Source organism: Pinus tabuliformis, chromosome 6 (genome assembly GCF_031772625.1).
Source record: "Pinus tabuliformis cultivar Carrire ecotype Pingquan chromosome 6, CPIR1, whole genome shotgun sequence".
NCBI classification, from domain to species: Eukaryota; Viridiplantae; Streptophyta; class Pinopsida; order Pinales; family Pinaceae; genus Pinus; species Pinus tabuliformis.
In genome coordinates, this window is record NC_142292.1 from 677,004,041 (window position 1) to 677,076,129 (window position 72,089).

Genomic DNA, 72,089 nt, shown 5'->3' on the forward strand with positions numbered 1-72,089 from the left:
AGCATACCCACTAGCAAATACAATGTGGATCTATGTCACAGTATACATTAGCAGGACTATGGACAGGTGACAGACAAAGAAGTGCCTCAAGATAGCCCTCAAAGTACATCAATGATACATAAATCCAACAGAACCTGGGAAGCAAGCCATATAAGAGTGAAATGTACCTAACCCAAGGTCTTCGACACAATCTCGATGGTACGAATCTACACCATGCGAATAGATGAGTTGAATTCGAGCATGGTAGAAATCGCCTGATTACCTGCCAGTGAGATAAACTAGTAACAGACGTGATGGAATCCACCAATGAGGAAAATGGACCCTAGGGTGCCTAGTACAATCCACTAAGTATGAATAGAGGAGTTGATGTCGAAAACCAGTGAACTCGATCAATCAAGAGCCAATGATGTAAACCCATTGTCAATTGCGAGGAAGCCTACCACTGAGGTCTGCAAGCTCCAAGGTACTACCGGTTCCTAGATCAAACAACTGGATAATGAGATAAATTCGACAAGAGAAGATCCATCGAAGAAGCACCTTAATGTATCCCCCATAAACCGACACAGAACAGACCAGGATGACATGATGAATGGATGAAGTCATGAAGCAGTGAAGTACAACTGACATGGGGATGGCTAACTCAAAAAGGTCAATAGGCTACTATAGATGGCCGACATAGGCTGAGACTTCCCTTGAACACATAGCGGCACGACACAAGAGTGACTTAGCAACATGGCTAATGAGCACCATGTGATATCATGCAACGACACAGGAGGAATCGAAGCACGCTCCATATGACTGGAAAAGTAACTAGCTAGAGTAGTAGACAAATTCATATGTATGGTACGACTCCTAGGCAAGCTAAAACCCAATTGTAAGACAATGAAACAGATAGGTGCCATGTTCAAGGGAGACTCAACTGACGATGCCATTTCTATGACTAAAATATGTTCATGTAGGTTTTAACCCGGTACAAAAATTACCCACGTATGAATTCTAAAAAAAATGAAAATAAATAATGACAAGAGCATAAAACATAAAACAGATATACACAGAGATTTTCCCCTGGATCCCAAAACCGGGACTACTAGATTGATTTTTAATTATATTCATTTCAATGTTACAATACATATATATACATTCCAAAGCATCCATAAACCCCAATCCATTAACCCTAGATTAGAACATAACCGTAGTTCCCTTATCCAGATCTACAAAATACCAAGGACCAAAAACCATCACGCCCAAAACCATGTGCTAAATCCATGCACAAAACCATAGGCAGGTCTGCCCACCTAATATAAGGTCCAAAAAAAAATTCCTGGTGCGCTGCCCCAAACCCGTGCAGGGGGGCTACCACCCCCTTGCTTACCCCCCGACATCACTCGACGCAACGTACAAGGGGGTCTACTACCCGCCTGCGAGTGGGCTAGTCGTGGAAAGAATATAACACAACCCAACAGTTCCCTCCCTTCTTTTTTTATAAGTTCCTTTTTCATAAAGTTGTTCCCCAAGCCCGAAAAAGAGATAAACGTATAGGAGGGGGAATCTCCTAGCCACAGTAGACTAGGGTATTCCTGTTTCGTAACTAGACTATCCCAGTCTGAAAAGGGTTTAAATTTATACTGGGTAGACGACACTTCAGGTACTTTAATAAGCGTGAAGTAGACAAGTTCACTCACAATCTTTTCTAAATTAAGTAGTTTAAAAAGAGCTTAAATAAAAATCCCCTTGGAGGAATGAGTGGTATAGAGAGTGGCAATAATTGGTTCCGGTAATGTTGGAACTGCTCATAACATAAAAAGGAAAAGTGGTTGGCTAATAAGACCACTCATCGCAACAGTTCCTCCAAGAAAGGGTAAAGCACCAAGTGAAAGCAGATCATCGCCCAAGCAGATGATGATGATGGAAAAAAGGACCCAAGGCTCAAACTACGAAAATAAGCTGATAGAAGAGTGGCAATCATAAGGGATAAAAATGGTGGAATCCTCTTGGGGTAAAGCTAGAAATGAGACAAAGAAGAGAACATGTGGCTCAAATTCTAGGTCATGGCAGGTCAGAAGGAGGAATTCCAAGAAGGAGTAAAAAATGATTGCATGGACACCAACTCGGCAAAGAGGTGCTAACTAGGGTATCCATGAGTGGGTAAGCTCTACCACTAAGCTACGACATGCATAAAGGAAGTGGCGAAAGTTGCAACTTGACAGGGTTGGACCTAAGGCATAAATATGGCACTAACGACCAATAATGCATTCGTGATAGTGATATATGGCGTACACCTATATTCTGAGTTCAATAGAAATGCACCTAACATCCAATTGATGTCGCAATAGAAACACCACCCTATCCTATAAAAGCCATACAAAAATACTAGACCCATGGTTAAATCACATAATGAAAGACATAAAAATGGATGAGGTAAAAACAAGGCCATATATTTTTTGGTTTTTTGGATTTTTGGCATAAATAAGGCATGAAAACTAATCACATCACACACCAAGCCAAAAAAGAGACGAAGCATCACACTCCTATGTACAATATGTACAAGTGTGACACAATCCAATAGGTCACAGTAAAGTGTGCCCATAGTCAGGCATAGGCCAAGGGTTTTGATACATGAACTTGTTGTAGCGCTACAACCAACCTCCAAAATTTTGGCCTGCACCAATTTCAGAGCCTCCCTTGAAGAGTTTCACTTGATGACTGCACACACTTGGGTTCACTCCATGAGATCGTGTGAGTATTTACATCTGCCTTGCTTGTTCATTGCATTCAAGTCTCTGCATGCTGATGTCTTAGTCATGCTTGCAACCATGTTTAGGTCATGCTAAAGTCTTGGCTTCGTATGTGCTAGTTGTGTTTGCTATGAAAGCATTTGTCGCACTCACACACGGAGTCACATTCGTTGTCACGCAAGCATCGTCTCAATCAATGAACGATCAACCACGAGTGTCACGCTTGTCACTTACACCGTCGATCAGTCATGTTGAACATGTATGTTTGGATGGTTTGGTCGTTTCGTTGTCAAGTCATGCAAGTGTGTGTTCGTATGATCACCTATGCATATTTCAATTGTTCACACACTTAGCCTTTTGCTGAAATTTCTGACGACCAGACTCCCCTCTCACAGCCAGACCATCACCCCGTTATTGACTCAATCGACTGTCAACCAGAACAGCGTAGAAGCACCAAGCTATTATTTTCAAGTTGCGCTGCCCTCAAGCAACCCAATCAACTCTCATGCTGGCCACCTGGACAGTCGGACCCGACACTCACCTCGAGACTGACTCCCCACAAAAATTGCGCAGAGTTCACTGACCTCACCTACTCAACTGACTGAGGAAATTGCGCAAATAGGCCAGACAGACACCAAGTGCCCATCCCTGTCTCCCTTAGAAAAACTGCGCAATTTTCCCAGTCAGTCACCTTGACAGTCGACCGACTGTTCATCTCAGAAATTATGTAGAGATGATCAGCCGACCGGCCTCAATGCAGTTTTCCTAGCCAGCAGCGCCTAGCAGCAGACTGCCAGTTCCCTCCTTGAATTGTGTAGTTTCTGTTGCTAGTGACTGAGCAGTTGACTACTAATTCCCTCTGGGAATTGCGCAGTTTTGGCTACCAGTGACCCGGGAAGTTCCCCAGAAAAATTACGCAATCCCTGCCCGCTGACCCTTCATGCAGCTCAGCTCATTCCTCTGAAAAATTGTGCAAATCTGGCTGTCCAGCCCCACTGCCCATTCATTCTGAAAAATGCGCAGAGCATGTCTACCTTGCCTTCCAGCAGCTCGGACTATTCCTCCCAAAATTTGTGCAATTATTCCTCCCAACTAGACCAAACCTTACAGACAATCACTGTCGACTCATATTATTTGTCTCCATCTCTCAGTGACTCTTGCGCAGTTTTCATCAGCAGTTTCCCGGAGCCATCATCCTGCATCATAGCCTTGCTACCTCTCTCGGTCACCTACACCCAAATGATCATGTGTCATGGTAGACTAGGAGGTTTTGGATTTGATGTTGTCTCGTCATGAGTGACTACATGTACAGGTACACCAATGAACATGGCAAGACGATGAATGGGATGAACGAAGAGAGCACATGCAGAATGACAGGTTCACCAACAGACGGACAAATGAAGCATGCGAAGCGAACAAACGCAACGAACAAGCACCTTCACGAACAGATGAGCCTGTCATGCCTTCCAACATGCAAGAAAGGAACAACATGATAAAGATTCATTAAGTGAACTAAGGACCATCGAATACTTTGCACACTTCGCCATGCGGAAGTGAAGCTATGATGCACCATGAAGACATCCATCACCCAACAGCACTATAGCTCGACATGCACTCTAGCAGCAACACGAATGTACCATCATTGTCATGTAAAGTCATGTTGAGTCAATTCATGAGTCATGTCGCCCACATCCTCACTATGGGCTTATTGTCAATCAATGTGATGTAACATGGAAGTCCAAGAGACCCACTTGTTGAACAAAGATTCATGTAAGTCGAAGATTCATGGAAGTCAAACGGTCATGAGGGTAGTCGAACAGCCACAACGGTTAGTTTCAACCTTGGCTATAAATACCCCCTCATTTGTACATGTAAAGGAATTTTCACCTTGGCTCCTCCCACATAGCCAAGAGAGTCTTTAATCTTTTCTTTGAGGAGTAAGTAGTGGCTCCAACACCCCATTGACGGGGTTAGTGATGTATGGTGTAACGATTTGTCTTGGAACTTTCGCCTAATTCAGAAGCTTGTTAATAGGCCAACACATTTTCACACATGTATTGTATATGTTGTAAGATTGATCTTTAACACTTGTAATGCATGTTGCTTTAACCTGTGTCCTTCATCTGAACATTTGTTATAATGCATAATCTCGTAATGGAAATGTGTTGTATATGTTGTTAATGTTGTCCTGTCCATGTCGACTGCTTTGTCGGACATCAGACAAACCTTTCACTTGAACCTTGTTGTAAAAACCATTGCACTTGTTCGGACTGTTCCGTGAGTGTTGTATGTGTTATCTTACCTTGTATGTTGTGATTTTCGCATCCGAGTGGATTGCTCCACTAGAAGTTGTGTATGTCCTTTTGTGTTGTGTGTTCCTAGCCAAGTTGGGATTGATCCCTTTCAACTTGGAACTCACCTTCACCTTCTTCCCCTCACAATGAAAGAAACATTGACACGAGTACACTTACACTCACCAGGCAAGCGAACCTCACTTGTCGAAGACAAAGCGAACCACTCTCCTATGCTGACAAGAAAGAGTTGAGGCAAATCCTTAAGACAATGGCAATCGGGCTATCATACCAGATGTGACTCCCACACCAAACGATGTGAGGTCTAGTTGGGACTTCATACCGGGGTGATCTCCTGAATGTTGGCGGGTCTAGCACCGTCAACAGAACTGATGGAGGGTAAGGGGATCATATGCTTCACCAATGTGAGGCCATGCTAAAGGAAATCAAACTTCCCAATCTAGATAGGTTGACCATGCCAGGGACATTTTAACATAGTTGTTCTCTCAAAATTAACTTGAGGACATAAGGGAGGATCAAGACATAAAGGGGGTACAAGGCACTCGTCAATAGGTGGTAAGGAGTTGGACAATTCACAGGCAAGTTCGGTAGTAGAATCCCAAGGCTAGGCTCGTTCCATGGGTAGAAATTCCAATGAAGGTCGAGGAGATGCCCCCTGGATCGGTTATAGATTTAAGTTAGTGACCAAGCTCTACTTGTTCAAAATTAGGGATATTAGAGGTAGGAAGAGGCATAATATCCCTATGATTATTAGTGGATAGATCCATGACCTCCAAGTTGACTAACTAGGGAGGTTCGTCATCAAGAGAGTCATGTGGAACAAGAAGAGGGGCGCCCTATATGGGAAAAGGATCCTGGTCATATTCCATATTGGGATGGAGTTTCTGACTAACGTCAGAAGGTACTGATGGTATTGTTGGAGAGGCAATCTCTTCCACAACAGGTGTTGAAGGGTTCTCACTAGCTTGATCAACTTCCATAGAATCAGGCGACACCACCCAAGGAGCAGGAGGTATATGGGGTCCACAAGTGTTAGAAAAGATCATATGCATAGAAGTTTTGGTAAGAGTGAAAATATTCTAGGCAATGGTAATTGAGGAAATACCCCAATAAAAGATGATATTTTAAACAAGCCTACGCTAACACTCTCATGCTGACCAGGGTGATCTCCCACAAGTTGGACTGAGGTCCATGTAGTGGTAAGTTGGGCCGATGGTGCACAATAGTCCAGTTGGTCAATGGTCATAATATTGCCTTTGTGAGGAAATCAAAGTACACAGAAAACAGATGAGATGACTGCGGTCATCGCATAAAACCAACTATGGCCAAGGAGTAGGTTGTAATCTGACGTGGCGCCGACAACTTAGACATCAACATGGACAGTTTTGCCTCCTAACTCAATGGAAAAATTTGGAAGAACCCCTTTAGGTATGAAATTATGACTGTCAAAGGCTTGGAGAGTCGTGTTGGACGTGGCAAGTGCCAGAGAGACAAGATCCTTCCAGCAAGATACAAACATAACACGTGGAGGAGCCCTTATCCACCAAAGTGTTATGAATATTACGATGGAAAATTCACACAATGATCTGGAAAGAAATCTGATGGGAAAGGCAAGGAGCAGCTTTATCAACGTTAAAAGTGATGAGATTAGAGTCAGACGGGTTAACTCCACCAACGATAGACAACAAGTCTTTGTGATGCTGAAAACAGTGAGGAATCCCTCTCGTCCTTCTATTCACAGAGGGTTTCCCACCAGTCCTTGACATGGGGAGCCGCTTTGAGGAGTGCAAAAGTAATATTTTCCCGATTGGAAAAGTCATGAACTAAAAAATATCCTTCCAACAAATTTAATCATCTATCTACAGTGTTTGCATCTATCTAGCCTTCAAATATGGGAATGTCAAAGTTGACTTGTACCTTAAAGGGAGTGGCACCTCTAGAGTGGTTGTTGGATGAAGATGTGTCACTTGTGGGTAGTCGTCGAAGGATCTAGGCAAAGTTATCCATCATCACATTCCTTTGTCACCCAAGGCTTCTTCTAGCAATATTTTGAAAGGATCTCCTACTCCCTCATCTTTCTTTTCTTTTTCCATGAGAGGTCGTTGGGGTTTGTGAGGCTAATCTTTCAAAGATTCAACTAGTTCAATCCCTAACTCCTTATACTCTGACCTTGTTCGGGACATGCAAAAAAAAACAGAAAAAGAGCGGACCGCTCTAATACCACTGATTTGGACTTATACAGGAATGCAATAGAATATAGATACAAACATAAACACCGAGATGCAGTAGAAATAAAACTTCATTTCATTAATATCAAAGAACTAAAATATGATTACATACATAATGGAAATAAACTAGCTTGGGCGATGGTAGCTTATCTCTTAGGAGAGATGTGATGAATACATGCCTCTAAACTATGTTACAATGAGGCTCAAGGGCCTTTTTATTATTGAACAACAAGGTAAAACCCTAACAAACAAAACCCTAACCCCAGGAGATGGAATGCCAAGAGTTTGCAAACCCCATTAGGTTTAGTTGGGAAACCAACTTCCCGAGGTCATAACTTGGTCATATGATCTTCGTTTGGCATGTACAATACCTAGCTGGAAAGATCCCCAAAGTACTACAATATTTTCCGTATGACCAACAAAGTGTTGTGGGTTTGTTGTGAACCTCACAAAAATGTTGTTTAGGGGGTCAAAACAGCTCTGGAAGTTCAGGACCCGAAAAGCTGCCAGAAATAGTAAATGCTACTATAATTAAGGAAACAAATGAAATTGACTAGAGGTATAGGTGGAATAGGAGGGTGGCCACTACTATACACCTTGATCATGCGTAGAGATTTTACTGTGCCGACCAAAAGACATTATTGAGTACGGAAGTAGTTGTGCAGAGAAAGCGGATGCAGACCCAAATCAATTAATAACAGCTTCAAATGTCAAGTAGTTATGTGGAGGAAGTTGTATGAGTGTGGATGTTCATGTGTAGAGGTGGTAATTATACTGTAGATTTTTTATCAGAACATGTGAAAGAGTGCAGAGCATTATTTGATTGTCGAAAAGTTAAAAGATAGCATACAATTGTCACACAATCAACTTCTTCGCACTCAATATCATGAGTAGTGATATTCAGAATACGATGATATGAATTATTTATTATTAAAATATTATCAATAATACAACCCTACACACATGCTTAATTATTTAATCAATTGATTTCCAAAGTCTGAAGCACAAAAAAATTTGTTTCAGCTACACTACAACAAGCGTTCACTGTAAAATGTGCTTGTGTGGAGAGTGTTCTACACATTTCGAAATAATATTATTTCATTGTCAATTAATATTACTAATAATATCGTAGACATAGTGATATGCCATATCAAAGTGTGGAGGTATGTGAGAACAAAGGTTTGTGTTCCTTGTTCCACACATCATCTTTCCACACATTTTTGAAAACGTTATGTTGTCATCTCAGACCTCTAACCCAATTGTAAGAACGATTATTTAATAATGTTGAATCTAATGATTGCCGTGTGCGCAGGTGGTTGTGCAAAGGAAGTTGTGTGAAGGTGTCTTTATTCCCCCGGGATTACAAGATGACCTAGGTTTTGTTCGGTGGAACTGTACAGAGAAAAAATACATGTGCAAAAAGCATTGATTGTGTCAATTGAAGGGCGTTATTGAATACGGAAGCAGTTGTGTGGAGAAAGCTTCGACCGAAGAACATTATTGAATATAGAAGTAGTTCTGCAGAGAAAGCTCCAACCAAAGGGTGTTATTGAATACAGAAGTAGTTGTGCGGAGGTGGTTGTGTGTGTCTGAGAACAAATGCATGTGTGCAGAGCTTTGATAGTGCCAAAAGCTTTGTCCAAGGTTTACCAAAATAATAAATATACAAGTATATTTTTTAATTATTACTTAGTACTATGAGACCCACATGAATTAATAACAACTTCGAATGTCAATGATCAACCGTTGTGGGGAGGTGGTTGTGTGTGTTTGAGAACAAATGCATAAGCTTTATGCAAGGAGAATCAATTAATTAGTGGCAGAGACAGATACTATGTTGCATCACAACTATTATTCTTGTATTCTTAACTTATTTCTAATATTCTTGATACTTATAAGATAATTTTTAAATTTTTTATTTTTTAAGAATAAAAATTATTGGAAAAAAAAAAAATTATTTTTTCAATATTTATATATTTGCTTTCAAAAATAAAAGTGATTTAGAAAACTATCACATCAATTATCAACTTCCAATATAAAGTTAATTGTATCTAGAAGTGTAGAATTATTATCTTCCCTTTACTTTAATATTTTTTTAATATATTTAATAAAAAAATATAATTATTTTTAAAAATATATATTTTTATAAATTATATTTTATTAAGGTAAATATTGATATTTACGAAGTGGTAGGAGCAAAGGGCTATTCTTAAGGTAAAGGGAACAATAATCATTCCCTTTGAATGGAGATTTGGAGTAATGTTTGAATAATCATTCCGTTTGAATGGAACTTGGAGTAATGTCCGATAATCAAGTAAAAGCTTATAAAAGCATCTATGTTGTTACATGGATTGCAAGAAGCATTTCACTTATAAATCAAGAAACTTATTGTACTTGGAAATCCTGGTTTTTATTTGATATATTGTCTTCCAATCATTGCTTATTTGGCTTCCATTTTAACAAGAATTCTTCACTTAGGCATTAGATGTGAAGTGTTAGAGTGGTATAAGAATCTTCATATAGAAGTATCTACGTTGTTACATGGATTGCAAAAAGCACTTCACTTATAAATCAAGAAACTTATTGTACTTGGAAATTCTTATTTGATATATTGTCTTCCCATCATTGCTCAAAGATATACATTGGGCTTCCATTTTAACAATAATTCTTCACTTAAGCATTAGATGTGAATGTGAAGTGTTAGAGTGGTATGAAAATCTCCATGAGCATAACTTCTTTGCCAAACACAATGGCAAACAATACCACTAGAAAAATGGGGGATCGTTACATATGACCAGAGGAAAATCATATGTAATAACCCTTACATGAGTATGGGACAAGTTGAATTAGTCTCATATTTTCCTTGCATTATGTTTCATACTCCTTGCTTCACTCTATTGATTGTGAGTTGATGACTTCATATTATACAATGGGACAATTTTATCTTGTGAGATGTTGGAGTATATAATTCTTATTTGTTCTCGGTGTGATAATTGGTTAATAAGGAGCTTATTACTATCATTTAAGAGTTGGTTAATTTAATCTAGTTGGTGTGAAAGGTATTTTTCAATTAACTAGTTTCCTAAATTGGTATGTAAATTAGGATAAACAGGAAAATGCTGAACCTGTGACAATAGTGGGAAAGGTGGGTTGGCCAAAATGACTTTGGCCAATCAATTATGGTAAGTCAAATGCTCTACATGTGATGCCCATATGAGTGGGGCATTTGCGATGCAACAGGTTAAAGAGTTAAAGTTGTGAAAAGAGTTCATCCATTTTGATTGTTAAATTTACAGAACACGTCATGGAAGCCGTTAGATCTCAATTCACGACAGTTCAACGACTTGTCAAGTTGCAGAAATTGAAGACTGACGATGGGCACGCTGTATAAATCATTGATTAATTCCGGAAAGACGTTGTTGTTATTGTCGTTGCCCAAGGAAATGCACTGTACAGTCAGTCATTGCATGAGTGGAGGAGGTGTGGGTAGCGTTGTGTTGGGACCATTTGTGTTGTTGATTTGGTTAATAGCTGGAAAGAATGCAGTTGTGGTTGTGCTGGTGCAAGAATGACTGCGAGGATACGGCAAAAGATTCCGTGGGAGGGGGATTTCAAAAAGGAGGTTGACAGATTAAATTCAGAGTGCATTGGTCAACAACAAAATTTCGTATGTCTCCTCTGTTACAACGTAATGTTATGACTTGTGGGTGATAGCTTTATGGCATAAACTGATGAATGGTAGATGATAGCTTTACGGCATAAACAATTGAAGTCGTAAATGGGCATGTTATTTATTAAAATATTTATATATTCTATGGCTATATGATTGGTTGTACTCAACATTTTAAAGTTTTGGTATTCTATTGATTTCTCCAAGTATTTTGTAAGCCTCGATAAGTCTGGCCTAAATAGTTTAACGTTGTAATATATGTAAGAATATTGCATGTATCTTTCTTATATTAAGGGTATCACATCAACTTGCGGAATTGACTGTTTAGATAGGTATGAGGATGGCAAGTGGACTCATATCTAAGCTTGATGTGGAATTGAAACGATGTACTTTTGATTAAAGGGGACTGTGAGATAGAATAATCTCAAAATGTAAGTTAGGGAGAGTTTAATATGTTGACAAGTCATGTAGGTGAAAAGGATTCCCGGTACAACACATGACACCGATGTATCTAGATAGATGGATTTCCTTTTATATGAACATCGATGATGCATTGTTTGCAAAAAAAAAACAAGAAGTTTGTGTATGCGGGTACAAAAGTAAGAGCAAGAAATCTCATAGTGAAGAAAGTGCAAGTGAAGACATAGATGTGATCCTTAAAGTAGCAAAAAAGAAACGTTCATGATAGAGCTTGTGGCAGTGATGAAGATGATAGTAGTGGAAGTCAAACAATGGTGGACATCAAAGTTAAGAGTTGTGTGAGTGTTGTGGAATAGATTAAAGTTTGTATTGTAATTTGAGTCACTCATTGCAATGGTATGCAAGGCTATAGCGTCACTTTTGTGTTGATGTATTGGTTCTAGAGAATGTTTGAGTGTGTACTTGGTATTTCTATGGATGGAGTATGATAATTATATCTACTTGAGTCAATGATGATGTAAACTTGACGAATGTATGTATATCCCAATGTAATTCGTAGTAATCTAAAACCCACTTTGTGGTGCAAGGTTCATGGTAAGCTAGAAACAACATGATAGAGGAAAGTTTATGGTCAATTAGAAACCATTTGGTGTGATGGTTTATGGTTATCTGAAATTACTAGATATGTTGTTTATGGTAAGTAAAAACCACTTGAAGATGTGATGAAGAAATGCAAGTTTGGGAGAAATGAGGAACATATGGACAAGGATATATATATATATATATATATATATATATATAGAGAGAGAGAGAGAGAGAGAGAGAGAGATCCTTGAAAATCTAATGAAGGGACATCATGACCATGATTGAAGGTAAGCTCATAAAACCCAAAGCATGGTTACGAGTAGGCTAAAAAAAGCCTAGGATAATGATGATGGTGATAAAGAGTTAAAGGTGCAAGTACATATATGAAGATATGTAATTCAAGGATGGTTGAATGAGCCATATACATGAAGGAGATTCTAGTAGAGAAGTGGTTAGATCTATTGATTACCCATGCATTATGGTGGATAGTTGTTTCCTTATATGGATGTCACATTTTGGTAATGTTTAATGTGTAAGTGCCAAGTTAGACCACAAAGAGAGTTTTCTAGTTAGGTGGCTAATCAGGGGGTGCTTTAGTTGATAGTGGATCATATGTTGCAGAGGAGAACATATTGATGAATACCTCCTTATTGAGATTAACACAAGTAGCAGTTAAGGAGGATGGTTAGTGTATATAATTCCTACATACCTTAGGTGTGATAATTGGTTCAAAAACTTTGTTCATATTGTTTAGGAGTTGTTAAATGTAATTGGTGTGAATGATATTTCCTAATAACTAACTTCTAGATTGGTGTAAGGTTGAAGAATTTCTTCAAGTAATTAATTGTGAGATCAAATAATTTGTCTCTCTAAAATAAAGATATTGAGAGTTTCTTTATACAGTTTTAATTCGAGAGGCATCCAGCTCTGCTGCCCTTCTGTCACGTCCCCGAGTCGGTTCCAATGCTCGGGGCGTCGTGCGGCACCGGCTAGGCTTCCATACTTAGAATTTTTTTCACTTTCCAAGCTACACCTACCAACATTTTTACTTATGTTATTCTTCATTATTAGTTATGTGAGGAAATACATAACAATAGTACCAACATGCCAATGAGACCAAGAACAACAATTATCATAATTCAATACTTCATTATAAAATTCTAAATAATTTTACAATATTTTACAAAGGCAATGTTGTCGCTACCTAAGCGCAACACTTTTCCGATTGCATGTGGCCTGGGCCGCAACAGGCATCCCTATCCACAGCGCATGCCACACTGCCCATGACCTCACTTGAATGATGCACGCTACCTCTACCTGCTACCACCACTGCTGTCGAGTTCTGCACTGCCGTTCAACACCACCCATCATATTGTGCGTTCAATTTGACCCACTGCGTTGTGCATTCAACTCTGCCCACTTCTCATGGCGTGTTACCTTACTCACACCCTGAATTGCCTATTGTGCACTCTGCCTACCTGTAGTGCGGGCACATTCTTGCCCACCTGCATTCAATTCAGGTCACCTTCTTACCCGTAGCCTTACCTCTCGGCCCTCGCACTGCAACTTGTCGTTTGGTATGGTCTGCGGTTGTTCGATGGTCCTTCCTCCACCCACATCTCATGGATATATATACGCTCCGCCGAGTAGCAATTCTCTAAGGGTCGTGTTTCTTGGGGCATCGGCCCACCAAGCCGACCTACCCACAAGTGTACACACACTTGTTCATTCATACTTGTGTCGACCTTGTTGCACTTCCACCCATCGTTAAGTGTCATTGCAACTCACTTTACCCGTCCACTATCTGTTGCATGTCTCCGCTCATCGGTCTTCCCGTCACACATGGTTGGTCGACCTATGCCCGGGTGTGCGTGTGCACCCCCGGTCGTGCATTCCACCCGATGCGTTTAACTGAACTCCATGTCACCAATAACCAAACTCGCCCAACGTGTCGCCTTTAACCAAACTCGAGCATGCTCATCGTAGGCCTTTAACTGAAATTGTGTTAAGTGGGCGCCTATCGCTACGTCCGCACACCCGTCGTATACTCGGGCGTGCCCGTATCTGCGACTCACCTCTATGACTCATGTGCGCCTAGTTGGGAGCTTGACTCACTTCCTAACATCCTCCCCCATCACGATTCATTGTTGTCCTCGGAAATCCTATTGATTGTGCAGCCCCTCATTAAACTCTGCAATCTCCTTTTTCCATCTCCACAGAAAATCCTCTTTTTCCCAACCACTCATCTCCAGTGCATTCCTTCCATCAAACAAAGAACTCCCTTTGTGTAACACTCCCGACACCTGTAGTCCTAAGATCCAAGGTGTTATCCAAAATCAAGTTTGGTCTATCCACAATCATGGTTGGTCCCCTCAATGGTGGTGTCCACTTAGGATGATGTGCATCAAGTCTACATCTCTTGAGCTAACTCATATGGAACACAAGATGTTTCAAATGGATATGGTTCGGAAGCTCCAACTCATAAGCAACTTCACCTACTCGCTTCTTCACCCAGAATGGCCCTTCATATTTCCTCGTCAAATATCTCGTAGTCCCTTTCAGTGGTTGAAACTGATCTTCGTTGATCCTAAGAAAAACCATATCCCCAACATCAAAGTGTGTGTCTCATCTATCATTATCTTCCCATTTCTTCATCCTCCCTACAGCATCATGCAGGTGCACCCGTGCTAACTCCAAAGACTCCTCCCATGCTGTCAAGAATCTATTTGCATGTGGACTCCTAAAAAATCCCCTCGATAACACAGTGTGTGGAGCCACTGGCATCTGTCTTTGACCAACTCAAATGGACTATACACAATTGTGGAACTCTTATGCAAGTTGTAGTTAAACTTAGCCACATCCAAGATTTCAGGCCACTTTTTTTTATCAGCCTTCACATAATGTCTCAAGTAGTCCTCTAGCAGTGCATTAATATTTTCAGTCAACCCATCTATATGTGGATGGTAACTCAAACTTTGCAGCAACTCTGTCCTAACCAACTTGAACAAAGTGGTCCAAAATATGCTTTTAAATCGTGGATCTTGGTCAGACACGATACTCAATGGTACTCCCCAATACTTCACAATGTTTTTGAAGAATAGCTTAGCAGTCTTCTCGGTTCCACATGGTATCTTCATTGGAATGAATACGACATACTTGGAAAAATGATCAACAAAGACCATAATCCTATTATACCCTTGCACCTGCAGTAATTGAGTGATGAAGTCCATTGAAACATTCATCCATGGTCTCTCTAGATTCAGTAAAGGTTGCAACAATCATCCCTGTCTCTGGTTATCCAATTTGTCCCGCTGACAAATGATGCACGTATGAACATACTCCTCCACAACCTCTCTCATATTCTCCCAAAAGTATTCCCTCTCCAACAATGCCAAAGAACGATGTTGCCTTGGGTGGCCAGTGCATGGAGAATCGTGGCACTCCTTCAATAGGTGCCTCCTAAGTCTAGATGACTTTGGAATGTAGAGTCGGTTTCCATAGAACAAGAGTCCATATCGTAGGAAAAAATTATGAGTCTTCCCCTCCTTCACCTACTTCAAAATTTTCTTCGCCTGAATATTGGTCTCCATACTAACACATTGTCTACTCTGCATCTCATCGATCATATGAACCCAAATCCAATTGCGCTTGGCTTAGTCCTCTTCCTCCTCAAGTGCATCTAACTGTCCCTTCCTGCTGAGGACATCCGAAACTGCATTGAGTCTACCCGACCTATACTCAATAGTCATGTCGAACTCTGCCAAGAAGTCTTGCCAACAAGCCTGCTTCGTTGACAACTTCAGTTGTGATGCAAAATAACTCGCTGCAACGTTGTTAGTCTTGACAAAAAAAGGATTCCCAATCAAGTAATGCCTCCATGCCTGTAAATAGTGGATGACTGCAGTCATCTCCTTCTCATGAACTGGATACCGTTTCTCTCTATCCTACAACTTCCGACTCTCATATGCCACCGAATGCCCATCCTGCAAGAGTACTCCCCCAATTGCAAAATCAGAAGCATCTGTGTGCACCTCAAATGGTCTCTCATAGTTAGGTATCCTTAGTATCAGTGTTGTAACCATCCTCCTCTTCAAATCCTCAAATGTTGCTTGACACTTCTCCATCCAAATTCCATCGCTTGTCCTTCTTTAAAAGGTTTGTCAGCGGTGCAGTCACCTTGGAGTACCCCTCCACAAACTTCCACTGGTAGTTGGTCATCCCCAAGAAGACTCTAATATCATGAAAATTCTTCGACTCAACCCAATCCTCAATTGCTTGCACCCTGCTTAGCTCCATCTGTATGTAACCTTGACCCAATATGTGTCCAAGGAACAGAATCTCGGTCTAGGCGAACATACATTTTGACTTCTTCGAGTACAACTGATTCTTCTTCAATGCCTCAAATACCAAAGCCAAGTTCTTCTTGTGATCCTCCATATTATCACTGAATACCACGATGTCGTCCAAGTATACAACCATGAACGAATCCAAATATGGACGCAAAACATCATTCATCAATGTGCAAAATGTAGCAGGAGCATTGCACAACTCAAATGGCATGACAAGGAACTCAAAACTCCCATACCTCGTCACAATCATGGTCTTCTTCTCATCTCCCTTTGCTATCTGCACTTGATAATACCCATGCCTCAAATCCAGCTTCGTAAAGGCTCAGGCTTTCGCAATGTTATCAAAGCAATCCACAGCAAGTGGCAAAGGATACATGTTCTTTATCGTCAGCTTGTTCAGTGCCCGATAATCACAGCACATTCGTAACTCATTCGTATCTTTCTTCCTCTGGAACAATACTAGAGCACCATACGAGGACCTTGAAGGTCGTATGAAACCTGCATCAACGAATTCCTTCAACTATTGTTTCAACTCCTCCAAATCTAGGCTTAATAAATGATAAGGAGATTTTGTTGGTGCTTGCTTCCCCGGCTCTAGCTCAATGTGATGGTCCACTACACGTCTCGATGGAAGTACTTTCAGCAAATCATCGGGCATCAAATCTGCATATTTGGTCAATACATCAGAAATCTCAACTAGAATAGGCGTCCTCACTCCATCATCATCCTCAACCTCCCTCATGACTATCGCATATGTCTCAACATATGGATCCCGCATCACCCTACTCATACTTAGTGCAGACACATGTTGCAGCTTTACTTCCCTCCTCTGTTGGTGCGTAGGTAAAGTCCACGTCTGTGCGTCCCCAATCAACATAATCTCGTCACAAAACGGGACAACAATTGCCTTGTTGATGTTGTTGCCGGGTTATGCACATCGTTCAACATCGCCCACTACATTGTCCATTCAATTCCACCCACCATGTTGTGCATTCAACTCTACCCATGCCTCACAACATGTTACCTTGCGCCCTAAACTGCCTGTTGTGCGCTCTACCTACCCACAGTGCGGGCGCATTCCTACCCACCTTCGTTTCGTTCAGCTCCCCTTCTTACTCGTGGCCTTACCTCTCGGCCCTCGCATTGTGACTTGTCGTTTGGTTTGGTCTGCGATTGTTCGATGGTCCTTCCTCCACCCATGACTCATGTATATATATACGCTCCTTCAAGTGGCAATTCTCCAAGGGTCGTGTTGCTTGGGGCGTCGGCCCACCACGCTGACCTGCCCACAAGTGTACACACACCCATTCACTCATACTTGTGTCAGCCTCGTCGCACTTCCACCCATCGCTAAGTGTAACGTCCTCGGATGTGTGACGTGTTTGGGCGCCGGGCGGACCAGGCGCGCGCAAGTAGGCGACGAGTTGGAGCGCACGGGCAGTTGTGCGACGGGTGCAACACAAGTGCGACGGAGCTGCGACAGGTTATGCGACGATAACTTGTGACGAAACATGTGACAAATGAAATGCGATAAAGTTATATGTACACCATGGAGCGTGGAGCGAGGAACTTGGAGGCCGACTCATGATGGAGGGCGGCCGACTTGAAGTGTGGGCGCTTGAACGATGGTTAAGGGGTGTGAACGAAGGTTGGGTGGTCGGCTGGGCAGCCCCACCCACACACATTGCGATGGATATATATGTAATGCGTTTGGAGAGCATTTGGACATCAAGCATTCGATCAACACTTTGCACAAGTAGTGCGCAGTTCTAGTGCGCAGAAAGGACAAGAGGAAGAGCGCATAGCTCATGCGCTAAGTCTTGGTTTAGCCGCACAGTGGTAGCTCGCACTTGGAGTTGGGTGAAGGCGTTGGGCAAGGTGTGCCCGTTGGTCGGTTGAGGTGTGCACGACGATCGTGTAGCGCCGTTTGTGCCAAGTCTTGGCGTGGGTGTCTTGGTGGCTTGGGTGAGCGCCCGCCCATCGTGCAAGTGTGCACGAAGGTGAACGAAGGAAGGCAACCGAGTTTGCCTTGATTGTAAAATTGGCTAAGTATGAAACTTGGACTTCCAAGTATACTTGTATAAGCTTGTAATATTGAAGATTGATTAATACATATATTTCGGGCAGACTCATTGTTCAGGGAGTTACCCCTTCCTTTATACTGTGCAATTGTGTTCTCGTTTATAATTGTTGTTGATAATGAATGTGTATGGGTGTTCATTGGTATAAAGGATAACATAATAATACTTGGTTGTGAAACACAAACTAAGTAGGAGTAAGTGGTTAGGCGTAGTCCACGAACATCAGTATTGGTGAAAAGAAAGTGTTTGGTGGTGCCGCACCTCGCTAAGAGCGGTTGAAAGACTACCGTCGACTTGGGGGCGTGACAGTTGGTATCAGAGCTAATATCCTGGTTGAAGCTGCTACACAACTTCACTGAAGTGAAGTTGGTATCAGAGCAGGGTTGCTCATGACGAAGTGCAGGTGTGGATACACTTGGAAGTTGAAGACAGTGAAACAGGTACTTGCAGGTGAAGGAAGCTGTTTCACACAAGTGGAACAAGGGCTAGTTCAAGTTGTAGGCATCTTGGTGAAGCTGTTGGATGGTCGAAACTAGATTGCAAAGAAGAAAGAAGTTGTTAGCAATGGCCGCTGAATCTCAAGCTAGGTCGAGTCACGGTGTGCAGAATGCCACTATAACGCTTATGGAAAAGGTGTTGTTGAGGATGGAGGTTATGGAGACTTCCTGGGATAAGAAGATGGAATTGTTCACTAAGGAGCAAGAGGCCAATTCGAAGATGAAGGAAGAGTTTGATGAACTCCGGACACAACACGAGTACACTGATCTTTTGTGTACACAAATTGAAGTAAGGGTCAAGGAGGTTGAAGAAGCAAGGGACCAGGGTCTTGTAGAGATGATGGACTTGAAGAAATCTCTTGACGAAGCCAGAGATGAGATCGCGGTGTTGAAGAAGGCCGTGAGGCAGAACTCAGGTGGAGGAGTGCCTCATGTGAAAGTCAAGGAACTGGAATCTTACGATGGTACAAGGAGTGCAAAGACCCTTGGCAAATTTCTATGGGACATGGAGCAATACTTGGAACGCTTTGGTCTATCTGATGATGAGACGAAGGTCAAGGTAGTTGCTCAGTTCTTAACAAAGGATGCTAAGATGTGGTGGCGAAGGAGGATGGATCAGATTGCCAATGGCAGTGCTGGTGACATTACTTCGTGGGATGACATGAAGAAAGCTTTGCAGACCCATTTCAGTCCGCAGGATGAAACGTGGGAAGCAAGGATGAAGATTAAGTTCATAAAGCAGACCGGGAACCTACAGACATATCAGCGGGAGTTTGCAAGTGCGGTTCTGGAACTTCTTGACATGGCAGAGAGGGACAAGGTGTTCAACTTTATTATTGGGTTGAAGCCTTGGGCACATAATGAAGTGAAGAGGTAGAGGATTAGAGCACTTGAGGAAGCTTTTGTTGTTGTTGACAGGTTGGTGAAGCATTATGATGAGACTTCTGATGATAGGAAGAAGAAGTCCGATAAGCCGAAAGAGAAGAAGAAGGATGATGCTTCGAAATCGGATGATAGTTCGAAGACGAAGAAAGCCTTGAAGTGTTGGATATGTGTTGGACCACATACGGTGAAGAATTGTCCTTCTAGACCGAAAGTGGCTACGATTGCACAATCTGATGCGAAGAATGAAGGAGCTTTTGTGGGGATGATGCAGATTCTTGGTGCTGCTGCTACTACAGAGGTGGTCTCTCGGAGGGATCCTGAGAGGAACAGGTTGGAGTATGTTCGGATGAAGGTTGGAGGTGCTGATATACTCACTATGGTGGATAGTGGGGCTTCTCACAACTTCATGGGTGAAGATACTGCGAGAAGAATTGCGCAGAAATTTGTACCGGCAAAGTCACAGATGAAGACAGTGAATTCTCCTCCTATTGAAGTTCTTGGTATAGTTGAAAGGGTGGACACAACACTTGGTGAATGGATAGGGAAGGTCAACTTCACGACAGTGCGGATTGATGACTATGAGGCTGCGCTAGGGATGGAATTCATGAAACAATTTGATGCTATGATTGTTCCACATTTGAGGAAGCTGTACATTTATGATGGAAGGGAAGATGTACCCATTGGTGTGCCAACCATTGGAGTGACAAGGCCTGATTGTAAGTTGGGGGTGATGCAAATGGAGGATGAGAAGCAAATGGGAGACATGAGTAAGCGGTTGTCTACTATTGAGGCAAAGCTTACCGAGCAGTCATTGGTCATCAGGACACTTTCAGATAGCATCTTGGATTTTTCAAGAAGGCTAGAGGTGGTTGAAGATGATGATGATGATGATGAGGCATATGTGAGGCCGAATGTCCAGGAGGAGGATCGGGTCACTTATCTACAAAGGATGGAGATTGAGGATCCTGACAGATGGATCGAGTTGATTAGTGAGGGAGAGCCTTCAGGCTCTACTCCCTCTACATCTTCTTAGATGGATGAGAAGATGGGGCTCATTGTTAGCTGCTCATGGCAGTGAGTCCTTAAAACAGATTGAGCAGGTATGACTGATGGTGCAGGGATGGCTTGGCATCAAGCATCATGACATGTTGCAGATAAGATGAGGGCTACTTCATGGACCTGAGCATGGTTTACATTTGTATGGAGATAGATTCTTGATGAGTCAAGGATGTGATAGGATGTTTTGAGAAACGACTAATGGTGATATGAGAATGTGCATTCTTGTGGTTTGGGCGTATGGTTGGATTAGCTACCCAACTAGTTCGAATCATGAGGGGATCCAGTGTACAGATTGATGTTACTGTTGGGATGAGATGTTGGCACATGATAGAGATGTGTTCGCACTTGTTGGAGTATCATGGCAGAGGTTCACATGGTGACACATGATGGGGTCAACACGAGATGTTGCAGTGGGCATGTAGCTTGGATGAAAGGACCAGCCTTCCATGATGGAGAGCAGCATGTGGAGATTGTGACAGGGTGATCGATGATCATGGATTGAGATGATATCTGATGTATGACATACCAATGAGGTGTATACCTTGGTATGGTTATCTTGGTGACAGATGGTTGCTGAGGCGAAACATGGTGGAAATGAAGTTCTACATATGTTGCAGGGATGTTTGCAGTATGTGGAGGAGTTGACATCATGGACATTGATGATCTTGGTGGATGGCTACCAGGATGGTATGTTGTCGAGGACGACAACGATTTCAGGTGGAGGAGGATGTAACGTCCTCGGATGTGCGACGCGTTTGGGCGCCGGGCGGACCGGGCGCGCGCGCGGGTAGGCGACGAGTTGGAGCGCACGGGCGGTTGTGCGACGGGCGCAACACAAGTGCGACGGAGCTGCGACAGGTTATGCGACGATAACTTGCGACGAAACATGTGACAAATGAAATGCGATAGAGTTATATGTACACCTTGGAGCGTGGAGCGAGGCACTTGGAGGCCGACTCATGATGGAGGGCGGGCCGACTTGAAGTGTGGGCACTTGAACGATGGTTAAGGGGTGTGAACGAAGGTTGGGTGGTCGGCTGGGCAACCCCACCCACACACATTGCGATGGATATATATGTAATGTGTTTGGAGAGCATTTGGACATCAAGCATTCGATCAACACTTCGCACAAGTAGTGCGCAGTTCTAGTGCGCAGAAAGGACAAGAGGAAGAGCGCATAGCTCATGCGCTAAGTCTTGGTTTAGCCACACGGTGGTAGCTCGCACTTGGAGTTGGGTGAAGGCGTTGGGCAAGGTGTGCCCGTTGGTCGGTTGAGGCGTGCACGGCGATCGTGTAGCGCCCGTTTGTGCCAAGTCTTGGCGTGGGTGTCTTGGTGGCTCAGGTGAGCGCCCGCCCATTGTGCAAGTGTGCACGAAGGAAGGCAACCGAGTTTGCCTTGATTGTAAAATTGGCTAAGTATGAAACTTGGACTTCCAAGTATACTTGTATAAGCTTGTAATATTGAAGATTGATTAATACATATATTTCGGGCAGACTCATTGTTCAGGGAGTTGCCCCTCCCTTTATACTGTGCAATTGTGTTCTCATTTATAATCGCTGTTGATAATGAATGTGTATGGGTGTTCATTGGTATAAAGGATAACATAATAATACTTGGTTGCGAAACACAAACTAAGTAGGAGTAAGTGGTTAGGCGTAGTCCACGAACATAAGTATTGGTGAAAAGAAAGTGTTCGGTGGTGCCGCACCTCGCTAAGAGCGGTTGAAAGACTACCGCTGGCTTGGGGGCATGACACTAAGTGTCGTCGCAACTCACCTTACCCTTCCACTATCTGCTACATGTCTCCTCCCACTAGTCTTCCTGTCGCACATGTTTGGTCGACCCACCACCGAGTGTGGGCGCACTGCCCGGGTGTGCACCCCCAGTGGTGCGTTCCACCCGATGCGTTTAACCAAACTTCGTGTCGCCAATAATCTAGCTCGCCCAATGTGTCGCCTTTAACCGAACTCAAGTGCACTCACCACACGCCTTTAATTGAAACCAAGTCAAGCGGGCGCCCGCCGCTACCTCCACACGCCCGTCACATACTTAGGCACGCCCGTACCAACAACTCGCCTCTATGACTTGTGTGCACCTGATTGGGCGCTCGACTCGGGGTCTTGACACCTTCGATTCCCATGGGTATCTCTTAGATCCATGCAGTGAATTTCATATTCGAGGCATAAGTCCCCGCTGCTTACTATCAAAGGGAAACTTTTTTTCCTCTAATGATTTACAACATCAAGTTCGAGAATCATTTTTATACTTTGTAAGCTTAAGTTCCTGCGGTTTTAAATAATATAAATTGTTTTAATTAATACAAATTCCCAAATACTTTCATTAATTTTAATAAATTAAAGAATTTAGACAGATCGTACCAAACATAATAATTTTTATTACTTTTAAAACATTAGTCACGTCAAAATAAAATAAATCGTGTGGTACATTACTTCGAAATTCCATGCAATTATAAAAATATCTGAAAGTCTGCGCAACATAAAATTAGGCATGCAGCCACATGGATTGTGGGCCCGCGCCTTGTCTGGAATGAGCGCAGCACACCTTGGGTCGATGAAAGGGTCCACAACATCATTTTGAAATTTATTCTTTTCTTATACACGTTCTTTACCCTATTCTTTAATTTTAATTTTACAGTAATCGATTACTCTGGCGCTTCCCTAAATAAATCCAGATAATTCAAGATATTAATTTTATAAAAAAGACTGTTTAACAATGATAAAATTTATAACTTTTAAATTCTAAGAACGATGGACCAAATTTAGTGAATATGCAGACTCTCTATGAAAAATAGATCTCTTCCATTTTATAGTTATTTTTCACCACTAGATTCAACGCTTAAAGTCATTTAATCAGAAAAGTTCTCCTACCCGTCTTTAAAGAATCAGATATGAAATATTGTAAATTTTATAACAGAATTGTGTAATTTGATTTTGTAAATTACATTATTATTGATAGATTTTTGGTTTCTCTTATATAATTTTAAAATTTAAAAAGTTACAAGAAAAATTAAACAGATTTTATTTTTGTTTTTATTTGAAGTGGCAAAATTTTGAGAATGTGGTTCAATAGTTGAGTGTGTTGAAAAAGTTTAATCTCCATAAATCTAGTGGTTTGTTTTTATTTAAAGTGTAAAATTTTGAGGATATGGTTCAATAATTAAGTGTGGTGAAAAAATTTAATCTTCATAAATCTAATGGTCCAATCGGGAATAAAATTATATATACTTAAAAATTACTCAAATTTACTCAAATTCAATCCATATGAAATCATTATATTTATTATATAAATCAATCACTATAAAGTAAAATTTATTATCATAATTATAATTATTATTTCAAATAAAATAAAAGCTATCACTAAATAATTGAATTTAAGATAAAATTACAGTTAATTATATTTAAATTTAGTTAAAAATATCTTAAAAATATAAATTATTAAATTTGAATAATTTAAATGTTAAAAGATATTTCAAAATATTTAATTTCTTAAAGAAATGGTTCAAAAATTACATTTATATGTATTCTGTTTGGCAATTAATGGATTTGATCTTTGTATGCAGAACTTTGGATGTTGACAACTGTCTATCCGAACAAAAACAGTTCTTTGTCGATAAAATAATAAAATTATGTTAAGAATGCAGAATTTTGACCACTGCTGAAATGCCGAGACTACACTGGTGAATAAATTTTGATTCCTAAAACGAGTTCATACTTCCATGGAGTATAGCCATCATCAAATAAATGATATTGCAGAGATCTGAACATTTATGATCAAATAGATGCAAGCGCTGCATCTGCCTCTCTTAGTTAAATGAAAGAATGGATACAGCCTCTGTTACATCTGTGGTTTCTCCAGTCCCCATTACTGCCTATCAAATAAAAGAATCTAACTTTGGATTCCAATTTGCAAGAGTTCTAGGCTACCAGGGTCAGACTGTTTTATTATCAGCCGCCTTTACAATGATCAAAATGTGTGGATGTCACATTGGCTTGCAATCGAAAATGCAGGCTCAAAGTATTTGCCGCTCAGGATCTGCTTGGTCAGAAATCTGTTCGCTCGGTCGGTCCAGTGAACTCCGTCCCAATTCACATACGTGTCTGGATAGGCGCAGGAGACCGCCTTCACAGGGTGCCCAGCGATGGTCCCCGAACTTCCGCACTGCACAGCATAGTCGTAATTATACTTTCCTCCCACTCCGCAGCAAGCTCTCGTGGTTTGCTTGAATCCTGCATTCACAATTCAAAAAGGGCAAAAAAGCCACAGTAGTGGTTTTTAGGTTTCTGGTTTCTGCACTGTGGTAAATTGCTAGGTAAGTTTCTTGAATTTTAGAAAACCTATTTAACAACAATGGTGGAACTAGCAGTATTGGTGTTCTGGAATTAGGGTTCGATTAGGAATTAGGGTTTATAAATAAAAACAATATACATCACAAAAATTCAAATCCCATCAAATCAAATCAAATCCCCAGAAATGATTTTCAAAATCCGTTGAAACCCTTGCTATTAGCGCCGTAAAGATTTTTTGAACCACCCTTACAAGACGAGAAATCCGGCGAAACCCTCGATATGACCGCCATAAAGATTTTTAAAAAGCGATTACAAAATCAGAAAACTTGAGGTGCGTACCGTATCGGGAGGGATTAGCGATAAAATCGTAGAGAATCTCGTATGTATTGACGTAGATGACTTTAGCGCCCTTAAGCTGGCCTTGCAGGGATGCGACCTCTCCTTTCAATAAGCCATTGTAATAGCGGACTGCGTCGTTGTAGGAAATAGAGCAGTTATACCTGTCGAAATCGTTGGGGGAATGGCCAAAATATGTGAGCCAGAAGGGCTGGCAGCCTTGAGGCCCCACGTCCTTCACCAAAATCGTTCTGGCCCCTTCATTGTATAGCTCCTGAACCCATTTAAACAACACGGATAAGATGAGATGAGATGAGTTTCCGTAACACTGAACATGACAGTACGTGGTCACGAGGATTGATAGTACCTTGACAGCCGCTGCGACATCTCTGGCCACCTCGGGGAGAATGCTCTGCTTCACTTGGCTGGGGGTTTGTTTCAAGTTCTTGTACCCGTAGCTGAAGTCATTGCCTCCTATTTCGAGGATGTAGATTCCCTTATCAAATGCATCTGCTGATGGAAGAAAGCTTCGAGCACCTGCACCAGAAGACAAAGCAAAAATGGTTCCCAGGAAGTGAGCATTTGTTCCAAGGAAAAGCTGATTCAAATTGCAATCAATCCAAGGGAAAAGAAGTTGCTAGCGAGAATTTGTTCCAAGGGAATGCCATGATTCAAATTGCAATCATTCCAAAAACATAGCCATACTATAAAAACTAGCGGTACAAGCCTATTAGAATCAACCAAATAATTACAGCAAATATTTGCACTCAGGAAAGTGACGAGGGACTGCATTGTACAGCGTGATTTGGGGATCTGAGTGTGTGTATCTCACTGGGGTCACTGGGCACTTAATAAGCACTCCAACTTACAAATTATAGTGGACAATAGGAAAGAAATTTTGTATTTTTTCCACCTGTATGTAGATTTATTTATACCAGGTTTTCTAATTAGAAATCTTGTACATTGGTGGATATTGTGATTCGGATTTTCCAGAGGGCATCATGTTTAGTTAATACCCTTGAGAATAAGAATATACTATAATATACTTTAAATCATGTAAAACTTTATTCCTATTTAAATGCCTCAATATGGACGCTGGCCCAGAACCAAAATTATTTAAACAAGGTATGATGTCTACGTATAATAATACAGATCGGTCAACGTATGTCTGGAATGTTGAAATTCCATACATGCAACTCTGGACTATGCAACTAAACGGTAGATCTGGATCTAAGCTAGCATATATCTTATATCAAACTGTGATCCCTCTTTGAGATGTGGATCTAAGCTAACATTATCTTATATCAAACTTTGATCCCTCTTTGAGATGTGGATCTAAGCTAACATGTATCTTATATCAGACTGTGATCCCTCTATAAACTGTGAGACTAATGATTGACTGATCATTTAAAATCCCAACTTTCACAGAACGGAGACAGATATATAAATCAAATAAAGAAACATTCACCCATTCAACCATCTAGCTCTGTAGAGCCTTAAACATCTTTTTCTGCAATTACAATATAGCATTCTGATTTAACAACATTCACAGAACAGGTGACAGATGTATAAATCAAATACAGAACATTCACCCATTCAACCATCTAGCTCTGTAGAGCCTTACATCTTTTTCTGCAATTACAATATAGCATTCTGATTTAACAGAGCTATAAAGGGCATTGTCTGAACAGTTTGATAAAATGCCTCTTTTCTTATCAAAATGGTTCGAACATATGAAAAAACCCAAAATAACTTTAGACTAACCATAAATCACAACTCAAAAGGAATCATGAGAAAAGATGTGATTTTCACCAAAACCAAGTACATGAAAAGAAGAGGCAACTTTCAAAATTATAGAGCATAAAATTCAGAATGATAGAAATGAGAATATATTATTCTAATTATATAACATCTCTCTCAGTTTTTGGATGTGGTTAAAAACAACCAATTCAATTTAATATTTAAGTAATACAAAGTTGACTTTACTCCCTACCTATTACATATCTAAATCTGCAACCAAATAAGAATGCTATTGAAAATTTGAAAACAATCAAAATATAGATGCCCTTTACAAACATGAGAGGAACATTACTCACATTGAAGAGTAAAACAAGCCAGCATTAACACAAAGTTTTGCCGACATTAAATGCATTGAATATCCACAATAAAATTATTCAATATTCACCCACTTTGCATGCATTGATATTCCTATGTTCAATATTCAATAAAACTGTTCAATTTCACCCAGTTTGCATGCATTGATATTCCCATGGTCTGCATTGAATATCTGTCCAGATGTGAAGTGTGACTCCATAAAGGGTGAAATAATGTGGAGGACAGAGCATGAACATTGATTACTTTTCCTATTGGTTAAAAGTGGAAATGGTGATCCAAGCTCATAGAAATCTCTATTCTAGAGTGGGTTATTCAGTGTTACCGCTTCATAGCTAGCTCCACGCAGATTAATGAAAACAGCCATTTAGAAATATAAAAAAAAGTATAGAGATTAAACGAAAACACACATTTGAAAAAAAGTAAGCAAACGCTACCAAAGTCGTTCAGATGGGTTTAGGCTGGGCTAGCCAGTATTCAAATTCCCACACAGATCTGAAAATTCAGCAACTGATTTTATTGTTAATGGCCTGAATAAAAGACTGCAACAGAGCACATTAGACCAGAGTTCACAAAGCCATTAAAGCCTTATTTACCGTGTTTTGTAATGCTGTCCAACACCTGCTTCTTGAAGACCTTGAACTGATTGATCTGAACAGTGAGATAAATGGGGGCAATGAATGAAACATCACGCGCAGTAGCACCAGAAGCAGCAAAGTTGGCTCCGTGCCCAAAACTAGAATCCACAGACTGCAAGTATGGACTCAGAAATGGCATCCCCAGAGCCGTAGCTGCAAGGCAAAAAAACTGAAAGACATTATCATAAAAATCCCCTTCTCATTCACTATTCACAGAGAGAGAGAATGCTTGTACCGAAAAAATCAATAGACAGGCGGCCGTCGCTGTAGCGATTTACAGGTTTTCCGAAGTAGGTCCGCCCATAGGGAGGGTTCTCTGCGAGCTCATTTTGGGGGAAAATGAAGTGAATAGCCCCAGTATCTGAGCTCGAGTCCCCGAAGTTAAATATGGCAGGATAGTTGCAGTGGCCATGACACAGAATGGGCAGGAGGGCACCAATGACACTTGCAAGCAAAAGCAATAATCGGAAAATGTAGCAGCGATCCATTGCAGTAGACTGATGCAAGGCAGGATCGATTGCTACAATGATCAAATGCTAGCAAGTGAAAGCCTTGTCATCTTACACAAGGCTGCAGAATTGGGTCATGGATTTTGGGCTGTTGCTGCAGCTTTATATAAGAAGAGCGGCAGAAAATATACTGTTCGAGAATCCTGGCCTCGAATCTGCCACAAATACCCATGAATATGTTGTCATGCATATATGCCTTACTACAGCTGTTGGTGTGCGACACTCAGCGGCCATGTGAAACAGACAGACATACAGAGACCCCACTCAGATTCCACTAGAAGACCTGACCCTATGAACTATACCTGCGCACATTCAATCCATTAGTGAGAAAAAGATAAGTCGGCACATGAGATTTATTGGACGGATTGAACATTATGGGCAGGGCTTTCTACTGGAATTTATGATTGGATTGAAAGGTCTACAGATAGCCTGTGTTTTGATAAAAACATGATGATGTAAATTTGGTTAAAATTTAATAAGTATTTTGGTGTTAGTTTGGTCAAAATTTTAGTCTGAGCTTCAGTTTTGTAAGTTAAAATTATGAAACATTGGCATTCGAGTTTTAGTCGGGATAAAAATAAGAAAAATCTGGATATTCTATTTTTCAATCATTGTGATAAGTATGTTCGATTAATTTGCAATTGATATTTGATACATTTTAGTTGTAATTTGATTATTCGTAATTATCTATAAGTTCAAAAGTAAAATAGTTACGTTACTATCTCGTGATTCTATTTTACAATCATTTTAATAAATATGTTGAATCTATTTTTCAATCGTTTAATAAATATGTTTGATTAATTTGAATTGATATTTGATTAATTTTAAGTTGTAATTTTGTTAATTTTAATCATATATAAATTTAAAAGTAAAATAGTTATATTATATGTTTATGGGTGTCAAACACGCAATTAGCGGTTTAGGGGTGTTAATACCCACACCATGTGTCATTAATGGTTGGCAAGTGTGATGAGGATGCTTCATCTGGTCGGGGTTGGATGTAGGTTTTAGAGAATGCTTGGGGTTTAATTATAGTTTGTTTGGTTGATAGACTCATTTGCAGGTTGCAAGAGATGAAGGTGGATACAGTGGCGGGTGCTAGCTATTCAGGTGTGCAGGGTGGCTTAATTCTCAAGCCATGCCATGCTCCTTGTCTGCATTCTGTGAAGAGAAATTATGTCCTCAAGAGGTATAGTGTGTCGCTAGCTCTGGAGTCCGTTCTGATTGTAGCTACCTGGGACCTTAGGATGTCGTGGTGGGAAGAAGCTTGCAGGAAGGTGAGACAACTTGGTTATAGTGTGACTATCACAGTGTGGAATGACTACAATGTGGTTAGAGGGTCACTCAATTTTACTACAGTATAGGTAAATACTTATAGTTTTCCTGTGGTGTTTTTTTATATGGAGTTATGATTTGGGTGGCTTTGCCACCCTAAAGGGTGTAGTTGTCAGACTGGCTTTTGTGGTGGCCAACAGTTCTCTCTGTAACGAGCCTGGCGGTTAAATTATGGGTATTGGGCCTGTGGTGATGTTGTACTAGGCGCGGACCATCGATCCCGGAGGCTGGCTTCGGGTCGTGGGTGCCTGACAATTCATGTTGCAAGGGGAGGCTAGGTGGATTTGGTGTGTGGGGTCGAGGCAGGGTAGGAGTAAGTTTCTAGCTCTGTGCCATTGGTCTAAGGATTGAGCCCGTGGGGAGGTTTCCTAGAGACAGTTTGTGGGGTGTGGGACCTTGGCATTTTTGGAAGTAAGGGGTGCGCAAAGGGAGATGCAACAACAAAGAGGACGCACACGCAAGGGTGTTAGTCCTCGAAGAATGAGAGTAGTGTATCTAGTCGTGCAGAGGGACATTAGAGAGGAGGTGGACCAACAAGGCAACTCTCCAGGCAGGGTGGACCTCCCGCCTCCATTTGATTCTATTGAAGCCTAGTTGAGACAACTCACTTTGATGGTAGAGAAATTAGCTAAGGATTGACAGGATGACCAGAATGAGCTCATAGCCTTTATGAACAATTTGCAGCACAACCAGGGGCACATGATAGATAGACTGGTTTCTCTCTAGCACAGGAAGAAGTGGATTCAAGATAGGGAGGACCATTTGGAAGGATAGTTGGCGCACACAGAAGCACACATGCATGAGGCATTTCGCCAACCTCTGCCACTAGGAAATGGACCAGATGCTCCAAATTCGGGTAACACTGATGTTTAGGGATGGTGTTGGTTGCTTATGGATTTTGGGTCAATTTTGTTTACTATGGGCAGCTTGCATGAAATCTTATACTTTCATCTTACTCTCGTCTCTATGTTTTCGCCAATTCCTCCTAGCCAACAAGTCTAGACAGAATGAGGCTGGAGGAGTTTTGAGTATGAAAATACCACGATGTATTCTTTTGAAGAATTAATAGAAACTTTCAGCTTACAAAAAAAAATAGTTACATTACTTAAACATTTAGCTATTTGGAAAAAAAATGATAATAAAGTTAATGTCAAAATGTTAAGAGCTCTAGAACTCCCTAGCCATTTCGTAATAAATTTTCTTTCTTAATTATCGAACAATGATTGATATATTATCAATGATATTGTCCTCTATATATATCAAATATATAAAGTAATTTCTAAGCTCAATGAGATTGCAAATGCTTTGCCATTGTTGAAAGATGTATTAAGTTTTTAGTTGGACAAAGTTGAAGAAGTTGTTGATGGTGCAAAGATTATTAAGCCCCAATCTAATTGATATATTATTAAATATTGTGTAAGTGGATAGGGGCTAAGTTTAGATTCACTGAATTGGAGGATTTTTCAACTAAGGAAACTACAATCATTGTAAGGGGTTTTATTGCTTCCATTGCTTACTTTTTTTCTTATTGGCTAATGATGCACACAACAATTCTTTGTTCGTTATCTCTCAACTCAATTACTTGAGCATTGATATCCCAAGTCCATTATGCTTTTTAATCTTTACTCAAAATCAATGGCTTCTTGCTCATCTTGCTATTGTGTCAATGCATTAACAAACAATCTAAGCTTCCCTTTAATCCATGAATTTATCTCCCACACCTTCGAAGACCCCTCCTAATGTTCATGATCTTACACCAACCACAGTGCCTTGGTTGACAATAACACTATCCATGAGAACACGACTCCAGCCACCCTCTTAAAATCAAGAGAATTCTAATAGTGAATCCTCACATACACCATTAGGGAGCCAAAAGGAAGGCTTGAGCACATATCCAAAATCACAATCTAGTGCCACAACTCTATTAATGCATAACACACATAACTCCCTGCATCATAGCTCGACCACCATAGAAACCAATCACAACGACTACAGAGCAAACACTTCAAAATAAGCACCTCGAAACAATCAAGGCAAGGAGGAAGAAAATCTCTACAATACTTATGAATCCTTCCAAGATCAATGCAATGTTCACAACACCACATTGAACCCCAACAAATTACCAAACACCAAGGCTACAAGACAAGCACCTCATATAAATACCATGAAACAACAAGAGAAGAAAGCAAGGGTCCCTTTACATTGTAGAAGGAACCTTCTAGAACCTAAGAAGGGAAAGAAAACTACACGCAATTTCATTGATAACAAAATGAACTCATAAATCTAGGTGCATCATCGAGGTAGATAACAATATGATGACACGTGGTGCATTATGGTCAACCTTGGTTTAATGATTGAGTCCAATCATTAAACCAAATATGGATATTAAAGATAAGAGGGGACCCAAAGTAACCTCCCCTCCATCTATACTAAGATTTACTCCTTTTAATTTTGTTCCTATTGCCTCAAACTCTAGTAGGCCTTGTAAGAGGACTCACAAGGCAAAGATTAAACCTTTTTGCAATAATGAGGCAGATTACCATTGTCGCCTTAGTAATCCTCTTCTTTCTTTTTAGTGGAGTTGCACCATGAGGGAGGCTTCCAGGTATTCACCCCTAGGATATTTTAAGTTAGATGGTTGAAGGTGATGTAAATGAAGGGTTGGGTAAAGATACTTCTTCAATGGACAAGGACACAATTATTTGTGTGTAAGAGCAACATATCATATACTAAGCCCTAAAAAAGGCATGTGTGGCCTAGGGTTTCAAGATATGGATCAACCAAGGAATACTTGGGCATACAAGCACCAAGGAAAAGGTTTGCAATTGATTTAATCAACAAAAAGAGAAGGCAAACCTTCAAATTAAGCCCTAGCTAAGGTTAGGGTTTTTATAGGGCACAAATTTCTTAAGGAGGATGACATCAACCCCACTAGGGGAAATTCAACCATGTAAAAGACTAGATTTTGAGTGTAACGGATCAATGAAGATGAATTCAAGCTAATAAAGCCTCAATGTCAATACAAAAAGTGCCCTAATTGAATTCGACCCCACAATCTAGCCCTAGTGTCTTACCTTGAAGGACTTAGAAAAATAGAAGAGGGGGAAATTGCGAAGTTTTCATGATTTTTGACCAATGCAAGGAAACCCAGTTCTTATTCCTACTTGGGTGATCGAGTCTTTAAGGATAAATTTAAGAGAATATGAATTTATGCTTAGAGTAACGAGGAAAATCCTAGTTTTCACTTAATTAACCCTAACTATCTTTTTTATGAGGGGGAAAAATAAATAGGGGAAGCTCTCTAGGGGGTCTCCTATGGATTTTCCCATAAATAATATGTGTTTAAACATGGAATGAGAAAACCTCTAGCATAAATTTATCACATGAAAAACAATAAAAAACCTGTAATTACAGTTACAATTCTTCCGTGAATAGCCTTCTTTCATTCCAAGAAATACATCTCCATGACAAAAAAAAAACATTCTCCAATAGTAATAGCTCCAAAAAGGTTACATCTCCACAAGTAGTGAGTTTCACTAGTCTAAGTCGAGCTCTCTAAAATAGGTTCAAATCCACAAGTGATGATGAGAAAATAGAATGGAGTAATCCTCTATTTATATGAGGTCAATCACTTCCATTAATTTTTCTAAAAGCCTTATGACAAGTTTAATTTTGAGTGTACATGAAGAAAATAGATTATAAGCCAACCCAATAGCTTAATATAATAAAGCAAGCCACTAATATCCCACGTGTGGGTCAAAACTCCTCCCAAACATGATGTCATGCCCTTTCAAGGCTAATAAAGCTCCCAAAATGCAAGAAATAAGCTAGATGCATCTCCAACCATCATAATCAACCATGTATTAAGGGTAAGCCCTCAAATCAAGCCTCAAGATGTCTCCATGTATAATATCCTTGATTTTGTGAGTGCGGAAATTACTAAGGAATTTCCTCAATTTTGATGAGTTAATTATAATTAATACAAAGGGGCAAATATAATTTTATTAGAAAAAGGGAGGCAAAAAGCTACTGAGTGGAAAGTGGCCCACCAATAAAATAATATTAAAATAGAGTTTAGAAGCTTAGGGAAAACTCATTGACATCTTATAAAAGGAGATTGGAGATCATTTGTTATTCATGCTAATCTATCATTTCTCATTGCCATTGAAGAATAAGCTCAAGCGAGTTCCAGCCTTCAGGGTTTCAAGCAAAATCTTCACCCTAGTTTTGGTGGATTTCATTACCACCCTAGCTAGTCTTCCAATTTTGATGGATTTCCTTACCACCCTAGTTGGATTTCTATTTTGTTGGATTTATTGCTAATCTTCTTGCAGGGGTTTTGCAGCTATTTCTTAGTTAAATGAAGAGTTCACTTTCCAAAGGGGTTGAGTTCTTTGTGAAGGCTGAATTATTTCTCTGATAGGGCCGAATTGCCAAGAAGGTCGAGTTTACTTACAAAGGCCAAAATTCTCTAAGTGAAGAGGTCGAATTACCATTTATTCTAGAAGGGTTGAATGCTATAATTTTTTAAGAGGTCGAGTTCCTTTTGTGTGGGTTTATTTCCTCTCCAAATTTGGAGTTTGAGTCTTGAGGTGGAGTTTGAATTTATTGGGGACCGAATTGTTTATTTCAGGGTTCAATTTTATGGGAGGTTCAAGTTCCCTCAAAGGGCCAAGTTCATATTTAGCAGTGGGCCGAGTGCCTTCCAAAATTGTTGAAGGTGGGACGAGTGCGTTTCAGAATTGCTGAAGGTGGGATGAAATTCTTATCCTTCAGAGGGTCAAGTTCTTCATCTTTTGCAGTGTTTGGTCTCTTGGGGAGAGCCTGTGCAGGTCCTTGAAGAGTTGAATTGGATTTCATCTTTGTAGCAAGAGATGGGGGTTTGCCACGGAGGATTTTTTGCAGGATTTTTGGGGAGTTTAAATTGGCTGGATTGAGGACATTTTCTAAAGAACCAATTCTTGCAAAGGGCTACATAGATTATTCAGTCGGGTTATTTATACCAGTTGGTGGGTTCTTACATCTTCTAGATTGGAGCCAAACCCTTGTTGGTTTTCTTTTGAGTTTTTGAATAGGGTTTGGTGGGTGTATATCTAGGGTGATACAAGCATTTTCCAGGCCAATTCGTCCTCATCTTTTAGCTAGTCTGCAACAGATTATTCATTATGCAGTGCACATTCTCATCCTAAGCCATACTTCACTTGGGTTAGAGTAGTTTTTTTTGGGTTTTGTGTTTCTTGCTTGGCAAGCCCAAGTTCCACTATTTCTCCCTAATGATGTACTCTCTGGAGGATTACTAAATGGCTTGGTGATTTGTTGGTGTATATTGTGTATCTGATTTTTTAGTTGTGTTATTTTGTTTTTATTACATTATCATGTGTTGTTTCAAGTCATCCCCATTTATTACTGTATTTTTCCCTAAAGGAATATTACAATGGTATCAAGTCATGATCTTCGCAAGCTATGGGGAAGCCAACAAGATCATGGAAGAGTTGGGCATGCATGCATAGTGGTTGGTGGAACTATAGGAATTCTAGTGACTCAAGCAAGGAGGAGTTATCACAAGGGAACATGGATGAGATCCTCTGGAATAATGAGAAGGTGATAGAAATGTTAGTCCAGTTGAGCAGCAGTAAGATGACTTACTAGAGTTGTCCTCATTTTTATGACATGGACCCTAGAGGTGCACATGCCACGAGGGTGGAGACATTTATACTATATAGGAGAGGGCATCTGAATCAGGACATGCGGAAGACAATGGGAAAGATAATCCTCCCCAGCTTTGATGGTTCATCTAAGAACTCTACCAGAGAGTGGGTGCAGAAACTAGACACATACCTCCAGTTAAACCCCATAGGAAAGTTGGATGTTATTAAGTTTGTTTCCTTACATTTGGATGGAGATGCATAAGAGTGGTGGTATCATGGGTTGATCACTTTGGGTCTTGCAAGCATCACATTATACAAAGAGTTCACACAGAAAATCATATAGGGATTCGACCGGAAGGACACCAGACCTCCTCAAAAGGAGTGGATAAGATAGGAATAGTTAGATGATAAGATTAGGAGGGGCCTTCAGAGGAGGAAAATTTGCTTCATTGGCCAAGGGTCATGGGCCCTAGGCCGCAGGTACACTAAGGGAAAGGCCCACTACATAGAGGTGTTTCCTGACAGCAAGTCTGAGGGGGAGGTTGAGCATGAGGCAGATAACACTAGTGGTTGTGAGGAGGACTTAGATCAGCCTAGTGTGACTCAGGAGTCACCACTATTAGAGAACCCATTGATTTGTCGGGTGGAGACATTAGTGGAGAGAGTAGGGCATGTACCCGTAGGGATATCCATTGGAAAGGTGCCAATAGTCACAAAGGTATCCAGAGCGATGATAGGATTTTCATATGTGTTGAAGCGGCTACAACCACCCTCCATTTTTCGATCGTTCACACACTTAATCATTTTTGTTGAAGTTATGACAACCAGACTCCCCTCTGCTAGATGGACCATCACCCCGCTTTCGACTCGATCGACTGTCAACCAGAACAACGCAGAAGCACCAAGCTAGTATTTTCAAGCTGCGCTGCCCACAAGCAATTCAATCAACCCTCATGCTGGCCACTCGGACAGTCAGACCCGGCAGTCACCCCAAGACTGACTCCCCTAAAAAATTGCGCAGAGGCCACTGACCTTACTCGCTTAGTTGACTAAGGAAATTGCACAGACAGGCCAGACAACACCAAGTGCCCATCCCTGTCTCCCTCAAAAAATTGCGCAATTTTCCCAGTCAGTCATCCTGACAGTCGACCGACTGTTCATCTCAGAAATTGCGCAGTGTTCATGAGCAGGCCTTCCATTGCCCATCAGTCAGCTCAACTCAGAATTTGCACAAATATGATCAGCAAGCTAGCCTCCCAACCTCAGTGCAGTTTCCCTTGCCAGCAACCCCTAGCAGCAGATTGCCAGTTCCCTCCAGGAATTGCGTAGTTTCTGTTGCCAGTGACTGAGTAGCCAACTGCCAGTTCCCTCTGGGAATTGCGCAGTTTTGGCTGCCAATGACCCCAACAGCCAACTGTCAGTTCCCTCTAAAAATTGCGCAGTTTTGGCTGCCAGTGACCCTAACAGCCAACTGTCGGTTCCCTCTGGGAATTGCATAGTTTTGGCTGCTAGTCTCCCAGACAATTCCTCCCAAAAATGGCACAGTTTCTGCTTGTTGTCCCTTCATGCAGCACGACCCGTTCCTCTAGGAAATTGTGCAAATGTGATTGTCTAGCCCCTGCTGCCCGTTCATTCTAAAAAATTCACAAAGCATCCCTGCCTTACCTTCTTGCAGCCCAGACTGTCCCTCCCAAAATTTGCGCAATGTTTCCTCCTAGTCGATCCAGACCTCGCAGACAGTCACTGTCGACTTAGATTGCCCATCTCCATCACTCAGTGACTCTTGCGCAGTTTTCATCAGCAGTGCCCAGAGCCACCATCTCACTTCACAACCTTGCCGCCTCTCCTAGCCACCTGCATCGAAAATGATCATGTGTCATGGTAGACTAGGAGGTTTTGGATTTGATGTCGTCTTGTCATGAGTGAATGCAAGTACATGTACACCAACAAACATTGCAAGACGATGAATGAGATGAACGAAGGGAGCACATGCAGAAGGACAGGTTCACCAACGGATGAACGAACGATGCATGTGAAACGGACGAACACAACGAACATGCACCTTCGCGAACAGATCAACCTATCAAGCCTCCCAACATGCAAGCAAGGAACAACATGCAAAAGCTTCATTGAGTGAACCAAGGACCATCGAAGACTTCGCGCACTTCGCCATGCGGAGGTGAAGCTATGATACACCAGGAAGACATCCATCACCCAGTAGCACTGTAACTCGACATGCACTCTAGTAGAAGCACGTATGTACCATCATTGACATATCAAGTCATGTCGAGTCATGTCGCCCACATCTCCACTATGGGCTATGTTTTCAATCAATGTGATGTAACATGGAAGTCCAAGAGACCCACTTGTTGAACAAAGAGTCATGTAAGTCAAAAGCATGGAAGTCAAATGGTCATGAGGGTAGTCGAATAGCCACAAGGGTCAGTTTCACCCTTGGCTATAAATACCCCCTCATTTGTACATGTAAGGGACTTTTCACCTCAACTCCTCCCACATAGCCAAGAGAGTCTGTAATATTTTCTTTGAGGAGTAAGTAGTGGCTCCAACGCCCCACACTTGGGGTTAGTGATGTATGGTGTAACGATGTGTCTTGGAACTTTTTCTTAATTCAGAAGCCCGTTAACAGGCCAATACATTTCCACACATGTATTGTATTTGTTGTAAGACTGCTCTTTAACACTTGTAATGCATGTTGCTTTAACCTATGTTCTACATCTGAACTACTTCATTTGTTGTAATACATAATCTATTAATGGAAATGTGTTGTATATGTTGTTAATGCCGTCTCACCCATGTAGACTGCTCTCTGGGACATCAGACAGACCTTTCACATGAAGCTTGTTGTAACAACAGTTACACTCATTTAGACTAATCTGTGAGTATTTTACGTGTTATCTTACCTTGTATGTTGTGACTGCCGCATCCGTGTGGACTTCTCCATCAGAAGCTCTGCATGTCCTGTTGTGTTGTGTGTTCCTAGCAGTGTTGGGACTACTCCCAATCGACTTGGAACTCACTCTCACCCTCTCCCTTGACAGTGAAAGAACCATTGACACAAGTGACACTTACACTCACCAGGCACGCGAACCTCACTTCTCGAAGACAAAGCAAACCACTCTCCTGTGTTGACAAGCAAGAGTTGAGGCAAATCCTTAAGACAATGGCAACCGGGCCATCATACCAGATGGGACTCCCACACCAAACGGTGTGAGGTCTAGTTGGGACTTCATAGCAGGGTGATCCCCTGAAAGTTGATGGGTCTAGCACCGTCAACATTTCTGGTGCTAGAAGGAGGGTCGCCAATTGTACATGGCTGAAATTCCCCTTACACTCACTCATCAATCATTTGGTCAAGGAAGTAACTCGCACTCCCTCTCACGCGACTCTGCAGTTGGTTACTCCTCACCTCCTAGAATTGAACACGAGATTCCATATCAACACCTTCACTCTGTCTGTCCCATCACTCACTAGTTTGCGAAAGCAGTCAGACTGATCCCAGGCATACAACACCTTCCATACGCATCAAAGAAGTCAAAAGCCACTCCCACAGGAGTTGTTGTGTCATCAGTGGAAGAAGTAGTCCTTGCCACACTTGAAGGTCTGGCAGAAGCTATTGAAGATGGAGAGGAACCTCTGGTCTTCCGGCAAGGCAAACAAGACACTCTTGTGATCTTGGGATCAGACTTCAGTACAGGAGGTGGAGGGGAAGGAAGTGGAGGAGGTGGAGGTGGAGATGAACCAACAGACTCAGAGTCGGAACCATCAGAATCCGAAAGAGAGGAAGAGGACGAAGAAGAAGAAGAGATGGTTGACCCAAATCTTGAATGGATGACTTAGGGACCATTGGCTCTCCCGGTTGTTCTACACAAGATGTCGAAGTGAATGGAGAGAATGAACATCAAGTTCAATCTTGACATCACAGTGAAGGCAGAAGAGCATTTGGACAACATCTACCTGCAGTTACATACCCTTGAGGTACGACATGACGACATAGCTTGTAGATTGTTGCCATGTACCTTGGACGGTCGCACAGCTGCATGGTATCACAACCTTCCACCAAAGTCCATACAGAACTGGGGTGCATTCAAATGCATGTTCCTTGAAAATTTTGTTGATGACAAGACCCCAGCTATGTAACTGAAATAATTGGGTAGCCTGAAGATGGAGGGGAAAGAAAAGGTAAAAGATTTCAACCAAAGGTTTACACACATATTGAAAAAAATTGTAGCAGACACCAAACCTCATGACTCTATCACTATTGATTACTACACGTCCACACTACCGACCAACATTATGTAGTTCGTCAAGCGAGTTGCGAAACCAACACTCTTGGAAAACTTTGAAGAGGCTATTGTTTTCGAAAAGACCTGCATGTGATTGGACCCATCAAGGATGATGACGCAGCAAAGGACTCCAAAGACGCAAGTAGGAAGTCCCAAGCGATGGCGAGCAAGGGTAGAGACAAGGAAGCAAATGATATTGAAACCCTCACTCGCCTTGTCAAGAACTTAACAACTGAAGTGTTCGAACTTAAACAACGGAAGAAAAAAAAAAAAAAAAAAACACATTTGCAAGGAGTTATCTGCCTAGATAGAGATAGGGAAGCAACTCATCAGGCAGCAATTGGTCCGCTCAAGAAAATGCGCAGAGCTCTATGTTCAATGTCGATCAGTGTAGAAATCCTGAGTTTCATTCGTTCCACAAAGAACATCACCCAGAGAGCTTATATTAGGATTGGAAGCGAGTCGCAAACTCGGTATGCCGTCATACACCTGATGGAGAGAGCGATATACAGAAGCAGTCGGATGACAAATATTATGATGAAGATATTTCACTTGTTGAAGCATCAAGTTTTGGGCATGTGGTGAACCCATATCAGTGCTCGCAAGCAGTGCTGAAGACAAACACCGAGAAGCATCCCCTAAGACAAAATGATCATTACAATCTTAGGAGTAAAGGGACTCCCCCTACACTTGGGGAAATGCAAGAGAAGATCAGACTGTTGATAAGGAAGGTTGATCCACCGGCCGCCCCAAAGCAGAAAACACAAAACAAGTCTGGGAAGATAGCGATGGGCAAGAGTACTTCCATGAGCAACAAACTGCAAAACACTTTGCCGGACAACACGAACATCTATTCTACCCTGGACACCTCGATAATTCTACCACCTCTAGACTACAACATTGTTGATGACATGAAGAAAACTCGAGCAAACATCAATTTGTTTGAGTTGGCTAAGATCCAAAGTCAGCGAGATATCCTGCTGCGCGCACTGGGACAAAAAACAATAGACAGCGCAGCCTCTACCAGCAAGGGAGCAAGCACACCTCCCGAATCACTTTCCATTGTGCTCAATACACTCCGAATGGAAGAAGTACACTCAGGTTGCCCCCATTCCTGCTACCTTTTCAAATTTTCAATTGCAATGTTCACAACTATCTGGTTGATTCTGGGGCGACAGCCAACGTCATGCCGCTCTCAATTGCGAAAAATATCAATGCACAATGGAGCGAAACATCCATGCGAATCATCCAACTTGATCGAACATCAGTACCAACCATTGGTGAACTATAAGACGTGATCATCTGACTATATCATGATGGTCGAGTCCACCAATGCATCAACACAGTGGTTGTAGACATCCCAGAAGCATACATTATACTACTTAGCAGAGATTGGTCGAGCAAGCTAGACGAATATCTCGCTACAGACTAGTCTCACATGTGGCTTCTGTACAAGGGAAAATGCAACCAAATCCAGGTAGAGTCTGAGAGGTACATGAAGCATAATGTCACTCCCCTCAATGGCGAGAATGAACCATTGGCCTTCGCAGAACTCATGTTTGGCAACTGCCTCCTGGAAACAACATTGGATTTTTATCCTGCACAGTCAGTTCCAACCTCATCAGACACACAGTTGGGACTCCTTCCTTGCCCAACTGATGGTAATGAAACTTGTATATCTCATTGTACCGACAATAGCAGTAGTAGCAACAACAGTAGTAGCAGTAGTACTAGCATGCCAAACGGTCCGTGTATGGATAAGCTGTGGGCCATGGATTTTGACGAATCAGAGACACATGATGGCTCAAGGACTGAGTGTATCTCAGCCGTCCAAAACAACAGACAATGCATGATCTCAAGCTGCTTGAAGTTCGAGTGCACAAACAACGCTGCTAAGTATGAAGCACTCGTGCTGAGCTTACAAAGGACCATCAGCCTCAATGCGGCCGCACTCAAAGTGATACTGTACCCCACAGACAGTGTTGATGCTTTCAAGGACATAAAAATTGATGAAGCTAAGCATGAGCAACCCTTGAAAACTGCAACTAAGGGCAAGGAAGGTAACTTCACTCCCAAGGGTGGGGTTTCCCTCAACAAGCTCTATGGTTTGCATAATTTTTGTCAAAGGCCGAGAAACAACAGGACCCACAGGACCACCACTACGAACGAATAGAGAAACCTGGAAACCTATCATGATCTAAAGATAGCCAATCTCGGTACAAGCTACATATCGCAGCAGCGACAAATCTTTGACCGCTTGACTAAACAGTATCGGGATGGATCTACACGGGCAGATGATGACCTGAGTACACACTACACGCAAGCAATTCAACACAGGATTCCAAGTAAAGGAGGAGACAAGCCATTGCAGAAAATACCAAGTAACACACACATGTTGTTCGCACTCCTTATACAAGAAAAATTGACTAACATTTTGGATGATTGGATTACTTGCAAAGTTCGTCATCATACTTGTTTTTCTAATCTAAATTATGCACATAAGACATCTGGGAAAATCCGCTTATGCATTGATTTTAGAAACTCGAACTTCTACCCCGTGCCATCATTTGAGCCCATGTTACACACAATACCTGAAGCAGTGGTGTTGTCTTCACTTAAAGGTATTTTGGAATGGTACTAGGTTCCAATAGTGGAGCCTGGTGGACTTGCACTGCTCTACGAGAAGCTTGGCCCACACACATATCACTTGCAATCACTTGACGGGAGGACTGACAACCTTCCTGTCAATGGCCAAGATCTCAAGCATTACCTTCAATAGGTCGGGTCACACCCGTGCCATGTACATAGTTTGCTTTCTTCCTGTTGTCTTTATCTTGCTTTCTTTGCTTATTATCTTTGTTTTTACTTTGTTTGATTATGCTTACTATTTTTTTTCATGTTCGTTTTATTTGCTTGATATATTACTATTTTTGTTTCCAAAAATAAGTGCTACCAACTACTACGTTTTGGCTTCTAAATAGAGTATCTGGCTAAAATTTGAAGAAACTTGTGACACTATATCACTTGGCCAGTCTTGTGGATGTCTTCTCTGTGCTTGGTTTTAACCTTCAGCCAATGAAGTCTTGATGGAAAATATGAACCGCCTACAAGGGAAGTTTTGGTCCAACCATGAACCTGTGTCCACACTGGGAAGCCCCATGCCTATACTCAACCTTCTACTCTGTGTGCTCAAGCTCATCCAACTAGTAGAAATGGAGAAGGGGAAAATCTAAACGAGAAAACCTATGTCAGAGATATTACATGCTTCTCTAAAGGAACAACCTCTTATGCTCTCAATAAGTCAGGATACCTCTTCCACCCTAAAAATAAATAAGTGCCTATGAACAGTCCTCTTGAAAAATACAAAGGCAAAAGAAGAGAAAGGCTTCCTACGCAAAGAAAGGCTTCCTACGCAAAGAGGTTAAGCATGGAACTCCACCGGGGTACTGACCAGGCTCGCTGGTAGTGGAGCAATGTGTGTGTTCCTGTGTGACTCTGCCAGGGTATTATCCAGGCCTGCTGGCAGTGGAGCAACACCAGAGATGAAAACTTATACTCTGAAAATTTTCAACTCGCGAGCTAAACTACCCTTCCCGGATTCGAAACATTGTGATCAAGCTGAACTATTGATTGTGTTTGACTGAGTTGGAAAAAGGCGAACCATGTATGTCCATGGGGTAAGTGGGGAAGCTGAAGTAACCCACACAGTGATTCAATACTCCTCGAAAGACCAAGGCCCTATGTTAGCAATGAACTAAAACAAAGAAGCTAGAGTTCTACCAGTGTGTTGCCAAGTGTTGTAGCGGCTACAACCACCCTCCAAAATTTTGGCCTGCACCCAGTTTCAGAGCCTCCCTTGAGAGTTTCAGTTGATGACTGCACACACTCGTGTTCACGAGCTCGTGTGAGTCCTTGCATTCGCCTTTCTTGTTCATTTCATTCAAGTTTCTGCATGCTGGTGTTTAAGTTATGCTTGCGACCATGTTCTGGTTATGCTCAAAGTCTTCGCTTCGTATGTGCTTGTTGTGTTCGCTATGAAAGCATCTGTCGCACTCACACACAGAGTCACATTCACTGTCGCGCAAGTGTCATCTTGATAAATGAATGGTCAATCACAAGTGTTGCACTTGTCACTTGCACCATCAATCAGTCATGTTGAACATGTGTGTCTGGATGGTTTGGGTCATTTCATCATCGAGTCATGTGAGTGTGTGTTCGTATGATCATCTATGCATCTTTCGATCGTTCACACACTTAGTCATTTTTGCTGAAGTTATAAATTCTAAACTCCCCTCTAGTAGACGGACCATCACCCCGCTTTCGACTTGATCGACTGTCAACCAGAACAATGCAAAAGCACCAAGCTAGTCTTTTCAAGCTGCGCTGCCCGCAAGCAATTCAATGAACCCTCATGTTGGCCACCCAGACACTCGGACCCGGCAGTCACCCCGGGACTAACTCACCTCAAAAATTACACAGAGGCCACTAACCTTACTCACTCATCTGACTAAGGAAACTGTGTAGACAGGCTGGACAGACACCAAGTGCCCGTCCCTGTCTCCCTCAGAAAATTGCGTAGTTTTCCCAATCAGTCATCCTGACTATTCCTCTCATAAATTGCGCAGTGTTCATGAGCAGGCCTTTCGTTGCCCATCAATCATCTTAGCTTAGAAATTGTGCATAGATGATCAGCAGGCTGGCCTCCCGGCCTTAGTGCAGTTTCCCTTGCCAGCAACCCCTAGACTGCTAATTCCCTCAAGGAATTGCGCAGTTTTTTATGCTAGTGACTGAGTAGCCAAATGCTAGTTCCCTCTAGGAATTGTGCAGTTTTGGCTGCCAGTGACCCCAACAACCAACTATCAATTCCCTTTGGGAATTGCGTAGTTTTGGCTGCCAGTGACCCCAGCCGTCAACTGCCCGTTCCCTTTGGGAATTGCGCAGTTTTGGCTGCCAGTCTTCAGGGCAGTTCATCCCAAAAACTATGTAGTTTCTGCCTGCTGACCCTTCATGCAGCCCGACCCGTTCCTCTCAAAAATTGCTCAAATCTGGATTACCAGCCCCCGCTTCCCGTTCATTCCGAAAAATGCACAGAGCATCCCTGCCTTTCCTTCCTGTAGCTCGGACTGTCTCTCCCAAATTTGCCTCCCAACTGAGCCAGATATCGCAGATAGTCACTGTCGACTCAGATTACCCATTTCCATCACTCAGTGACTCTTGCGTAGTTTTCATCAACAGTGCCCGGAGCCACCATCCCGCTTCGCAACCTTTCCGCCTCTCTCAGTCACCTACATCCGAAATGATCATGTGTCATGGTAGACTAGGAGTTTTTGGATTTGGTGTCGTCTCGTCATGAGTAGCTATAGGTACAGGTACACCAACAAACATGGAAAGACGACTAATGGGATGAATGAAGGGAGCACATGCAGAAGGACAGGTTCACCAACGGACGAACGAACGATGCATGCAAAACGGACGAACCCGACAAACATGCACCTTCGCAAACAGATGAGCCTGCCAAGATTCCTAACATGCAAGCAAGGAACAACAAGCAAAATCTTCATCGAGTGAACCAAGGATCATTGAAGACTTTGCACACTTCACCATGCGGAGGTGAAGCTATGATACACCATGAAGACATCCATCACCCAGCATCACTGTAACTCGACATGCACTCCAGCAGCAACACGAATGTACCAGCACTGTCATGTCAAGTCATGTCAAGACATGTCATTAGTTGTGTTTCCCACATCTCCATTATGGGCTATGTTTTCAATCAATGTGATGTAACGTGGAAGTCCAAGAGACCCATTTGTTGAACAAAGAGTCATGTAAGTCGAAAAGTCATGGAAGTCAAACGATCACGAGGGTAGTCAAATAGCCACAAGGGTTAGTTTCACCCTTGGCTATAAATATCCCCTTATTTGTACATGTAAGGGACCTTTCACCTCAACTCCTCCCACATAGCCAAGAGAGTCTATAATCCTTTCTTTGAGGAGTAAGTAGTGGCTCCAACGCCCCGCACTCGGGGTTAGTGATGTATAGTGTAACGATGTGTCTTGGAAACTTTGCTTAATTTAGAAGCCTGCTAACAGGCCAACACATTTCCACACATGTGTTGTATTTGTTGTAAGACTTCTCTTTAACACTTGTAATGCATGTTGCTTTAACCTGTGTTCTACATTTGAACTACTTCATTTGTTGTAATACATAATCTATTAATGGATATGTGTTGTATATGTTGTTAACATTGTCTCGCCCGTGTAGACTGCTCTCTTGAACATAAGATAGACCTTTTACATGAAGCTTGTTGTAACAACTGTTGCACTCGTTCGGACTGATCCGTGAGTGTTGTACGTGTTATCTTACCTTTTATGTTGTGACTATCGCATTCGTGTAGACTACTCCGACGGAAGCTGCGCATGTCCTGTTGTGTTGTGTGTTCCTATCAGTGTTGGGACTACTCCAAATCGACCTGGAACTCACTCTCACCGTCTCCCTCGAGAGTGAAAGAACCATTGACACAAGTGACACTTACACTCACCAGGCACGCGAACCTCACTTCTCGAAGACAAAGTGAACCACTCTCCTATGATGATAAGAAAGAGTTGAGGCAAATCCTTAAGGTAATGGAAACTGGGCCATAATACTGGATGGGACTCCCACACCAAACGGTATGAGGTCTAGTTGGGACTTCATACCGGGGTGATCCCCTGAATGTTGATGGGTCCAGCACCGTCAACATTTATGGCGCTAGAAGGAGGACCGCCAATTGTACATAGCTGAAATTCCCCTTACATTCACTCATCAATCATTTGGTCAAGGCAGTAACTTGCACTCCCTCTCACGCAACTCTGTAGTCGGTTACTCCTCACCTACCAGAATTGAACATGATATTCCATATCAACACCTTTGCTCTTTCCGTCGCATCACTCTCTAGTTCACGTAAGTAGTCGGACTGATCCCAGGCATACAACACCTTCCATACGCATCAAAGAAGTCAAAAGCCACTCCCACGGGAGTTGTTGTGTCATCGGTGGAAGAAGCAATCCTTACCACACTTGAAGGTTTGGTAGAAGCTATTGAAGATGGAGAGGAACCTTTGGTCTTCCGGTAAGGCGAACAAGACACTCTTGTGATCTTGGGATCAGACTCCGATACAGGAGGCGGAGGGTAAGGCAACGAAGGAGGTTGAGGTGGAGACGAACCAACAAACTCAAAGTCGGAACCATCAGACTCCGAAAGAGAGGAAGAGGACAAATAAGAAGAAGAGATGGCTGACCCAAATCTTGAATGGATGACTTAAGGGCCATTGGCTCTCCCGCCTGTTCTACACAAGATGTTTAAGCGAATGGAGAGAATGAACATCAATTTCAACCTTGACAACACGGTGAAGGCAAAAGATCATTTGTACAACTTCTACCTGCAGCTACAAACCCTTGAGGTACGACATGACGATGTAGCTTGTAGATTGTTCCCATGTACCTTGGACGGTCGTGCAGCTGCATGGTATCACAACCTTCCACCAAACTCCATACAGAACTAGGGTGCATTCAAATGCATGTTCCTTGAAAATTTTGTTGATGACAAGACCCCAACTATGTTACTAAAAGAATTGGGTAGCCTAAAGATGGAGGGGAAAGAAAAGGTAAAGGATTTCAACCAAAGGTTTACACGCATATTGAAAAAATTTGCAGTGGACGCCAAACCTTATGACTCCATCAATGTTGATTACTACACGTCCGCACTGCCGATAAGCATTGCGCAATTCGTTAAGCGAGCTGTGAAACCAACACTCTTGGAAAACTGCGAAGAGGCTATTGTTGTCGAAAAAGACCTACACGCAATTGTACTCATCAAGGATGATGAATAGCAAAGGACTCCAAAGATGCGAGCAGGAAATCCCAAGCGATGGTGAGCAAGGGCAGAGACAAGGAGGAAAATTATATTGAAACCCTCAATCATCGCGAATCATCCAACTTAATTGAACATCGGTACCAACCATTGGTGAACTAGGAGACGTGATCATTCGACTATCTCATGACGATCGAGTCCACCAATTCATCAACATAGTGGTTGTAGACATCCCGGAAGCATACATTCTACTACTCAACAGAGATTGGTCTAGCAAGCTAGACAAATATTTTGCTATAGACTGGTCTCACTTGTGGCTTCTGTACAAGGGAAAATGGAACCAAATCCGGGTAGAATCTGAGAGGTACACGAAGCATAATGTCACTCCCCTCAATGGCGAAAATGTACCGTTGGCCTTTGCATAGCTCATGCTTGGCAACTGCCTCCTGGAAACAACATTGGAGTGTTATCCTGCACGACCAGCTCCAACCTCATCAGACACATAGATGGGACTCCGTCCTTGCCCAACTGATGGTAATGAAACTTGTATAGCTCATTCTACCGATAGTAGCAGTAGTAGCAGCAACAATAGTATCAATAGTACTAGTATGCCAAACGGTCTGTGTACGGATAAGCTATGGGCCATGGATTTTGACGAATCAGAGACACATGATGGCTCAAGGACCAAGTGTATCTCAGCCGTCCAAAACAACAGACAATGCATGATCTCAAGCTGCTTGAAGTTTGAGTGCACAAACAACGCTTCTAATTATGAGGCACTCGTGCTAAGCTTATAAAGGACCATCAGCCTCAATGCGGTCACACTCAAAGTGATACCATACCCCGCAGACAATGTTGATTCTTTCAAGTACATAACAATTGATGATGCTAAGCACGAGCTTCCCTTGAAAACTATAGTCGAGGGCAAGGAAGGTAACTTCAATCCCAAGGGTGGGGTTTCCCTCAACAAGCTCTATGGTTTTTATAATTTCTAACAAAGGCCGAGAAACAACGGGACCCACAAGACCACCACTATGAAGGAACATAGCAACTTGAAAATCTATCATGATCTGAAGATATCCAATCTCGGTACAAGCTACATACCGTAGCAACGACAAATATTTGACCACTTGACTAAAAAGTACTGGGATGGATCTACATGGGCAGATGATGAACTGAGTACACACTGCACGTGAGAAATTAAACACAGGATTCCATGTAAAGGAGAAGACAAGCCATTGTGGCAAAGACCAAGTAACACACACATGTTGTTCGCACTCCTTATACAAGAAAAATTGACTAACATTTTGGATGATTGGATTACTTGCAAAGTTCGTCATCATACTTAAATTCTGCACGTAAGACATCCGGGAAAATACTCTTATGCATTGATCTCAGAAACTTGAACTGTTCTCGAAATAAAAACAACTACCTCGTGCCATCAGCTGAGCCCATGTTGCACACAATACCTAAAGCAGTGGTGTTGTCTTCACTTAAAGGTCTTTTGGAATGCTACCAGGTTTTGGTAGTGGAGCCTGGTGGACTTGCACTGGTCTACGAGAAGCTTCACCTACACACGTATCACTTGCAATCACTTGACGGGAGGACTGACATACTTCCTGTAAATGGCCAAGATCTCAAGCATTACCTTCAATAGGCCGGGCCACACCTGTGCCATGTACATAGTCTGCTTTCTGCTTGTTGTCTTCATCTTGCTTGCTTTGCTTATTATCTTTGTTTTTACTTTGTTTGATTCTGCTTACTATTTTTGTTCACGTTCATTTTATTTGCTTGATATATTACTATTTTTGTTTCCAGAAATAAGTGCTGCCAACTACTACGTTCTGGCTTCTGAATAGAGTATGTGGCTGAAATTTGAAGAAACTTGTGACACTATAGCACTTGGCTAGTCTTGTGTCTGTCTTCTCTGTGCTTGGTTGTAACCTTCGACCAATGAAGTCTTGATGGAAAATATGAACCGCCTGCAAGGGAAGTTTTGGTCCAACCATGAACCTATGTCCACACTGGGAAGCCCCATGCCTATACTCAGCCTTCTACTTTGTGTTCTCAAGCTCATCCAGCTAGTAGAAATGAAGAAGGGGAAAATCTAAACAAGCAAACCTATGTGAGAGGTATTGCATGCTTCTTTGAAGGAAAAACCTCTTCTGCTCTCAATAGGTTGGGATACCTCTTCCACCCCAAAAATAACTAAGTGCCTATGCACAGTCCTCTTGAAAAATACAAAGGAAAAACAAGAGAGAGGTTTCCTGCACAAATGGGTGAAGCATGCAACTCCACCGAGGTACTGACCAGGCTCAATGGCAATGGAGCAATGTGTGTGTTCCTTCATGACTCCGCCAGGGTACTGTCTAGGCCTTTTGGCAGTGGAGCAACACCAGAGATGAAAAATTATACTCTAAAAATTTTCAACTCGCAAGCTAAACTACCCTTCCCAGATTCAAAACACTGTGATAAAGTTGAACTATTGATTGTGATTGATTGGGTTGGCAAAATGCGAACCATGTATGACCATGGGGTAAGTGGGGAAGCCGAAGTAACCTACACAACGATTCAATACTCCCCGAAAGACCAAGGCCTTGTGATAGCAATGAACTGAAACAAAGAAGCTGGAATTCTACTAGTGTGTCGCCAAGTGTTGTAGCGGCTACAACCACCCTCCAAAATTTTTGCCTGCACCCAATTTCGGATCCTCTCTTGAGAGTTTCAGATATGACTGCACACACTTGTGTTCACTCGGTGAGCTCATGTGAGTACTTGCATCCCCCTTGCTTGTTCATTTCATTCAATTTTCTTCATGCTGGTGTCTAAGACATGCTTGAAACCATGTTCTAGTTATGCTCAAAGTCTTCGCTTCGTATTTGTTTGTTGCGTTCGCTATGAAAGAATATGTCACACTCACACAAGGAGTCACATTCACTGTCGCACAAGCATCGTCTTGATCAATGAATGGTCAATCACGATTTTCGCACTTGTCACTTGCACCGTTGTTCAGTCATGTTGAACATGTGTGTATGGATGGTTTGGGTCGTTTTGTCGTCGAGTCATGCGAGTGTGTGTTTGTATGATCACCTATGAATCTTGTGATTGTTCACACACTTAGTCATTTTTGTTGAAGTTCTGACAACTAGACTCCCCTCTTATAGCCAGACCATCACCCCGCTTTCAACTCGATCGACTGTCAACTAGAACAAAAGCACCAAGCTAGTCTTTTCAAGCTACGCTTCTCACAAGCAATTCAATCAACCCTCATGTTGGCCACCCGAACAGTCAGACCCGGCAGTCACCCCGGGACTGACTCCCCTAAAAAATTGCGTAGAGGCCACTGACCTTACTTGTTCAGCTGACTGAGAAATTGCGCTTATAGGAAAGACAGACACCAAGTGCCTGTCCTAGTCTCCCTCATAAATTGCGTAGTTTTCCCAGTTAGTCATCCCGACCATCGACAGACTTTTCATCTCAGAAATTGCACAGTGTTCATGCGCAGGCCTTCCGCTACCCATTAATCAGCTTAGCTCAGAAATTGCACAGATACGATCAGCAGGCTGGCCTCCCGGCCTCAGTGAAGTTTTCCTTGCAAGCAACCCCTAGCAACAGACTACCAGTTCCCTCCAGGAATTGTGCAGTTTCTGCTGCCAGTGACTGAGCAGCCAACTGCCAGTTCCCTCTGGGAATTGCGTAGTTTTGGCTGCCATTGACCCCAACAATCAACTACCAGCTCCCTCTGGGAATTGTGCAGTTTTGACTGCCAGTGAGCCCAGCAGCCAACTGCCAGTTCCATCTAGGAATTGCGTAGTTTTGGGTGCCAGTCTCCCGGGCAGTTCCTCTAAAAAACTGCGTAGTTTCTACCTGCTAACCCTTCATGCAGCCTGACTTGTTCCTTTGGAAAATTGCACAAATCTGGCTTTCCAGCGCCCGCTACCTATTCGTTCCGAAAAATGCGTAGAGCATCCCTATCTTGCCTTCCTGCAGCTCGGGTTGTCCCTCCAAAAATTTGTGTAGTGTTTCCTCCCAGCCGAGCCAGACCTCGCAGACAGTCACTGTCAACTGAGATTGCCCGTCTCCATCACTCAGTGACTCTTGCGCAGTTTTCATCAGCAATGCCCAGAGCCAACATCCTGCTTCGCAACCTTGCCGCCTCTCTCTGTCACCTGCATCTGAAATGATCACGTGTCATGGTAGAGTAGGAGGTTTTGGATTTGATATCGTCTCGTCATGAGTGACTGCAAGTATAGGTACACCAACAAACATGGCAAGACGACGAATGGGATGAACGAAGGGAGCACATGCAAAATGACAAGTTCACCAACGGATGAACGAACGATGCATGCGAAACGGACAAACGCGATGAACATGCACCTTCGCCAATAGATGAGCATGTTAAGCCTCCCAACATGCAAGCAAGGAACAACATGCAAAAGCTTCATCGAGCGAACCAAGGACCATTGAAGACTCCACACAATTCACCATTTGGAGGTGAAGCTATCATACACCATGAAGACATCCATCACCCAGCAGCACTGTAACTCGACATGCACTCCAACAGCAGCATGAATGTACCAACACTGTCATGTCAAGTCATGTCGAGTCATGTCATGAGTCGTGTCTCCCACATCTCCACTATGGGCTATGTTTTCAATTAATGTGATGTAGCATGGAAGTCCAAGAGACCCACTTGTTGAAGAAATAGTCATGTAAGTCGAAAAGTCATGGAAGTCAAATGGTCATGAGGGTAGTTGAACGGCCACAAGGGTTAGTTTCACCCTTGGCTATAAGTATCCCCTCATTTATACATGCAAGGGAATTTTCACCTCAACTCCCCCCACATAGCCAAGAGAGTCTATAATCATTTATTTGAAGAGTAAGTAGTGGCTCCAACGCCCCGCACTCGAGGTTAGTGATGTATGGTGTAACGATGTGTCTTGGAATTTTCACTTAATTCAAAAGCCTACTAACAGGCCAACACGTTTCCACACATGTATTGTATTTGTTATAAGACTACTCTTGAACACTTGTAATGCATGTTGCTTTAACCTATGTTCTACATTTTAACTGCTTCATTTGTTGTAATACATAATCTATTAATGGAAATGTGTTGTATATGTTGTTAACGTTGTCTCGCCCGTGTAGACTACTCTCCCGGACATCAGATAGACCTTTCACATGAAGCTTGCTATAACAATCGTTGCACTTGTTCAGACTGATCCATGAGTGTTGTACGTGTTATCTTACATTGTATGTTGTGAGTTCCGCATCCGTGTAGACTTCTCCGCCAAAATTTGTGCATGTCCTGTTGTGTTGTGTGTTCCTAGCAGTGTTGGGACTGCTCCCAATCGACCTGGAACTCACTCTCACCCTCTCTCTCGACAGTGAAAGAACCATTGACACAAGTGACACTTACACTCACCAGGCACACAAACCTCACTTCTCGAAGACAAAGAGAACCACTCTCCTGTGCTGACAAGCAAGAGTTGAAGCAAATTCTTAAGGCAATGACAATCGGTCCATCATACCGGATGGGACTTCCACACCAAATGGTGTGAGGTCTAGTTGGGACTTCATACTGGGGTGATCCCTTGAATGTTGACGGGTCTAGCACCGTTAACAATATGGTAACTGCCAACAATAGATTCAGTAGCTTAAGGCTAGCCTTCTAGAGATGAAGAAGCAAGCTAAGACAATCCAGGAAGCCTTATCACAACAGAATGATGAACTAGAGGACATGAGAGTGATTTGTGTCAACTCAATGGCCAAGCTGACTCGCATTGGGGAAAATTTGAAATACCAAATGATGTAGTGGGAGGAGTATATGTTGATGTGTCAAAGCAACACTCTTCAAGCATACATAGATCGGGCTTGCAGCACGGTGAAGTTACCTTTGCACATTGGAGAGAGAGAGACAGAGTTACCTAGACAAATCATATGTGTTGACCATGCCAGTGAGACGAGGCAACATGAGTTGTGTAGGGAGCAACATTCGCATGGTGGAGTTGTTACGTGTACTAGTGTTCTTGCATTCAATCCCTCTCATGGAGTTGGGTGGCGAGAGGCATTTAGTTGCTACCTAGTGGATCAGGCTAGGTTTTTGGATATATATCCATGGCTAGGGGCATAGCTTTACAGGGGTCGTGGGTTACCAATGGAGCTTGAGGGCCATTTTATTGTTGGGATTCAGTTGGGATTCCCTATAACATTATGGATTTGGTCAGTGATGGAATTAGCGGTGTGATGGATCCTGTGACTGATCGTGCACACACTTTGGAGGATAGGTTGGTCACAGGGTTGACTGTGAGCATCCATAATAGTCCCTCGGTATACCCATTGGAGCCCACACATCTATCACTCTCTGGCATCACGTATAGTCGAATGGAGCCTTCTTGTGTCTTATTTATGTTGTTATTTTGGGTAGCAGGACTTGGGAGATTTTCCTAAGACTGCTCTTTGAGATTTAGTACATCAGGGACATGATAGAGATTCTCCAGTGAAGGATCAGGGCCGGTGCATGATTTGGAAGTCCCCGGTTGGGGGATGGGAGGATATCCAGTAGATGTGGTATACATTCCATACCTAAGTCCACACTTAGGGAGTTGATCCTGCGGAAGACACATGCCACTCCTTCCATAGGACATTTCAGGATCCTGCATGAGCATAAGGTACCATGTAAAATTGAGGAAGGTTTCTAATGGGTGCCTAGATGTCAGACACTTATTGGTACATTGTCGAGAGTGGGGATGGAAAACTTAGTGGTGATGGTTAGGAGGATCAGGGAAGATCTCTATGCATTGGTTCGATTGCGGATATTCAATATCTATCTGTTGGCGGAATAAAGGGAGTATCTACATGGCACATGTGGGTTCCAATATTTCTATGTACTACACAACAACAACTGGTAGGGATTGTGAGTTGTGAACTCTCTATTTGGCTAGGGGATCAAGGGATCTAGTTGATTAGTGGATCACTCACTTCTTGGTGAGCAGGGTTATGAAAATAAATGATCCATTTCATTCTTGGATTGATGCGTGGGGGATTACTGAGGCCTTCACCGTTGGGCAAGGAAAGTTTTCCCAGTTGCTGCTCAGGATCATGACTAGCCATGGATGGGTAGTTACTGACATCGTGGAGATGCCTTGGCAAGATATGTTTGGCCTTTATAGATATTTTTCCATTAGGTTCTAGGAGAGGAGGATTTTTCTTGATCACAATGGGAAGTTAGTTATAATCAGAGTGGCACAATGTCAGCATGGTGGCTTCCTTTTGAGATTCGCATGGGACCCCGACATTACAGGGCTTGGCATCTCATCTACCATTAGAGATGAGCTGGTTTGTATAGGGGAAGATCACTCAGATCTTCCATTTAACCTCAGTCTCATGGAGAGTATTTCATTTATAGGTGACTCGTTGATATTATGGAGTGCCCCGCTAGCATGTCAATGTGATCAGTAAGAAGAGGCCATGGTTAGTTTAGGTGGATGAGGAGGATTGTACCTTCAAAATTTCACCATTGAGGTACTTGTAGTTGGTTTATGGGTAGAGAAGCTCTATAATGGGGAGCTAAATGGGATTTTACATTGTCGACATGATCTATTTATGGGCAGTAGGTAGAGGGTGTTTGGCGTCTATGCCTTGTTGGATAGTAAGTGGAGCGAGGAATACTTCACATTGACCAAGATGGCTTGGGATTGTTAGAAAATTATATATTACAGAGCAATGGAACACATAAAATATTGCGGAAACATAAACACATAAAACACATAAAATAAGAGAGACAAAGACATACATGGTTCACCCAATTTGGGCTATGTTCACGGAGAAACAACCAGTCCTTCCTTTTATATTATCACACAAAATGAAGAGATGCAACCTATTGTCACCTACTACAAAATGTGTTTTCAGCTACCCAAAGTTGCAAAAGAGCATATAAGTTTGCAACCATCTTCTAAGCCACAAAAGCACTCAAAGATAAACAGAACCTCTCCATTGGATAGTTCTTATAATAAGCTTTCCAACAGTATGTGGAAGTCCAAAAATGGACTTTTGGGTCAGGAGATATCGCCTATTAAATTTAAGGATTTTGTCGCCTTCGAAAGGAAAGAGGAGAGCATCGCAAATCGCATATCAGAGGATCAGGAAACATGGCATTCCACATTTCATGTAGTAGAGGTTTGATATCACAAATCACATATCGGAGGATCAAGCACATCGGCGGTTGCACATCAGTGACACTAAGTGCAGATCAACGATCTAATGAGTTGGGGTTAGCACATCGGGGATTGACAATCGGGACTCCAAGAATGACAACTTTAAAAAGCTACAAAGGATTTCAGCGAAAAACCAAGGGTAGCCAGGCCTTTTCTCTTTCCTCTAGAGGGCCACGTGGTAGAATACTATTGGTCTCAATAAAGTCACGTGTCGTATGATGTCATCATGATGTGGAGGTACGAAGGACATGTGGCATGCAAATCTGGCATTTTCAAGGGTCTAAAGAGGCCAAAACAGGGTGACACATGTCACCACTCACAAGGTGACATGTGGCAAAGGATGATGCCATCTCGCAGATCGATGACCATAGGATGAGGAAAATCGTTGTATCAAGTTTAAACCTCCGATTTAAAAACTCTGATTGAAGGGCTCTGATACAGAGGCTGGCACGCGATCATAAGGAGTGAAAGAACCAAGGGCTAACCAGAGAGGTTGATTGACGTTCGACAATCACAAATAGTGCGATATAGGCATTTTATAGAGGAGCATATCGGGGTTTCTTCCATTATGCATATTGGGGAAGCACCCGATATCATGGGCCCAAAGCAAAGAGGACATGTGGTAAAAGGCGAGTCACATGAATATGTCTGCTTTATGTATCAAAACCAATGGTTGGGCGGAGAAACTTAATAAAGGATATATATGTTAAAAGCTTTCACGTGGGCCCTCCCTCATTCCCTCTCCATGTGGACTAGGCCACATCACTCATCGGAGATCACAAGTTTTGGAGGCGCAACCAAATACAAGAATACGAAATCCCCGACCGTCGAATTACAATATTTCAAATGGGCCCAGGCACATAAGTGTGTGGTCCCATGTGTTACACATGGGGACCATTAGTGATATAATGTTTCGAAGAATCGGCCCCCATCCTAGTTAAAGGGATTTCAGGTCCTGAAGGCTTAGGCCTTGAGTCTGAGGCCTCTATCATATACTTTCCACCTAAGACCCCGAGGCTAAGGTAGAAGGGGCCAATCAGAGATCGACGTTCGTAGATTTATAAATCATGTTCAGTTTAAAGTTCCTGAACTGCCTTAGCCTCGATACACTTGTATGATTGTTTCACAGGGCACGATTGGTTTTGGTGGCTTGATAAAGAATGTAAGAGGGGACAAATGAGTCGGAAGCTCTGCTTAGAATCTATTATGACCATCATGGGCGATCGCTCCCGGCTCCTATAAGTAAATAATTAAAGTGGTTGAGACCGAAAGTGATAGGAAACCGACTGAGAGAGTATAAGGCTAACATGGCCTGATCAAAAGCCATCACAGGGTGGCAGGGAGATAGTTTCCTCCATAATCATTTAGTTTTCCCTAATTTCTATTTCTTGTAATTTTCATATTTTAAAGAAAGGAATCAAATCCGATTGGAATAATTTGGGCAGCAGGCCTTCGCATGCTAAGACAGCTAGTCTATGAGACAGTTAGAGCTCAGGCAAAGATATTTTTGTAAACTATTGATTCAAAGCTTCCCCTCTCCTTATAAATAGAGGGAAGAAAGACTTAAGACAGGGTTTCAGAATTCTGCACCCGAGGGGTCCAAATTCTGTGATTCCACTTTTGGTTTTACTTTCCTATTCATGAGGGACTTGTGGTATGTATTGCTAAATGTAATGGACAGGTGAATTGGACTCATTTTGAGGATTAATGAAACTCTTTGGTGATTACAATCAGAGCAATGTGTAGTATGTTTTTATCCTTTGTATATCACTTCATATATGTTCTTTATCCCTCTAAAATAGTTCAATGAAGTTGTCAGTTTTACTCTTATTCATGGTTGTATATTTTGCTGCTAAGTAGTAACAATACCTGTGGTAATTACATATTTACTTGTGTTATTCTATAGCCTGCAATGCTTGTATGAGCTCATATTTACATATTCTAATTAGTAACAAATGTATTCATGATGTATAGATCTTGGGACCTTAATTAATGCTCCATTGTTTCTGTCATTCCACCTATTTAGTCTCCCATACTTCTATCAGAATGTTGTTGCCTAGGATTTTGTCTTGTTTCCAGCCCTATGCATTGAATTCCCTCTCTCTTTCCTCCTCTTCACTTTTACTACAACTCCAATATTAAACTACTTATTGTTGTGTGTCGGCCACTAGAACAAGACATTCCTCCTTGATATCAACCCGATTTACCCCCTGTTCATTTAGATCCATGTATTGGCTTGAGATCACCTTGATGAAAGACTATTGAACCAAGCCCCCTTTATTGTCTTTTCAAACTACATGAAAATTGGAGTGCAGCAGAAAACCATACTCATAATACACAAAAGCACTCCTCTCTTTAAGATGTCCAAGGCACTGGTCTACAATCAACCCAGAGGAAGTCTCTGGGAAGCTTTCATATCTCCTAAAGCACTTGTGCTACAGGTGCTAAAAAAGTGACAACACAACCTACAATAGTCCGCTGTAATTTCTTCTTCTCTCTCACACAATACCCTCTTCCTTTCTCGCTTAGAATAATAATACACAACCAAAATAAAATTCCCTCATATATATCAAGAGTTTCCTTCTAGGGAAAAAAACCCTAAATTAACAGAACTTCTACCGTCAAATCATCCGCATAATGAATGACCCATATTGACTACAAAATTACAATATTTTACAAAGAAAAGTTTCATCTATTTTCAGCTTCGGTGAGAGTGTCTCATAAAATTTGCCATTTCCCCCCTGGACCCCCATGACGACGATTAAACAGGCGGTGTTTCCGCCTCATTAGGGACAAGGATTCAACGCAACTGAAACAAAAACCTTTGAACAATCAAGAAGATAATCAGGCTCCACACCCAAAAATATCCCACTTGGAGACTGATTATAACAACTTCAATATTACTTCGCTTGTTGGAAAATGCTTCCATATTGGACTTGGTCATTTCTCATCTTCATCATAATACTTGAAGACCAATTGAAACTAAGTAGAATCTTAGTTTCTCCCTAGTTATAACTTTTGTTAACATATCTGCAGGATTTTGGCTAGTGTGTATCTTTTCCAGCTTCAACTGTTCATCTTCCAGCACTGACCATATGAAATGGTACTTGATTTGTATATGTTTAGTCTTGGAATGAAATGTTGAGTTCTTTGCAAGATGAATGGCACTTTGGTTGTCATTCTATAACCTGCCCATCTCTTGCTTCGTGTCCAATTCATCCATAAACATTTGTAGCCTTTGTAGCAACAACATACTCTGATTTCGTTGTTGAAAGTGCAACAAAGTTTCTCAACTTTGAAACCCAATTGATAGTTGTTCCATCTACAGTAAACACATACCCTGTGGTGCTCTTCATATTATCTCTATCACCTACCATATATGCATCAGGATATCCCTGTAGATCAATATTTGAACACCAAAGCATACTGCTTGATTTGTGGTACCTCTCAAATACCTGAGAATCCACTTCACTGCCATCCAATGATCTTTTCCTGTATTGTTCATATACTTGTTAACAATTCCCAATGTATGTGCAATATCGAGCCTTGTTCAGACATAAACCTGTCAAATTTTAGATACCACTGTCTTGGAGCTTGTTTTAGGTTATACAAGCTATTCTTCAACTTTCACACTAATTTCTTCTTCCCTTTGACCTCATACCCCTATGGCTGCTGCATATAGATCTCTTCCTTTAAATCCACATGGAGAAATGTTGTCTTTATATCTAACTACTCAAGATGCAAATATTCTGCTATGACAATACTTAAAATAGTTATGATTGAAGTCATTTTAACAACAAGAGAATATTTCATCAAATTCTATAGCTTTCTTTTGTGCAAACCCCTTCACAACAAGTATAGCCTTGTACCTTTGTTTACCTCCATCTTCTTCCTTCAACCTATAAACCCATTTATTCTGAAATGTTTTTACTTGTAGGCAACCTGATTAAGTCCCAAGTCTAGTTATGTATCAAGGAGCCCATCTCTTCTTTCATGGCTAGCTCCCACTTTGTCCTGGTTTCTACGTGAATTTATTCTTTATATCTTTCCGGTTCACGAGAATCAGTCAACAATACATAATATAATGAAGGAGAGTATTGTTCAAGGGGTCTACTTATCTTGGTAGATATTCTAACACCACTTTCAGATGTTTGAGGTGTCTGTTGTTGTTGTGGTTGTTGATCATTTAGATTTTTAGGTTCCTTTACTTTTTCAGTGATCTCATCAAGCACTGCGTATTCTTTGTTTTATTTTTCTTGTTTCCTTCTCTGCATCTGATCCTTATACAAGAACTTTTCATTGAATATGGCATTTATGCTCCTAATGATTTTATGGTTTTCATAATCATATAAGCGATAAGCAAAATCATTTACACCATATCCAATAAGGGTACATTTATTTGATATTTCGTCAAGTTTTGTTCTATTTTCTTTATTGATGTGGAAAAAGGCTTTACAACCAAAAGTCTTTAAAAATGAGTAGTTTACCTTTTTACATATCCATGCCTCCTATGGAATAACACCCTCCAAGGAACTTGAAGGGCGCCTGTTTATTAGATAAACAACAATATCTACAACATCTGCCCAAAACTGTAAGGGAAATCTTTCATGCATTCTCATGCACCTTGCATGCTCTATGTTTGTCCTTTTCACTCTTTTAGACACACCATTTTCTATGGTGTTCCTAGAATTGTCTTCTCCCTGTGAATTCCATGCTCTGAACAATAGTTATCAAACTCTTTGTTGTTGGATTCACCTCCATTGTCTGATCCGAGACACTTCAACTTCTTTCATGTCTCATTCTCAACCCAAGCTTTCCATTTCTAAAAAGTATCAAATACAACATATTTATATCCAATACAATAAATCCATGTTTTTTCTAGTTGCATCATCAATAAAAGTAACATAATAGTGAGAGGCACCGAGAGATGATACTTGAGTAGGTCCCCATACATATGTATGCACAAGATCTAATTTTTTTCTCTTCTTTTCCTTCCCAACTCTAATAAATCTGACTCTCTTTTGTTTTCCATAAACACAATTTTCACATAAATCCAATTCAACATGCTTCAAACCTGGCAACAAATTTCTTGAGTGAAGAATCCGCATCCCCTTCTCACTCATGTGCCCAATCCTATGATGTCAAAGTGTCACATCTGCTCCCGTGGATGTTAAAGCGTTAACACAATTAGAAATATTATTGCATAAATACAATGTACCAACCTTTTCTCCTTTTACTATTACCAAAGCTCCTTTAGTGACCTTCCAGGTTTTGTCTATGAATGTAGCTACACAACCTTCACCACCTAACTACCCTATTGAAATTAGATTTTTCTTTAGATCTAGAACATGTCTTGCCTCCTTCAATAGCCATTGCTTTCCATTTTGTTGCTTTAAAATAACCTTACCCATTCCAATGATTTTACAGGGTTTATCATCACCCAGACAAACCTATCCAAAAGCTCCTTGAATATAGTCATGAAAATTTTTCCTATCAGCTGTGGCCTGGAATGAGTGTTGGCTTGTTGAGGCTTGACCCAGGTTTGGAGGTGATTTAGCTAAACAAATCCCGGTACTATTAGCCCTTTCGGAAACAGTTTGTGAGGCGCGAACTGAGGTCTCACCCGAAGTAGTATGGGAGGGTGCTAGAACCAGGTTTCCGCACCCTGGAGATGCTTGATGAGTTCTAGTGGTTCGCGGTTCGACCTTGTGCGCATGTCGCTACACGCACATACCCGTTCCTCGCAGCTTGAGGTGCTACCTTCGCATAGCCCTACTCGGGGGCCGAACAATGTTATTACCCAAGTTCTTACTAGTAATTCGATATTAGTTGATTAACTTCACTTATCTGTGTGCTTTCCGTTATACTTAAAAATATTCGCAATTCATACCAGTGCACATAGTAAATAAATAGTATAATTTTAATTCATATCAACAGACAATAACCCAAGAATAGATACACAGATTTAAGATAAAACTTCTCTTTATTATTATATTTCTTCGGTTACAGACTCGACTCTGCCCTGCGCACTCAGCTGCAGGGGTCCATGCACTCAGCTGCGGACAACTAGGTCTCTGCGCACTTAGCTGCAGAGCCTTCTCCTACCCTACGACCCAAGACACACTTTACACTTGCTCTTTTCTTCTACTGTGCTATCTATTAGATTCCATTCCTTCAATGTCTCTTTACAACTTAGAGCCTCACTCTATTTATACAATCCCATGGTCTGCAGACCATGGGTAGGCCGACCTTACATTCAAAACTAGGGCGGACAACCCTATGACTTTAACATACATTTCGTGCCCACAATTCACGAAGTTTTACAAAAATATCAACTCAAAACTTGGGCTTTGGGCCCCAAAACATGTCGTGGGGGGGATTCCATGCCCAACAGGCCCTGAACACAAACATCGTCACTCGCCCTCGAGTCACTATGTCAACATGATGATCTTAGTGCGGAGTCCCTCCAATTGTTCTTGAACAGTACTGATGTCTACAGCGCACTGAGCTGTTGCTTGCTGAACCTGTTGCATCTATTCTTCTGAGACCTTTGTGTCTAGCATGCTTCCCTGCATCTGCGTGTGCATCCCCTGTATGTGCACGAGCTTTCCTTTGATATTCGCCATGATTGTGAAGGCCTCGTCAATCCATGGTTGAATGCGTGCTTTGAGAACTGATTCCTTATGGCACGCCACATCCACCTGCTCCTTTAGTGCCTTAGCTTGTTGCATCCTTGCAAGCCGCTGAGTGAGGACTACTGTTTGCGCAGTTCCTCAGACACCGTCATACTGCTGCTAGATTTCTCACCCCTCTGTCTCCAGTCGCTGGATGTTGGGGTCCTCCTGCAAATTCGTGAGGACCTCTAGTGCCTGTTCCAACATGTCGGTGTAGTTGCGCACTACACCTCCAATTTCTGCCAATCCTGCGATAATAGCGCTAGCGCTCCATTCTCTGACTTCCAAGGGAGTGGAAGGCTGTGCCTTCAACCGCAGCTTGGCAATCTAAATATTCAGCTCCAGCTGAACCTTTGTCGTTCCTTCCCTGGCCTTGCGGACTCCGGTTTCCAATCAGTGGATCTGCACCTCTACCGGTGGATCTGCACCTGGCCAGCTCCGGGACGCGTCGACAAGCGTCATCTACCATCTACTCCAAGCGTTGATTTTACGACACCAATTCATCGCACTGCAAGGTGAGTTGTTCCATTTTTATCTTCTGTTCGCTAAGAACTTGGATTTCTCGGCTCTCCCTGGTGTACAGCTCTACCGCTATCCCATCCTGTAGCTGATACAATGTTTCTCGCGGAAGGGCAGCCAAATTAAGGCCAAGGTATTTCAACATGTTAACCGAAAACCTATCGGTCACATTCTCTGTGACTAGGGCCCCTTCTGACAACACTATTTTGTTTTCCATCCGTGCGCGCAACATCTTCTCTGTTGCCGAGGATCCTACTGCGAGGTGGGTAGAAAGGGTACCCACCTAAGGGGGCCACACCTGTAATTCCTACAGCTGCACCCTGAGGACCCCCAACACAGCCTAATGCTCTTGCATAAAATCCTAAAGCGCTTCATTTGTGACATCGCAGACCATCACGTCGATGTCATGGAGATCACCTTCAGTTAAGGTGATCGGGTCAATGGCCAACTTCAAGGCCTTGACCTTCTTCCTTGGTCCTGCTCACTCTGTAATGTGTGGATGCAGCCCCTGGTCCACGGTCCCTTCTGTTGTTTTTTTTTTCTTCTACTTGCTGCCCCTGTGAGGACGTTGCTTGGTCCTCATCTGCCTTCGTTGTTGCTTTGGCTGCCTGTGTTGCTGCTGCTTCTGCAACCTTTTTCTGCTCTGCGGCTTTCTGTGTTGCTTCCCATGCTGCCTTTTCCTTAGCTGCAATTGTTTCCTGCAGCCTTTTTTCGGCCAATTGGGTGATGCGCAGCTTGGCATCATCCTTTTTCTTCTGTGTTGCGCCTTCTCCAGTTCTGCTAGATCTAGGGCGCGCCATTACGAAGGCCTTGTCTCCAAGATAGTGAAGATAGCGTCGTCGGTGGCTATAAACGGGAGCTTCATCCACTGCTTCGTTATATCCTTACGCACCCTGATGTACACATTATGCATGTCAAATTCTGCAAAACTCTACAGACTATTGTACACCATAGGTGACAGGCGTGGCCTCTGATTGATCCACATCCGAATGCTCATCTCCATGAGCACCCAGAAAATTTTGGTGTCGTGAATCTGTTTTGCATCCTTTGTGGCCCAGAGCGAAGCATACTTCGCAGCCTCCAGTAAGTCTTTGTCAATGTTGGGGAATTGACTGTCTTCTGGTAGTTCCCCTGCTACGAGCATGATGGATAACAACAACCACGTGTAGTGGAAGGTTTTACCCTACTCCTAGGCTTCGCGACAGTTTTTCAAAAATTCCTCGCAGAGGAATTTGGACCAGTTGAACTGGACCCCTTCCGTGCATTGCTCGGCCAGTGCGACCATTGGCACCGATACCTCATCGGCACAACACTTCCTCATAACTTTGTCGGCCAAGAGTTGGGTTGCTACGCGTACCCCTTTGTCCTTGATGCTGGAGATGATGTAGCCCCTCTTCTTCTTCTCCAACTTGTATTTTGCCTTCATGGCTTCTGTAAGAGCCAAATCACTGCCCTTTCCTTTAGCTATGGTCGCGGGGTCCTTTCCTTTACAGGGGAGCCAAGAAATGTGGTGAATGAGGTCTGTCGTGATGGGAATAGGCTCCTCCAGCCATAGATACCCATCATGCACCAGGCAGAGTAGCTGCCTGATGATGAAAATGGTGATGGGCGCGCGGTGGAAATGTGGTATCCATAATAAGTGCAACAACCCGACCTTTTCCACACCGCACAACCACTTCCGCGGCTCTAATGTTATCACCACCCCCTCATTGTTATGATTCATTAGGTTCTCAGTCTCTAGGTACGGGAACTTCTCACAGTTAGCGAGGTCCCAGTATTCAAATTTCATGGTTGGCATGCAGCGTAGGTGCGTGCCCTCAAATACAATGCCATCTGGGAGGAGCAGGGTCTGGAGTGAACTCTTCGTTTCATCTAGGTCCTTCGGCACTTTGGTTTTCCCTTTCCGCGGAGGGACATACGTGGGCAGTTTTGTTGCAGAGCGTATAGGTTGAATATCTTCCTCCATATCTTTGTCTTCTTTTGCTGTGATGATAAGGGCCTGTAAATCTTCTTCTTCCTCATCTGTGTCGACCGTGACAGCTTTTCCTTTATTGGCCATTGATAGCTTACTGCGTAGTGGGTTCCTCGGGGACATGCGTATGGGGGCCATTGCTTGTTTATCTTTCTTGGGCCTCGGCGTTCGCGGTGATTTGGGGATTTCTGTCACAACCCTGACACCTTCTGGAACATCCTCTACCATTGGGGTCTGCGCGGCCTCACCGGCGGTTACCTCTTCAATCCCTAAACCATCCTTAGTGGCTGTCATCGTAGCTAGGCTGTATTCTATCACTTGCGAACTTAGGGGCTCAATTATTGCTCGGCTCTCAATGCTTAGTGCTCTGCTCAAGCGCTCAATTCTAAAATGACCAAGTTTTGTTCGCTGGCCAGCCCTTTTGGTTTTATAGCGCCTTTCGAATTTGAATTCGACTGTTCTCCCTAATTTCAAGTCATTAATGCTTTCTTAGCAGCAGATTTTCCCAAATATGGCCAATAAATCGCGTCTTAAATGCCTGCCTCTCGCTCCATTTGGCCTCAAATCGAACATCCCATCGTGAATAGTGACACCAACAGTCACTTTTCGGCCAATCCATGCGGCAGTGCAGCCCTCCGTGCGCGGTTGTAGACCCTGTGACGCTCTGCTTCTACGTGCATCCCCAATATCACGCAGCTTCCGGGCAGAATAGTTTATAGTCCCACACTTCCTTTCAGCTGCTTGGAGCGCTAAGACCGTCCTTCCTGTGGCTAGTCAGGTGGTCAGACCACCCATGTGGAGCTCTATTCCGTCCTTCACCATGGTTCACAGATAATCCCCACCTTCCATAGTTGTGGTCAGCATTGCGCACTCTACTATTTGCAATGCGCTACCGTGATCACTACGTTTGGCGAGATGTGGTCTAAGCCAAGGCAGCAGACTAACCAGTTCACAGCGATAGTTCTCCCATTTGTCAGTATGATTGTATGCACCCTGTTTTACCATCCTCAGTTTTTCGATGAGAAATGCTTCCTTTATTCCGTCTTCCAGCTTCTTGGCCTCCGCATCCATCAAAGCACTTTTCTCCCGTAGTCGTACCTAGTCTTTTTCGAGCTCGCGAAGTCTAAGGTTTCCCTGTTGGATTTCTTCCTCGAGTCTTATGTGTTCTATTTCTCACGGCTGTGTGATTCCTTCGTTCCAGGCGTTGCAGACAGTCGTATCTATGGATGATGCTATGCGCGGACTAAGCTTCACATGCTCTATATGGATCACAACCCCTGCTTCATACTTCAACTTCAGAAGTGCTTACGTGGTCAGGGTTTTGCACACGGTCCTATAAGCCCATAGAACCGCTGGTATGCGTAGGTCCTAGTCAGTGTGTCTCACATGGCGGATCGTGTTCATCACTTCGCACAACTTGTCAAAGGCTTCTACGTGGATCATTATTAGCGCGCTTGGTCTTGTCCAACTTCATTGTTTGCACCCTTGTCTTGCCCATTCCTGCTTGTTGTTCCTATTTTCTATCGTGAGGATGGTGTGCGTTCGTGCAGGTTGCATACCATACGTTTGTACCCATCTAGAGAGGTGGGTGCGTAGACTGTTTCATCCATCATACCCAGCTTCCATTTGCAGCTAAGGCTTTCCAAACCATATAAGCATCATCATTTTTCATTCGCGCCAGTTCTCGAAACTTCTTTGATGTGTACCCCACCATTTTGCAGGTGTATCGCGTAGTGCCCATTTCAGAGTGTCAAAACGCTACTGTTTTGGTACTTCTTTTTCAAATTTGTTCAGGAATTCATTCATCACTGTCAACCCATCATACATAGGCAGGTCCCTTACCTCTGTTGTCACACAGCGCAGTGATCTTACCATCATGTTGCAATTGAGCATGGTTACCTCGTATAACTGGTTCTGCCATCGTTCTATTTCCTCATCTGAATCCGATGTGCAGAAGCTTTTGCTCTCCCATGAAATCCTGTCATCCGTTGTAGGATCTACCCAATCCTATTCCCGAGCGGTTATCTTGTAGATACAGTCTAGCTTGTCGTCATCACGCACTGGATTTGTGTAGCGCGATCCTTCCGCAAGGTCTAAAGGTACCACTACATGCAGTGACTTTTTCTCAAAAATCATTTTGTGCTTCTTCAGGTTTATCACTCTGTTCATGTCAGTGGCCCAATCAATTCCCAGTAGCACGGGATAGGGATTGCTGTCATCGACAATCTCTATCACTTAGAAATCTACAAGCATGCTCGCACCTTCGATGTTTACCGTTATGCCCTGCAATCTTCCCATCAGTAGAATCTTCTATTGGTTCGCCATTCGTAATTGAATAGGGGACCATTGCAACGCATGCCTACCCATGCGCTCCCATGTCTATTTTTCCAGTACATTCGCGTCCGATCCTAGATCCATAATCACTTGATCCATTTCATATTCCCCGATTTGCGTCGTCAATCTCATCTCTCTTCTTGTGCGCATTGTGTGCTTCCTGAGCTTCCAGACTACGCGCAGTTCTCCTGACCCAGTGCACCTAGTGCTGAGTTCTTGAAGTCCGTTTATAGCCTTGTTGTCACGCAGCAACTTCATGCATGTCTCGAGAAAGGTAGTAAGCATTGACGGGTCCATCTCCGGTTCTAGTTTTTTCTTACTACCTGTAGTGGAGGCCTTCGTGAAGCTCTTCTTAGCTTCCATGAAAGTCTCCTTCACGCATTCCAAATCGAATTCTAGTTCCTTTGTAGGAGCCTTACGAACCCAAGCACTCTCTTCGGGTTGCTTGCCCTTGTCATCTCTTGTTGTAATACCGCTTCGGAGCACGATGTTTACATTCGGGTCCTCTTCGCATGGCTCAGACCTCATCATTTGTAGGTTCTGAGTCAAGGGAAGCTGGAGTATTCCTTTATCGCGCAACCTCGCTATCAGTGTAGGGCAGTCCTCCATCTCATGATCAAATTAGGTACAATATAAACATGGTGCTCTCGTCGGATTTGTACAATTGCGGCCATAATTCCCTAGCCCTTCGCAATTATAATAAATCAGCTGTCCGTGACCCCTTCCTGGTCCCATTCCACCTTGACGTTGTCCGCGCCCCTGAAATCTAGTCCGCGCCATCCCTACATTTTGATCGAGGGCTCGCATTTCATTCTGCACTCTGTAGGTAGAAGTCTGATCCATCATCAACTCATAACTTCTGCAGGTGCGCTCATCATGGCCTACTGATCTGCAGAAATTACAGAACAACTGCTGGGACATTTGTGTATACTTCTGCAAGAGATGACAATTATCGTAGCATGTTTTCCTCTTATCTGACAAATCGCGCACCATAATGTAGGCACCGTGCTTGGTCCTGCTTGTGCCTCTGGTCTTAATGGCATCGACCCTCCTCCCGCCAAGTAGTTCACAAAGATTGGACAATGGTCCTTGTCATGCCCCTGGCCTTTGCATTTTATGCACCATACCTCCTCGCGCGCCTCTGGCCGAGTTGTCCTGTCCTGTTTCAAACTCTGCATTTCCAGACACAAATTTTTCAGTTGCGCATGGATTTGTTGGACTCCCAAGCCAAGATCTTGTATTGGGGTCTCATGCAGTCTCATTGCAATCTCCAAAGCTTCGGCCTGGGTGGATAACTTCTGTTGTGACAACGCTGTCCTTAAATGTGATGTTAGTGACGCTACAAACCATGCGCGGTGCTGTCCATCCGTCAAGGTCATGTTGGCTTCGTGAATCATACTCTTTAGTCTCTAATCCAGCTCCCAGGGGGTCTCACCTGGAAGCATCGTGATTTCCTTAAACCCGATAATTGATTGTGTCTCCGATTTTGGCCTGCTAAATTCCCTGTTCAGCGTAGCCTGGATATCTGCGATCCCCGTGTTTGGATGGTCATTAGAATGCTTAATGTACCATGTTAGTGCGCGATCCTGCAACGCGCTTACCAGCGTTGCCTTCTTTATATTTTCATCCATGACTCCTTGTGCTTCCCATACAGCTTTTACTACGAACCAAAATTGGTCCAGATCTTCATTCCCTACTCCTTTGAACATCAGCAATTTTATCGCGCTCACCATATTGAACTGTGGTGGTGGCGGAGGTGGTGTGGGCAGAGATGGGGGTGAAGATGGTGAAATCAGTGGTGGTGTAGGTGGAGGTGGTATGCACGTAATTCACTGCCTTATCAGTCTGATCACACTTCTTGGTGAAACTTTCTCGAGCTCTTCCTCGCTTTCTCGCCTAGGCGAAATCAAGGGGATATTTTCTATTTCTACTCTACCTTCGTTTTTATAGATCCTCCCACTCCACGTAGCCCCAAACATAAATTTATTCACATAACCCGCTTTTCACACAATAGCATTTTAATCCAAGTGTTCAAAAATTTAATGCACTAACTTTGAGGCCCTTTGAGGAAGCATTGTTCTGCCTCGTTGTAGCTGACTGAAGTATATACCACGAATTCGGTGATAAATCCTCTTATAATTCGATCAAGCCAATGGTCCACAATGTGCACGATCTTATCTTCCGATGCTTCTAGTCTGCGCACCAATTTTGGAGTCCACATAATCGGTTTGTCAAGCCTACACCTTCCCTGACTGTCTGCTAGCTTCGTGATCCACTCATACAACTCAGAGGGGAAGGATGCAAAGAAAATTTTGTGGATTTCCGTATATAAGTAGCACTCTAACCACTGTTCCTTTGATACTCGCGAATTCCTATTTTCCTGCACTGTGAACTTGTGAATCTTTCTGTCCAACCACCCTTCAATTTCTTTCTTCGTCGGATTCCAGTGACACAACATCAGACATCCCTTATGCAGATCCCGATCCCGACAACGGAACCATTTGTTGGCTTGTTGGGGCCTGACCCAGGTTCGGAGGTGATTTAGCCAAACAAATCTCAATACTACTGGCCCTTTCGGCAACAGTTCGCGAAGCGTAGACTGAGGTCTCACCTGAAGTAGTATGGGAGGGTGCTAGAACCAAGTTTCTGCACCCTGGAGATGTCTGATGAGTTCTGGTCCACAATTCGACCCTACACGCATGTCGCTATGCGTACTTACCCATTCCTCGCAACCTGAGGTGCTGCCTTCGCACAGCCCTACTCGGGGGCCGAACAATATTATTACCCAAGTTCTTACTAGTAATATGATATTAGTTTATTAACTTCGCTTATCTGTGTGCTTTCCGTTATACTTAACAATATTCACAATTCATACCAGTGTGCGCAGTAAAGAAACAATATAATTTTAATTCACATCAAGAGACAATAACCCAAGAATAGATACACGGATTTAAGATAAAACTTATCTTTATTATTATCTTCCTTTGGTTACAGACTTGAATCTTCCCTGCGCACTCAGCTGCAAACAACTAGGTCTCTGCACACTCAGCTACAGAGCCTTCTCCTACCCTGCGACCCAAGACACACTTTACACCTACTCTTTTCTTCTATTGTGCTATCTATTAGATTCCATTCCTTCAATGTCTCTTTACAGCTTAGAGCCTCGCTCTATTTATACAATCCCATGGTCCATGGACCATGGGTAGGCTGACCTTACATTCAAAACTAGGGCAGACAACCCTATGACTCTAACATACATTGCGTGCCTGCAATTCGCAGAGATTTACAACAATATCAACTTAAAACTTAGGCTTTGGGCCCCAAAACATGTTGTGGGGGGATTCCATGCCCAACAATGAGGCCCGGAAATCTACCACCCAAGCATCAATAATATCCTCTAATGAAAGAATCAAATCATCTTGAAACACATCACATGTCACATTTACTTCATGATTGTTCTCTTGTTATCCATTTCCTTCTTTTCCCTTCCAAGATTTGTAATATTTCTTTAGGTGTCCTTTCTCCTCACATTTCAAGCAGACTATCCCTGATTTGGATTTGGATCTTCCTTTTTCTTGACTTACTGCCATTTCTTGGGCTCCTTCCTCTTTCCATTTTTCTTCCCTTAGTCTTTCCATTCAACGTATTACCTGATGTGTCACTAGAGATTTTTCGTCACATTTCTTCGCTAAGGATAACACCAACAACATAATCAAACTTTAAAGTAATAGATCCAAAGACAGAGTTACTGATAGCCATAACTAAGCCATTCCAACTTTCTGGCAATGAGAACAGAAACAACAGATCCCTAACTTCATCGTCAAAATTTACCCCTACAGAACTTAAGTAATTGGTAACCATGTTAAATTCATTTAAATGATCAACAAGAAATCCACCTTCTGACATCTTCATATCAAATATACACTTCATAAGAAATAACTTATTTGAGGTTGAGGATTTTTCATGTAGTTTTTCCAATGTCATCATTAAACCTTTTGTTGTCGTTTCCTTTGAAATGTTGAATGGCACCGACACTTCTAGACGCAGTCGTATTGTTCCTAGTGCCTTTATGTCGAGAATCTCCCATTCTGTGTCTGTCATACTCGTTGACTTCTTTGTTTTTCTACTCAATGGTAGGTACAAATCTTTCTAATACAGATAATATTCCATCTGCATCTTCCACAATTCTCACTCAATTGAATTATACACATTCATAATACAACTCCCTCATATAAACTGAGGGTTGCCTTCTAGGGCAAAAAACCTTAAACTAACATAATTTTTGCTGTCAGATCATTTGCCTAACGAATGACCCAAATTGACTACGAAATTACAATATTTTACAAGGCAATTTTTCATCTATTTTTAGCTTTAGGGGCACTGCCCTCAAACCCCCACCAGGGGGCGGGGCTCATAAAATTCGTCGTTGACCCCCCCTGGCGATGACTAAACGGACGACGTTTCCACCCCGTTAGGAACAAGGATCGACCGTGACTGAAACAAATACCTCCG

The 72,089-nt window shown here is 42.4% G+C and overlaps 1 protein-coding gene across 1 annotated transcript; it reads right to left on the bottom strand.

The window, feature by feature from the left end:
- Positions 1-24,512: 24,512 nt before the first annotated feature.
- LOC149260453 (GDSL esterase/lipase At4g01130-like) lies at positions 24,513-29,131 on the bottom strand. Its single transcript, XM_089420748.1, has 5 exons — positions 28,451-29,131; positions 28,174-28,368; positions 25,833-26,002; positions 25,469-25,739; positions 24,513-25,069 (listed from the first exon to the last, which is right to left on the bottom strand). The coding sequence occupies exons 1-5, from the start codon at positions 28,701-28,703 to the stop codon at positions 24,807-24,809; spliced, it is 1,152 nt and encodes a 383-aa protein (XP_089276874.1). The 5' UTR covers positions 28,704-29,131; the 3' UTR covers positions 24,513-24,806.
- Positions 29,132-72,089: the final 42,958 nt, after the last annotated feature.

Excerpts from the sequence above, each read along its gene's own strand:
- LOC149260453 (XM_089420748.1), bottom strand. The coding sequence starts at position 28,703 with ATGGATCGCTGCTACATTTTCCGATTATTGCTTTTGCTTGCAAGTGTC. Across the intron at positions 25,740-25,832 it reads ATGTCGCAGCGGCTGTCAAG|GAGCTATACAATGAAGGGGC; the intron begins GTACTATCAATC and ends AAATGGGTTCAG. Across the intron at positions 25,070-25,468 it reads CGCTAATCCCTCCCGATACG|GATTCAAGCAAACCACGAGA; the intron begins GTACGCACCTCA and ends TTGTGAATGCAG.